At 38.0% G+C, this 63,686-nt stretch overlaps 1 protein-coding gene across 2 annotated transcripts; it reads left to right on the forward strand.

Moving 5' to 3' along the window:
• The first annotated feature begins 13,817 nt into the window (after positions 1-13,817).
• Positions 13,818-42,987, forward strand: Upp2 (uridine phosphorylase 2). Of its 2 annotated transcripts, XM_013030586.1 has the most exons (7): positions 13,820-14,078; positions 18,180-18,297; positions 23,988-24,146; positions 26,833-26,947; positions 30,183-30,392; positions 32,159-32,305; positions 41,833-42,987. In XM_013030586.1, the coding sequence occupies exons 1-7, from the start codon at positions 14,017-14,019 to the stop codon at positions 41,982-41,984; spliced, it is 963 nt and encodes a 320-aa protein (XP_012886040.1). In that variant the 5' UTR covers positions 13,820-14,016; the 3' UTR covers positions 41,985-42,987. The 2 variants fall into 2 exon arrangements, with proteins under 2 accessions (XP_012886047.1, XP_012886040.1); XM_013030593.1 differs by lacking the exon at positions 23,988-24,146 and having other exon boundaries at positions 13,818-14,078.
• The last annotated feature ends 20,699 nt before the right edge of the window (positions 42,988-63,686 follow it).

The following is a 63,686-nucleotide window of genomic DNA, read 5'->3' on the forward strand; positions in this document are numbered from 1 at the left end:
CCCTGCTTTCACTATATTTGATGTCAGTATAACTTGTGGAGGAGATGGGGAGAAACCAGTTGTTTAAGGATACAGGTGGACCTGTTGCAACAATGAGAAGTACAAGTTGTCATGTCCAAAACGAGCTTTACACCATTGATGCAGGGGGGGTAGGGGGGGGGGAAGGAGAAGTATTGGGATTGGCGGGGGAGGGGGGAAGCTGGGAAGGGATGTGAAGGGTAAACAAAGGAGGAGGCTGCAATGCTTGTCAAGAAATGTACGCATTATCCTGCCCATGTAATTGTAACCCCTCTGTACAGTATGTTCACAAATAAAATAAAATTAAATTTAAAAAAAAAGAAAAGAAAAACAACATGATCATAAGCCCTAAAACCACTTCTGTTGATTCTTTTGTGATTAAGACTGCAGCTATTTGAAATGCTTAACAAAACTCAAGGTCATGTTAAAGAAAAATTTGGTATGCTAGAGCATCTTCTTTGTAGTAAATGTTTTTTAAATCCCCAAGGATCAAGTCAGTGATAAAACAAATTTTCTGTCGAATTTTTTGGCAGTAATTATTTTTGTTTGTTAAATAACACATGTGCCAGCAACCTGGCACATTGAACATCATGGAAAACTTTCTTAAACACAAAAGAGCATTGAATAAGGATTCACATGGGTGAATTTTAAGGAGGGAACAACATAGCCCATAGTTTCAGGATGAAAGACTAGAACCTCAGGAGCCAATATTATTATGAGCCAGTGGGGATTGATTAGTCAAGGAATATGACTTTATAGAAGGCCTTGGAGTTTTTCTGGAATGTGGACACATTTTCTGGAATCTGACCTGCAGGAGGTTGTGCTGGGACTTGAAACGTGGCATTAGACTAAGACCTTACAAGTTCTATTTCTTCAGTGAAGGGGATTAGCCATCTCAATGACCAGTCTCAGAATGCAAGGGAAATTTGATTTTGTCAGCACAAGTGAGTAGAAAAAAAAAACAGTCTCTAGTGAGTATGATATAATGTCATGTGTGGTTGTAGGGTGACAATTTATACTACTTGTGTGGTGCAGGAGTTGTCATAGTAAGACATCAACGCACAACTGGTCCTAGACTGGTGGTTCAGTTGGAGCCTCTGGCAGGGGCAAATTCACAACTACTACCAAGAGATTATTTTGCCAGTCTTGGGGACTCAACTGAGGACCTGGGCACTGTCCCTGAGCTTCTTTTGCTCAAGGCTAGCAACACGTGAACCACAGAGCTTTATCTGTTTATGTGGTACTGAGGAGTCAAGCCCAGGTCTTCATGCCTGCTGGGCAAGCACTCTACCACTGAGCCACATTCCCAACCCATAGAGGGATGTTTTTATAAGTACTGGATTCCCATAGTAAAAACAGACATAGCTCACAAAGTAAAATTATAAAACGAGGAAGCAATCTTTAGTGAGAAAAATCAGAATATATGAACAGAAAGATTAGCAGCCTAATAAAAATGGGAAATCATTAAATAATGTAAAATTAAGTAAATTAGAAAGCAAGTAAAAATATACTAGGAATCACTTTTTTGTCTGCTTAGAGATAAAATATTGCTATGTAATTCTGGCTGGACTTGAACTTGATAGCCTCCTATCTCAGCCTCCAGAGTGCTGGGATCACAAATGGAACCACCATATGCAGCATCATATCATCATCATTACTATTATTATTATTATTTGGTGCTGGTCCTGAGGCTTGATCTCAGGGTCTGGGTGCTGTCCCTGAACTTTTTTGTTCAAGGCTAGGGTTCTACCACTTGAGCCACAGCTCCACTTCTGGCTTTTTACTGATTAACTGGAGATAAGGGTCTTAAGGACTTTCCTGCCTAGGCTGGCTTCAAACCATGATCCTCAAATCTCAGTCTCCTGAGTAGCTAGGATTAAAAGTGTGAACTACCAGTGCCTGGCTATTTTTTTAATGTGTTAGTTTTAGATAACAGATAGTATTTTGAAAATCGACTCATATTTTTAACCAGTTGCACTCTTAATGAATAATGGAAGTAAAGGTTGACATGTGCAACCAATAACTAATTAGTATCCAGAATATATATAAAGAACTACGAATCAGGTGGACAAAGATGAAAAACCTGGACTAAGAATGAATAAAAGAAAATGAACAGGGAATTCACTGGAGAAGAATCTTGGATGACTAATAAACATACATAAAAATGTTTAACCTCACTAGTAATCAGAAAAATGTAGACTAAAGCAAAGACATACATTTTTACAATGAGCATGCTGGTGAAATAATTATATGGCTAAAATTACCAAATGTATGAGCAAGGGAAAAATGGTATATTGTTCACTGCTGGCAACATTATAATTTGCTAAATCATAAATTTTCAGCCTGCTTATAATCAAATTGATTACATGCAAACATATGACCATAAAGTAGAGAAATTCTCATATGCATATGCAAGAAGCTATACATGGACTAATTTGTAGGAAAAAAGAGAAGAAATCGCAAAGGCAAATTGTAGAACACACACACACAACACACACACACACAAACACACACATGTATGCACGTGCACCTGTGCATATATACCCCCTACACACACACACACACTCCACACACAATCATCTCTAGCCCAGAAGTCTGAATTCTGACATGCCTTAAAGCCTGACACTTTCCGAACACTGACAAGACAGTCCACAAATGGAAAATTCCATATTTGATTTCTAATGGTTCAAAGTGCAAGTATTTCATTTCATGGAAAACATTATTTAAAATATTGTATAAAATTACCTTCGGGTAAGGTGTATAGGAATTATAAATAAGTTTTGTGTTTAGACTTGGATCTTATAGCTCATTTATATAAACATTCCTCAAAAAAGCCACATTTTGTAACACTTCTGCCTAAGCATTTTGGATAAAGGATCCTCAATCTGTAGTAACAACATCATGCTATAATTAAACTTATATGTATGCCATATGTAATATACATCATGTAGTATAAGGTATGACATATGTAAGATGTTATATTTAGTATATAGTAAACCTGCTCATGAAGTTACAAAAGAATACTTGTACATAAGCATTTCTAAATGTTAGAAGAATACCTGCCAACTTTCCCCTTTCAGAACAGAAATTCCTTTAGGGAGAAAGTTGATCAGATAAGAAAAATGGACAGGATTTTTATGAAATAGTTCCTACAAAATAACTGTATGAAGTATGGAAGAATGTAAATGATTGCCCATAGAAATCTTTTATGTCTACACATTTCTTTATGCTTAAAAATTTCAGGGGTGAAAATGTAAACATAAGCACTAATACAGAGACACAAGCATTCAAAGAAACAACAGAAAATCAAATGCCAAGTCAAGATGAGTGTTGAAAAGAATCACACTCTTAGGAAGTCATGACATAACTGGGGTGAAGCATTAACAGAAATGGGAATGTGACCAGGATTGTATAACTAAGGGTTTCTACATTTTTTGCAAAGGATTAACGTTTAACTCATACATTGCACTCCTCAGCGTGGAGAGTGCCATGAAACATGCTGTTCTCTTTTGCTCAGCTGTACCCAAATCAGAACTAATCAGCTTTGAAATGTCATAACTTGCTTCTCTGAGGCTGTCTGATCCCACCTGAGTCTTCTTGGACAGCAGCAGTAATATTCTGTGTTGTTGGTTAGAGGATGCAATGTTCCATGAGTTCTAAGAAATTTTGTCCCCCTCCCCCCTTCCAGTGTGTGGTTTGTGTAACTCACAGAGCTGCTGCCCAACGTGAGGGCTACTTTCCTGGTGCATTGCCCATTCTGATTGGGGACCTTCACCTGGTGTTGGAATGAAGACCTCTAGCTATTACCTCCAAGGTCCAGGTCACTGGAATGGTGATCAAGAAGCAGCTAGGAAGCTGAGCGAGCAGGCCACAGACACAGTCTGTCAGGTGCCTTTAACTCACTTTTCAGGACTGTTCAGAGAGGTACAGAACTTGTTGGACTAGGCTCAGCACTTTGGGTAAATTCATAAGGAAGTGACAATATATTTTAGAGATCAAAATTTGGTAATCAGATGATTTTGAAATCAGCCACAGTAGTAGGCATTCCAGCACCACACCTGTGGCCATGTCTTCTTTGCCCATAAATCAGTTAAGTCAAAATGTTTATCAACTCTTCAGTGAAATGTTGTGGACGTGTTCCATAAATTTTTCAGCTTTAAGATCCAGATCAAATTTCCTGCTCTGATACTATTCTCTTTGGACTCAGGTTGATAAGAGACCCTAATAATTGCCAGAAGTGGTGATATGGGAGAGTTAACATGCCTGGATGTGAGTTTTAGTTTCTGTTTCCTCATTCTGGGATCCTGGGTATTGTATCTAACCTCCCTACCATTCAATGACCTCATCAGGAAACTGAGAAAATTAAAAACATTCATCTCACGGTGTTGTTGTTAGGATTAAATGAGATGCAATATTGGGACTGCTTAGAAGCAGCATGGCCAAGAGAAATTCAATTTAATCACTGGTGTTACTAACCACAACCACAAATTCCTTCTCCTCCTCCCTATCCTCCTCTCTCCCCCCTCCCACTCTGTCCTTCTCTTCCACTTCCTCTCTTTTTCTAAAATTAATGTTTTTTAAATTGTGAAAATACCATACAGAGGGGCCAAAATTACACGAGCAAGGTAATGACTACATTTCTTATCAAGCATTGTTGCCTCCTCCTTTGTTTCCCCTTACAATCCCTGCCCATCTCCCACCCCCGCTCTGCCAAAGTTGTAAAGTTCATGCTGTTTTCAACATAGTGTCTTGTACATCTCATTATTACAATGGGTCAACCTGTATCCTTATATAAGCATTTTTCCCCTTCCCTTCCCTGAATTAGAGATGTGTATATACAAGATGCAGGGTACCAACATCAAATACAGTGAGTGAAAACAGGGGTTATACTGTGGGAGAGGAACATACAAAGAAACAAAAAAAATCACATGGTATATTATAAATACGTTAGAAACAATAGCAAGAAAGAAAGAAAATATTTGTGTACCTATCTTGGAGTTCATTTCATTTAACATCATCTTTCATGGTCATATGTACATAGTTTTTGACCTTTTCTACTTGTCCTACACATGTACTAGTTATTGTAAATAAGGGAAACATGGGACCTATGTTTCTTTGAGCCTGGCTTACTTCACTTAATATAATTTTTTCCAAGTCTTTCCATTTCCTAACAAATGGGGCAGTGTCATTCTTTCTGATGAAGGCATAGAATTTATTATATATATATATATATATATATATATATACACACATACATACATACATATATGTATATATATATATATATATATATATCACATTTTCTTGATCCATTCACCTACTGAGGGGCATCTGGGTTGGCTCCATATCTTAGCTATGGTAAATAATGCTGCAATCAACATAGTTGTGCTGGTAGCCTTAGTATAGCCTTGTTTGTGATCATTTGGGTAAATGCCCCAAAGTGGGATTGCTGGGTCATAGGTAAGCTCTATGTGGAGTCTTTTGAGGAACCTCCACACTGCTTTCCAAAGTGGTTGAACAAATTTACACTCCCACCAGCAATTCAGTAAGGTTCCCTTCTGTCCATATCCCCTCCAGCATCTGTTGTTATTAGAGTTCTTGATTATAGCCATTCTAACTGGGGTGAGGTGGAATCTTAATGTTGTTTTGATTTACATTTCTTTTATGGCTAGAGAGGTTGAGCATTTCTTCATGTGTCTATTGGCCATTCTTATTTCCTCTTCAAAGAAGTTTTCTCTTTTAAGTCTTTAGCCCATTTATTTATCAGGCAGTTGTTTCTTTGAGGATTTGTTGTTTGGGGATTTAATTTTTTGAGTTCCAAGTATATTTTAGATATGAGACCCTTGTCCGTTGTATGGCTAGTGAAGATCTTTTCCCAATCCGTGGGCTTTCTATTGATCTTGCTAGCTATGTCCTTTGCCATGCAGAAGCTCTGTAGCTTCATGGAATTTCATTTGTCAACCGTTCTTTGATTTGTTGTGTTTCTGGGTCTCTATTAAGAAAACTTCAGTCTGTGCCAAGGAGACCTAGGGTTTCTCCTATTCCATCCTGTAATGCTTTCAGAGTGTCTGCTTTGACTTCAAAGTCTTTGATCCATTTGGAGTTGATTCTGGTGCAGGGTGATATATAAGGATCTTGCTTTAGTTTTCTACATGTAGTTAACCAATTTTGCCAGCACCATTTACTGAAGAGGCTGTCTTTCTTCCATTTTATTTTTTTAGCTCCCTTATCAAACATTACGTGACTATAGGTCTGTGGGTTCATTTCTGAGTTTTCAGTTCTATTCCATTGGTCCTCAGGTCTGTTCTTGTGTCAGTACCAAGCTGTTTTGTAGAGTTTGAAATTTGGTATTGCTATTCCTCCAGCACTGTTTTTCTGTTAAGGATCATTTTTGCTATTCAGGGTCTTTTATTGTTCCACATGAATTCTTTAATTAAGTCCTAGATATTTTATTTTTTGTGGGGCTATTATAAAAGGAGTTGCTCTCCTGATTTCAGCTGAGCTCTTCTCATTGTTAAGGGTTGGTTTTATACCCTGCTACTTTGAGTACGTTTTCTATGAACCATTGTTACCACCTCCTTTGTTTCCCCCTACCATCCCTTCCCTCCCCACATCCCTAACTCCTCCCTGGCCCTATGTTGAAACTTCATTTTCAACATAGTGTCTTGTACATTTCATTGTCACAATAGGTCAACCTATATCTTTGTTTTAGCATTGTTATTTACCTTCCCCTGTTTTCACTGTATTTGATTCTGGTGCCCTACTTCTTGTATATACATTTTTCTTTTTCTTTTTGTTCTTCTTCCTCCTCCTTCTTTCTTCTCCTCCTCCTCTCCTTCCCCCTTTTCTCCCTTCCTTCCTCTTTGCTTCTTCTTTTTCTTTCTTTCTTTCCTTCCTTCCTCTGCCTGCCTGCTTGCCTTCCTTCCTTCCTTCCTGTCTCTCTTTCTCTTTCTCTCTCTCCCTGTCCTCCTCCTCCTTCTCCTTCTCCTCCTCCACATCCTCCCCTCTCCTTTTCTTCTCCTCCTACTTGTCCTGAGTGAAATGTGGTGATTTTGAACTTACAGAAAAGCTTCACAATGTTGGGTTTTTTTATTTTGCTGTTGGAATTGATTTGATATATCATACTTTATTCCAACTGAATAGTGTTTGTTGAGTTTTTCTTATATGCCCTGTGCTTACCACTTCCTTTTCTTAGACAGCAAGATCAGGAAAATTCTAAAATGGAAACCAGACATATTCTGAAGTCTAGAACTTTCAGTCTTTAGCTACTCCATTAACCAGGCCACTTAAGGAACTGCTGGCCATAGCTGGCTTTTTTTTTGCCAGTCCTGGGGCTTAAACTCAGGGTCTGGACTCTGTACCTGAGCTTATTTTGCTCAAGGCTAGTCCTCTATCACTTGACCCATAGCACCACTTCCAGCTTTTTCTCTTAATGTGGTACTAAGGAATCAAACCCTGGGCTTCACACATGCTAGGCAAGCACTCTATCACCAAGCCACAGCCCCAGACCCTTATAGCTGGCTTCTTCATGATTGTCTTGTCATTATCAAGCATTGGGGTTGGCATTGAAGCCAACCATTGGGGAATATGAAATTAAAGATTTTGACCCATTGTGAAGTCATATTTCCAACATGAGAAGCCACAGAAAAGCCAGAGAAATTTCAAGTTACGTTCTTTCCCTTTAGATGTTGCCAGAAAAATACACTTTTATGTCATTACTCACCACCCAGCATTGGTACGCTTAGCACATATTTGGTCCTCAGTTATACCATGCTGAGAAACTTGTAAGCCACTTCCCAGATGTCATCTCCAACTACCTAGAAAAAGAGTCCTCTAAAATAGCTGACAATAGTCAATTCTTTTTTTCTGCCTTTATTTTTTCTAATTTACTTTATTGTTTTAGAGGTGATACACAGCATACATTATGTGGGTAATAAGTACATTTCCTTTCACAGTTGTCTTTTGTTCCTTCATTCTCTCCAAATCTCTCCCTCCCAGCTCTACCTATTCTATATATAGAATTGACAATGGTCAATTTCTATAAATAAATGATCACACACCTTGAAACTTGTTCTTTGATTTATTATTTTCAATCATTGTCCAAAAAGAAATTCCTGCTTATATAGTCTATATTAGGAAATGCAATCTTGGAAAAATGTAAACAAGACTTGTAAGTCAAGGATAGTTATTTTCTTGATGCAAATGTCGACTTTTTATTTTTTCATTGTAAAGGTTGTCATTCTTATTTTTAATTGGAGGAAGAGCATGAAGCAATCTTGCTCAATTTATTACAAAACACAATCCAATACAAGATCAGACAGTCAGGAAACACATGGTTCCAGATGCTGGTGCTCTGTGAGCTCTGGAAAGTATGGTATTATTTTTGTATTTCTGAATATCATGAACAACTATGAAGCCTTTTATAGCACAACAACAGTGATTCTGTAGGACTGAAAACAAAAGGCTGCAGTCCTGGGCAAACACTGGAGGACCTACAATCCTCCAATGACCCAGGCAGGAGTCAATTCCCAGGCCATCCCCAGAGGAACATACTCAAGAGAAAGTCTATACCTGCTACCCCCTGAGCCCCCTGCACAGCCTGACACAGACTGAGCACTGCATTCAACAGAACTGCAGGGGGAAACAGCATACACCCTGCAGTGTGTCGCTTTTGTGCCAGGATAACAGTTTTTATTGCCTATAATAATAGTAAATTTGGACTTTGGACTTATATTTCTAAGGTCTTTTTTCCTTTCTGTGTGCATGGTGTTTTTCATAGTCCATGTTCCCATCCATCTGCTGAGGAGTAGGAACTGGAATAGGGAGTCAGGATTCTTTGCTTAGCCAAGTCGAGTCCCTGCTGAGGTAATGTTAGGAAAAACACAAAGATTTCAAACCTGACCTTCCAATAATACATCAAAACAAGTCCTGATGGATTTAAACAGAGAGTTAAACTATGATTCTCCTGTCTCAGCCTCCCAACTAGTTGTGAGTAGCTGTCACTTCCAAGTGACAAGAACCTGGCATATATGCATATACTTATTGATTAAGCTAAAATATGGGGGTAATTAAGGCGCCTTTAAACTTGGGTTTACTATGTGATTTTTTTTTTATCAATCCAGCAATGTCTTGTACATGGCAGAGTTAAATTTCATTATTAAAAGAGTCAGTGTTAAATTACTTTATGTGTAAATACTTTAAGTGTGTTATTTTTTTATTGTGAAAATACCATACAGAGGGGTTACAATTACCTGGGCAAGGTACTGAGTACATTTCTTATCAATCATTGTTGCCTCCTCCTTTGTTTCCCCTTCCCAGCCCTTCTCATCTCCCACTCCCCCCATGGCCAAAGTTGTAAAGTTTGTTTTTCGACATAAAGTCTTGTACATCTTATTTTGCAATGGGTCCACATGCATTGCTATTTACACAGCTTGTTTTTTCCCTTCCCCTCCACAAATTATACCAACATCAAATACAGTGAAAGCAGGGGTTATACTGCAGGGGAGGGACATACAAAGCAACAAAGAAATCATCTTATAAATGTTAGAAACAAACACAAGAAAGAAAAAACATTTGAATACTTATCTTGGGGTTCATTTCACCTAACATCAACTTATCTGACCATTTCTGCTTGTCTCAGACATATACTAGTTATTGCAAATAAGGGAAACCATGGGACGTATGTTTCTTTGGGCCTGGCTTACTTCACTTAATATAATTTTTTTCCAAGTCTTTCCATTTCCTAACAAATGGGCAATGACATTCTTTCTGATGGAAGCATAGAATTCTATTGTGTATATGTACCACATTTTCTTGATCCATTCATCTACTGAGGGGCATCTGGGTTGGTTCCATATCTTAGCTATGGTAAACAATGCTGCAATAAACAAAGTTGTCCTGGTAGCTTTAGTATGGTCTTGTTTGTGATCATTTGGGTAAATGCCCCAAAATAGGATTTGTTTGGTCATAGGGGAGCTCTATGTGGAGTCTTTTGAAGAACCTCCAAACTGCTTTCCAAAGTGGTTGAACAAGTTTACACTCCCACCAACAATGCAGTAAGGTTCCCTTCTGTCCACATCCCCTCTAGCATCTGTTGTTATTAGAGTTCTTGATTATAGCCATTCTAACTGGGGTGAGGTGGAATCTCAATGTTGTTTTGATTTACATTTCTTTTATGGCCAGAGAGGTTGAGCATTTCTTCATGTGTCTATTGGCCATCCTTCTTTCCTCTTCAGAGAAGTTTCTCATCAAAGACAATGGACAAGGGTCTCATATCTATTGTAGCTTTTTTTTTTCCAGGGCTGAGGACTGAACCCAGGGCCTTGTGCGCACTGGGCGGGCGCCCTTCTGCTGGGCTAAACCCCCAGCCCCTAATGGTCTCATATGTAAAATATACCTGAAACTCAAAAAATTAAATCCCCCAACAACAAATCCTCAAAGAAACAACTGCCCAATAAATAAACGTGTTATTTTTTTAAGTGTCAAGAATCTCAAAAACTGAAAGCCACTTCAGTTCCAGCTGTGATGTTCTGATGGAAACATTTGGGGAAAGAAACCATATAGAGTTACTTACTACCTAACTGTGAAGATACTTTCTATTACCTCTCTCACCTCTCTGTGTTTTCCTCTGTGCAACTTGAGCCAGTGCAGAGTCCCCCATACTCTTGCCAGCCTTGTGCTAGGCAAAGGAATTATGGTTGTGCACACTTACAATCTCAGCTCCCAGGATGCAGAGACAGGAGAATTCAGAACTTGGGGTTCTCCAGGGACAAGTTAGCAAAACTCTATCTCAAAAACAAAATAAAATGAAAACAAGTGTCCTAAGGTCAACCCTCATTACAACCAAAGAAGAAGGAGAAGGAGGAGAAAGAGGAAGAGAAGGGGGAGGAAGGGGAGGGGATGGGAGGGGGAGGAAGAGGAGGAGGAAGAGGGGGAGGAGGGGAAGAGAAGAAGGAGGAGAAGGAGGAGTAGAGGGAAGAGGAAGAGAAGGGGAGGAGGAGGGGGGAAGAGAAGGGAAGAGGAAAGGTAGGTGAAGGAGGGTAGAGAGGATGAGAGTGAGGAGGAGGAGGGACAGAAAGCGGAGGAGAGAGGAGAAGGAGAGGGAGGAAAAGGAGAAGAGGAAGAGGAGAGGAGGAGGAGGAGAAACAGCATCAGCAACAACCACCCAGGCATCACACTTCCCAGAAACTTCCTGCACCCCACATCTGGCTTTGGTGTCTCTCCTCTTCGTTTTCACAGTGGCTGTCATCCATTTTCACTCTCACCCCTATCCCAGTAGTGTGCAAGATCCTTTAGGGCAGACATCATCCTCTTCCTCTCTATAGTCTCAAGATTAAGCAGTGTCTGGCATGGGTAGATGCCCAGGCCCTTGTGTAAGGTTCTGGGAGCTCCAAGTTCCCAGCTGTGGCCCTCCCAGCTTTAGGGGGTGGTTATGGTTCTAAGTCCACACATGGAAGTCTCCCATACTCAGCAGAAATCATAGCAAAGTCATCTAGCTGGCGTGGAAGTGCAGAGGCAGAATTAAGGGAGATAGCAAACTGTGGTAGGAGTGAGAAAAAGAAAATGACAAAGCTGGTAGAGGATGAAGCATTTCATCAGGGGCCTGGATGCTATGAGGCATAGATCCTGCAGAGCAGAGGGTAAGGGGAGGGATGGAGCTGGCACAGGCTCTCATCTCAGACTGCTGGCTGTGAGGGGTCACAGGGCTCTGCTGGCACCCAGCCCTTGTTTACAAAGCACCCAGCAGCAGGACCTGAGTTGCACTGGGACACTCCACGTGCATGCCTGTAAAAAGCAAAACAGTTTCCTAATGTTTGGTAGGGGCATTGACTTTTTGAGGTACGGGCAATCTACAAACAAAAACAAAACTGGTAAAACAACAACAAACAACTCCCCAAAAACAATGTACTATAAAAGTAGGATGGCAGCTTCAGAAGACTGAACACTGGAGAGGGTAATTCAGATTGCCCAGAAGACAGTAACGAGTACTCTCCATTCATAGATTCTACAAACTAGTCTTCCTTCTCCCAAATAAAGACTATATGCTCTATGAGGGGCATGTGACATGGAGTCCAGATATCTTAGCTACTCTTACCTGGCACCATTAGTGACCAAAGTCATTGAAGACAGAGTCTGTATTGGAAGCAGGCATGTTAATTAGTCTAATTAAATCATTAGAGTTATTAATTACCTAACACTTACCCAATTAGCTATCACTTTCATCTGTCAGAGGCAGCAGTAAATGCCAAATTGGAATTTGGTGGTCTTCCTCATTACTCCCTGAAGATAAATGGAGACATGTGTATGAAATGCCAAAATAGAAGCAGGACAGGCCCAGGGGCCAGTAGGTATGGGAATTTCAAAATGCTAGTGGTTATTGGAAAAGGGCAGAAGGTAGACCAGCTTGAATGGCTCAAGAGGTGAAGAGACATCCATATCATTATTAACAACAAACAAGAACTACTGTCCCCCAAAGCAATGTGCACATTCAGGCTTATTTGCCTCCAGTTTTCCAGGATAAGTTCTGTCCATGATCTTTGAATATCTTGGGCAAAATACAAATGTCTATTTGGTAGTAGCTGCAGAAAGATTCAGGTTATATTGATCATTTCCCAACTTAGACTTCCCTATTCTCTTTCTTTTTCATTCTGAAAACTGCTATCTGACCATAATGGATTTAAAGAGGTCAGAATGAAATTAGTGGAGTTTTCTAAGAATAATTACCAACGAAAGAGAAGTAACTTACAATAGGGGAACTCTGGAAGAGATAGGCAGGTGGTTGCTGACTGTTAGGTATAATCTTGGGAGGGGGTTGTCCACGTGCGCACGCACTGGGACTTAAATTCAGGGCCTGGGTGTTTTCACTTGTCATTTTCATTCAAGGCTGACTATCACTTATCTCCATTTCAGCTTCTTGCTAGTTAACTGGAGCTCAGAATCTCTCTGATTTGTCTGCCTGGGTTGGCTTTCCACCCAACTCCTCAGATCTCAGCCTTCTGAATATCTCAATTAATACATTCTTGAAGAAAAATCCATGTACAGTGAAATGTCTTATGTCTGCTTCTGTTTGGCACTTGTGAACATTTTAGCTTCAAATTTTCTTGAAAGTTGTGACACTAAGCTCATGAAGCTCTCACCAGCATAAAACTTGAGCTGTTTACCATGGAGGCCAAGAGAAAAAAGGATGAGGATGAAGTTCTTCTATTGTCTGTCATATGCAGCTCCACCACATGAAAAGTGAAAATCTGCAGATCTCTTCACAGAGATTCTTTCCTTAAGATGCTAGGTTGCAATTCATTATTTTGCCTGGGTTGACACTCCAGCACATGGTTTATTAGATTTTAGAGGCAACCTAGCACTTAACTAGCTCAAGAGACCCTGGAAAACAAGCTTTGTTTAGCTATCTGACCATTTGAGTTCACTCAAATGGGCAAAGTTCAGATGAAGGGGCACTCTGAGGTCCAGAGCTTGGCTGTTTTTCTTATTTGTGATGACAAAAGACAAAGAGGGAGAAAGAAATCAAGTGGACAGAGTGTGGGAAGGGACATGAAAATTAAATGTTTGAGAACAGAAAGTTCTCACATGTCCTGGACACATTTTTTGAGATATTTTGATGAGGCTCGTGTGGAAAATGAGAGAGGACATGCTCACATTGGGACCAAAGTCAGATGGAAGGGGAAAGTGCTCTAATAATCAGTTAACAAGTTAACCAATCTGGTCAAAGAGATAGGATGCCACACCTTCAAAGAGAGCCTATCTTCTTGGGGAATGATGCTTACAGAGGTTCATGTAGTATAAAGGGACATGCTAGGGACAATATTTTAATTTGACCAGATTGTTTAAAATGCTAAGGCAAGAATTCCATTCATAATTTCACAAAAAATACGAGTCTTAGGGGAGAGGACTGTTCTAACATTGAGCTGAATTGTTGTGACTATATCTATAATTTGACAACAAATTCCAATATTTCACTTTCCTAATATCAGCATACTACAAAGTATGGCTTCCATTTTACCTGCCTCCAAGAGAGCCATGATACCTGACAAGAATGCATACAATGGGTGAGTACTTTTGATTTTTTTTTTTGGTTTTGGGCTTTCTGTTTTGTTATGTTTTTATTTTTGATAAGAGGAAAGTTTCTTGGATTTTATATGAGATGCTCAGATAGTAACAAAATTTTCTTAGGCTTAATTATAATATAGTTGAAATATAGTTCAAAATACAAATCAAAGAACAATGCAAAATTGCTTCCTGACATTTTCATTGCTTGGTTCTTGGTTTGGTATGGGGTTGGGGGGGAGGGTTGGAAAAGGGGCAAAAGAAGTTATCAAAAACACGCAAAAGTTTAACCAACCTTCAGGACTGAACACAAACTCAAAGTTCAGCTTGAATTAACTATGAAGTACAACCTTTAGTTCCATGTCCATGGGGTATATCTGAGAAATAATTAAAGGGGCCTTCCCAAGCCTAAGGCAGACTCAGCTGTGTTGTAGAGCATTATGAAATGATTTCATACACTTTGTGGTGGACTTCACATAGAATTCATTTCTGAAATACTGTGGATGTTATTCATCTCGGGGGTAGACATAAATCTGCTGAAGCTGCTTGTGCAGTTAGCTCCAATTTCTGCCTCAGGTTAACAGAACATAATAGAGCATTAATCTTTATGAGGCTTAAGGATTTTCTGTGAGTTCCCCCTGATTTGCTTAGTGTTATGTGAAATGTCTTGCCACCATGTCAGCATTTTACAAAATGCTCCACTTACCCACGCCAAACAGTGTGTATCCTGCCATCTTCATTCCTTCAGGGAATCCAAGGAAAAAGAGAGCGAGAGAGGGAGAGAGAGACAGAGGCAGAGACACAGAAAGACACACAGACACAGAGAGAGAGAAGGGGAGAGGGAAGGAGAGAATATAGAGACAGGAAGAGAGACAAATCAAAGAAGACAGAGACAGACAGACAGACAGACAGACAGAGACCATGAAGACAATGCAAAGGTGCTGAAGAAAGTTCTTCCCAGAGTGCTATTTTCTTTCATGACCAATATTTAATACTGCCCATGTTATGTAACATCATGGATTAAAAAATTAAAACAAAACACCCTAAATTTGATGCCACATCACTTATCTAACAGAGTGGTTATAAGATCAAGTGAGCTGAAGTGTTGGTTTTATGGAGCTTTCATGCATTGTACAGTTTTTATGCTGAATTTTGTCTGGGACATAGTAAGGGCACAGCAAATGTTAGCCAATTATTATTGTTGTATTTCATTTAATGATACAAAAATGTAACAAAAGTTTGAGGAAGAGGTACTTGCTTCAACCTTATTTAGTAGCAATTAGCAATTAGGTATTTTAGAAAGATAAAAGTATTATAGCAGACAGATTATACTGGGTTGAATCTGGTATAAAATCCCAATTAAATTTTTCTTTTTAAAATTATAAAATTGTAATCGTTTTTATTTATTTATATTTGATTTACAAATGATAATTGTGTATAATTATGGGGTACAATACGAGGTATATATGCACGTGTGCACACACTGTAGACCAGTATATGTGTGTGTGTGTGTATTACTATATACCAGGGTGTCTTATGCATACTAGGTAAGTATTCTACAACTGAGCTACATCCCAGCTCAAAGTGAGGTATTTATCTATGTATATATTGTAGTAAAATTCAATTGTTAGTTAACATCTATACCATCTCCCTTAATTCTAGTTTTTTTGTCCTGAAAATGTTAAAAATAAAAATTCATGTTACTATTGTCAGTGGTTACTATGAAGTGATAGATCACTGAAGCTTATTCCTCCGATCTAATGAGACTTGAACAGTCATCTTCCCTTTGTTTTCCCCTCCCCCAGCTTCTAGCCTCTGGCAATCACCCTTCTCCTCTCTGTTTCTCCTCCCCCATCCCATATATAAGAGAACATACATAGTATTTGTCTTTTGGGCCTGGAATATTATACTTAGCATACTTTTTTTGTAGTTCCATTCATGTTATTATCTATGACCAAATTTTCTTTAAAAAAAAAAGCACTGAAAAATATTCCATTCATCATATATGCCATATTTTCTATATTTGCCTACTTAAGTATACTCAGGTTGATTGGATATTTTAAGTTATAGTTAATAATACATAAATGAGCATAGTAAAGCAGATATATCTTTCACATATTGATTTTAATTCCCTTTGATACACACTAAGACGAGGGATTTTAGGATCATAAGGTAGTCCTACTCTTAGTTTTTTGAGGAGTCTTTGTACTGTTTTCCATAACAGACGCATTTATACTCACTTTATATTCACTCATATTCACTTTATATTCACTTATCTGAATTAATATAAGAAAATATAATTCACAACCATGCTGGTTTGAGAATTCTCCAAGCACCTAACTCTGAGAATCTAAGAATCTATTTTCTAAGACTCTGAGTAAGAATCTGTCATATCTGTTGTTTTTGATGGGGAAATTAATAGTATTTTTCTACAATTTGAACAGTCAAATCTAAGTTAACAAATAGGATTTGTTAAAATTTAGGGATTAAAGACAGATGTAAGAGACAGCTTGCACAGGGAATTTACAATCTTTCTGGGAGATAGCAATGAACTCTATGACAATATGAAATGTTATTTAATGGCATTGCTATGAAACAAATTCTTTAGAAACATATTAAGGGGAAAAGAATATTGAATGGGGAGGGACTATCCTTGGAAAATTCTTCAGAGAACAGGTGATAGTTTGAACTTTGAAGAATGAGCAGGAACTTAAGAAGTGAACAGTGGGAGGAAAAAGAGCGAAGAAGTTCCAGATTATTCTTGGGAAAGACATCCTGATCACTGTGGTATGGGACAGATAATTTGTTATCATTAATAATTAAAGTGGTGTAAAGATATTAACCAACTCCTGTGTGTAATGCAAATACTCTACCACTGAGTAATAACTAGCCCTTACAAATACTATCTGATTCATGGCTCATAATAAGCTTAAAATTATTCACTATGCCCATTTCACATATGAAGAAATGAAAAAAAAACCAAAGATAATGTACCCAAGTTTGTACATGAGTATATATCTTTAAACTGGTAACAGGATCCTTTTACTCTGGAGTCCAGTACCTTATATTACATAGCTTCCCATTCAGAGAAAGACCTCTAGGGATAGTATGAACTTAATGGAGAGGACTATAAATTTGGATGCATGTTATAGAAAAATTTCTCTAAGTCTTGGTTTCTCACTTTAAATCAGATGACTGATAACACTTATCTAACAGAGTGGTTATAAGATCAAGTGAGCTGAAGTGTTTGTTTTATGGAGTTTTCATGCATTGTTCAATTTTTATGCTGAATTTTGTCTGGGACATAGTAAGGGCACAGCAAATGTTAGCCAATCATTATTGTTGTACTGCATTTAATGAAGTTTTTTCTTTTTAAAATTTTTTAAAAATTGAGATTAGGTGATTACATAAATTTCACATATTTCACAGTATTGTGACTTAGTTAAAGTCACAAACACATTTCAACCTTCACAAGGAAAATTGTCATTATCATGGTCTATAAAGTTTGTGAATTCTGTGACAATACAATTATTTCTATGACAATAGAATTAATTCTATGACAATACAATTATTTCTTTCACATCAGATGATATTTACATTTCTTTCCTTTTGCTAAGTGTAAGCTGTTCCTTCTTTCCCTCTCATTCCTCCCTTCCCATAGCTGTCTTTGGGTTGCTTAGTTCATTTTCATCTATGTCAGGTGCAGCTGATGGGCCATTTCCCATTTCCCTCTGATTCTGTGTCCTCCTCCTAGCTTCCCTCCCTTGTGTACATATATATATATATATATATATATATATATATATACACACACATATATATATATATTTCATAGATGTGGTCAAGGACATAGAGTCACTTAGCAATGATATATCAAAATGAGTGGCAGTCCTTTGTTTCTCAAGTCTGTTTACTTTGTTATATCTCCTTGCATTTTGGCTTTAACATCCACATATCAGGGAGACAAGAACTTTTATGCCCAATATTTTGGCTAGCAATAGTGTCAGGTGTAATCCAATAGCCTTTAACTTTTGTGTACTTTCTCTCCAAATACCTTTACTCCCTCTGTATTTGTGTATGTATGTGTATTTGTGTTTTCCCAGGAAAAGGTTTGTAAATGTTAAAAATCCTTACCTGGATACTATGGATGAAGATGTTCTCTACCACCTGGACTTAGGAACAAAAACACACAACCTGCCAGCAATGTTCGGAGATGTAAAGGTAAAACTGCTTGTAAATTCAAGAAAAACTATTGTTTTCCCTCTGTTAATTTTTCTTAATTTTCCCAAACATGCTTTATAGCCTTAGCTAGAGAAATGTCAGAGATCCCAATAAGAGCCAAAGTCACAAAAAATCTCAGTTTAGAGCATGATCATCATAAGCAATGATTTCTACTCCAACAAGACATAAAGGCACCCAAACTAAATCCAATACAAAACACAATTATTTGCCTGCCCTGGTCCTTGGAGATAAATACCATTTTATTGACAATGTTGCTTGGCACTCAGAATTCTTGATGTGTGAGGAGATTCAGTTTACAACTTAACATCTTTATTTATTTCTGAACCTCACTAATTCTCATTTAGAATTCAATAAGACTAACAATAATAAGAAACAAATATTTCTTATTATTAAGATTTTTGTTATTTCATGAGAAAATTATTTACAGAATAATTCTAGTAAAATAGTATTGCTATATTAATTACTTATCATATCTACATGAATTATAAAAGCAATTCTTGTTCATTATTTAAAATTTGGAAGTAAAAAAATAAAAATAAAATTGGGAAAATACATGAAAGAACATTGAGTTTTAAAAGACATACATCATAGGTCCACCACCTAAATTTAGACACTATCCACACAGTTTTTTCTTCCATTCCTTTGAAATGGATAAATGTTAAGACAGTTGAAATAATGTAACTTGGCATCCTGTATTTTCATTTAGCTAGATTTTATTAATATTTCCCCATAGTACTACATTCTCTTTGAAATACAATGTTCAAGGAGGCCATAAATCCGTGCCATAAATTAGCTAACCTATTTTAAATTTTTTTGTTAAAATATTTTCTGTTATGAAAAGACTCAAATGTTTTATTCCTAAGCATTTTTGACATTTTTTTTGGCTTAGGAGAGTTCATAGAAATGGTCACAAAGAATAAATTGAAAGAGGTCAAAGGAAGCTAAAATTACACTAGAACAGCAGAGCTGGATTGTGGACCAAGTTTTTCTAAGTCTAAAATCCAAGGCTCTTTTTTTTGTTTTTACCAGGTGGACTCTGAGTTGCAGGAAGTCTGAAAAGTATATTAATTGCAACCGGGGAGGTAAAGAAAGAGGATGATGAAGAAATGGAGGTAGGGTAGAAGAAAGGACAAGAAATAAGAGGATGAAGATAGGTGTAAGGATGGAAAGGAGGCAGGATGGAAGGGAGGAAGGAGGGAGGGAGGATAGAAGAAAGAAAGAAGGAAGGAAATAGGTGAGTGTTGCCCACTGTCAATAGGTAGTAGCATTCCTCCTCCTTACCTCTCCGTAAGGAGCAAGCTGTGAGGGGTGCCATTAATCCATTCACCTCTAGACCACTGCTCCTTGCCTTTGTGTGGCCTTGTCCATCTTCTCTTTCCTCTTTTTAATATAACCTCTCTCTTTTCTATTGTTTCTGAAGTTTATATTCAGGAGCCAGCAATCAAGGTTGTCTTTGATGCACATTAGTAGGATTTTACCTGAATTCAAATGTTAGGTTTGGGGTTCATGCCTCACAATAATTTTCCTTGGATCTTTATCTAGGAATGACGCTGATGATTGGAAGGCTAAACATAACTGAAAATCTAAAGTAAACACCTAGTTAATAAATTAAAAAGACAGAATATGTTTTTGAAACAGGTTATGATCTGTTACCTACATGTCTAAATGTCTCTTTCTCCTCTACCACTATAGGGGGCAATCTCTTTTTTATTTTTCTTTGCCAGTCTGGGGCTTGAACTCAGAGACTGGGAGCTGTTTCTGAGCTTTATTGCTCAAGGCTAGTGCTCCACTATTTGAGCTCCAGCTCCATTTCTGACTTCTATTTTTGGTATTTATTTATTTGGAGATAAGAGCGTCACAGACTTTTCTGCCTGGATTGGCTTCAAACTATGATCTTCAGATCTCATCTTCCTGAGTAGCTGGAATTACAGGTGTGAACTACCAGCACCCAACTTGGGGACAGCCTTTTTCTGAATAAGAAGATTCTAGCTTCAATTTCTTTTTTTTTGGGGGGGTGTCCAGTTGTGGGGCCTGAACTCTGGGACTGGGCACTGTCTCTCAGCTCTTCAGCTCAAGGCTAGCACTCTACCACATAAGCCATAGCGCTACTTCCGGCTTTTTTCTTTTTGCTTATGTGGTGCCAAGGAATTGAACCCAGGGCTTCATGCATACAAGGCAAGTGCTCTACCACTGAGCCACCTTCCCAGCCCCCTAGGTTCAATTTCTTGACTTCCCTTCAATCTCAGGGCAGCAATCCTTACTAACAAGAGGGAACACAATTGGCCAGTACCTGAAAACTCAGCCTTGTCCTCATAAAGATCATGATCATGATTAACAACATTATTAAAAATGTTTAAAATTCTTGTAGGAAAAGAGAAGTCTAGCAGTATAAAGTTTAAAACTTTCAGACTCAGACAATGAATTGCCCCTCCTACCCCCCCCATTTCCTCCCTATTGTTACTATATTTTCAAAGATTTTGCTACCCAATACTGCAAAATCTCAGTGGATTAGCACCATTGCAAGCCTACTGCTTACATTGAGCAACATGTTACTGGCTGACAGGTGACATTCCTCAAACCTAACACTCAAGGAACCAGGCTCTTTGTATCTTGCTGCTCTGTCACCTTCAAGGAGTGGCTGGCAGCTTCCTTGAATGTCAACCCCCAGCCAGAAGATGAATGAAGATGTATGTAGAATCCTAACATAGTGTCTATTTCCATAAGCTAGGGCCTACTTTACTTCTGCTCACATGCTAGTGGCTGGAACATAGGCATTTGACCTCATCCAAGCGGAAAGGAACCTGGGAAACTAAGATTAACAGTGAGCTCAGAACGAAGGAGAAACCTTTGTGATAAATAGCTCATCAGAGTCTGCCACACTCACTGGAGAAAAGGAAACAATTGAGAAATGTGGTGGATGATCTGTAGAAGTTATTTTTCAAACTCAACATCAAAATATATCTTTTTTAATGTCTTCTAGAGCTGTCTTTTATAAAATCACTAACTTGCACCTTCCAATCTATCTCAAGAAATTTCACCTAACACAGAAAATGATTATTTTATGACTCTATCATAGGCATTCAGAAGTATTTGGATTCCATTGTTTTGCGTTTTTGTTTTGGTCAGTCATGGGGCTTAAACTCAAAGCCTGGGCATAGTTCCTGAGCTCTTTTGCTCAAGGCTAGCATCTACCACTTTGAGCCACAGCATCACTTCTGGTTTTGGGGTGGTTTATTGGAGATAAAATTCTCATTGATTTTCCTGCCTAGGCTAGCTTTGAACCACAATCCTCAGATCTGAGTCTCCTGAGTAGCTAGGATTACAGGTGTGAGCCACTGGCACCTGGCCTTGAACTCCATTGTTAACATACAAAATACAAATGCTTTTAAGTATTTGACTAATACAATGTGGCAACATTATGTCTTTTGAGATATTGGGAGTACTTGGAAAGTTATTCTAACAGCAGTCTTCATGTGTTTTGTAATGCCTCTGATGCCCTCCCAATGTATTTTTTTATCTTCTTTGATAAAACCAAGACAATAAATATCTCATTTAGAACCTAAATAAGTGGCACTGAAGTTCAATGTTGGTTGGTGGTCTTCAGCTTTATTTTACGTCTCATTAAAGTAGCCAAACTGCAAATCAAGCCTAGAGATGACATTTACGAAGTATCGTTTAGGAGGCAAGGTTTCAAGAAACTAAGCTACTTCTGTCCATGCATATCATCTTTATGTCTCTAGAAATATGCAGAAATTCCTGGTGATTACAGCAATATCTACACTTCAAAGAAGAGCCCAACCCGCAAGCTATTCTAGCATCTGTTTCGGTTTTATGGTCAATCTGAACAGTTGTAATTTACATTCACTGGCACTACACAGTGAAGTTATTTTCAAACTACTATAGGGTTTTTTTAAGGCTCTTTTCATACACAGATCTTGAGCCAAGTCTCAATTTTCCATGCCTACAGAGGAGAAAGATCCTTGAATAGTTGATAACAATTTTTTTTTAAATTCAGCTTAAACCATAGCTTTATCATCTTTGCTACCCAATATTTGTGGTTGACGCTCATTAAAGTTCATTACTAGCTGAAGGCTCCACCAGTGAAATGCCTAAGAAGCCACAGAAAAGACAATAATAAGGGTAGACGAGAAGCAGAAGGCCTGGATAAAAGGATAATTCCATTCCATAATTGAGAATGAGTGCATGTGGCACAGGAACTATTGCTAAATGAAAACAGCATGCACCATACAATCAGACCACCCAACAGAGTCAATCCTTTGTGAATGGAGTGCCCGCTCTCCAACCTCAGCTAGGTATTGTTTCCTTAGATCTCCTTCATCCATGCAAGACACTGGGCCAGCACTGTTTCTGATCCTCTGCCCAATGCTGCCCACATCAGTCAGGCACCACCAACTGCCTTTTCTTTCCTAGAAGACTTGAATCATCTTCTACAAGACAGAAACTATAAGCAAGCTCAAAAGGCAGGCCAGAAAATTGTTTCTTGATATAGAAAACAATAGTTACCATTTGTGGACACTGAGCAGGTGGCTGGATCTGTACAACATCCTTTGTCATATACAATCTCATTTCATCCTGACAAAAGTCTCTAGGGCCTGCTGTGCTTTCCTATTTTGGTTTGATATATAGAGAGTTTGAGCCAGTTACTTAATCAGAAATGGGTTAAGGTTCAAAGCCAGGCAGGCGTACCTCAGCTCAAGTGCAGACCAATAGCAATGTCACCTTCTCTGCTTTGGAGCTTTTTTACAGTCTATGTACCACTCTGCTTGGCTCAGATTCCTGGGTGACTTTTTTTACCTGATCCCTTCTGTGGACTCTGCTTCCTTCTGGTTCTGGGACTTTCTGCAGCTGACCCTTGGTGATGTTCACTCAGCTGGCTGCCATTTGTGCCCCCAATAGTCCACATCGATTCACTCCCTGACATCCTCCTTTCTATTCCTAACATGAGGTTGTAGAGGAACATGAAGATTTTATTACTTCATTTTATTAGATGTGACATATTGACTCTAATACCTTCCCCCACTTCACAGAGGCTGAAAAGTGAATAAAAGGAAAACATAAATCACTAGAATACATGAGAATCTACAATAAGATTGAAAATTTCTAACAGTAAGATCTGTTCCATGAGAATTTTTTTTTCTCAATGAGAAATTGAAAGTCTTGACATAATTCCTTTAAAGCTTTAAGTTATCATAGTATATTGGTAACAGAAGCTTATGATTAGGGTGGTGGAATGAGGAAACATGGGTAAAACAATCTCCCTTTACCCTTATTGCACTTCATTCTATATACTCCATTCTTACATGCTAAATATCTATCCAGTTAAGGCCCAACCCTAGGTAGATTATACCAATTAAGATGTTGATTGATGTTACTATAAACAAAGCTACCAGGAAACATCTCCTTGAACAATGTCAACACTTACTCTGATTTTGTGATTTTTCTTTACTAATTTAGTACATAAAAGTGCATCTGATGGCTCTCTTTTAGAGAGTAATGGTGGAAATGAGTTAATTCACCCGCATAGCCCATGACATCTACACATACTCCTAAGGAAATTAACAATAAACTAAAAGCATTAGAGTTGAAACCTAAGTAAGGCTCAGTTCGTATGCCAGTAACTATGGCCAGGTACTTGTTTGTGTTGACAGTTTGTCTGCGTCGGGGGAAGTCCCAACAGAATGAAAGCATTTGCACTGTTTATGCACAAAGAGCTTGGGTTGGCTGGAAGTGGAGAAGACATTAAGGACATCTGTGCTGGAACAGACAGATATTGCATGTTCAAAACCGGCCCCGTGCTCTCCATCAGTGTAAGTACGCCATGCTGCATAGTAGTTAGACTTCACAGGCTAAAGACCAAAATGGACATTTGTGCATTGTTCTTTTCCCCCTCTGCTTTGCTTTCTTATACAATTAAACCCAGTGCTCAGGTATGACATTCCTCATTACTGGAAAGATTCCTCAAGGCAAAGCCTAGCAGGCAGGCTAGGGTAACTTTGGCTTATAGTCATCATGAAGTTAAAGAAAACACCCAAATGCGCCCTCCCTCTTTATGTTTTGTAACTGATCAACATCTTCCCTTCCCATTTTCTCTCCTCTGCCCTTGTACAGCTTTAAGAATGCTGAGCTTTTAGTGTGTAGGGGCCAATTTTCAGAATTGCTAAATGGAGTGTTTTAACACTAGGAGAAGCTTGCTAAAAAGCTGCTAATGTGTCACTGCTGAGTTCTTGTGAATTGCTCCTTCTCACCTAGAACATGTCAGCAGTACCCATAAGTGGTGTGTGTTCAGGAGGGTGTCTGCACTGCACACGGGCACCCAGTCTATCTTTCTCAGATTGGCTTCTGTTAGGACTCTATTTTGAAGCAAAAGACTGAATCCATCACAGACTGAACACTGCAGCCAACTTAACGGTGCATAAGCTAGCATGCCAGAGGACAGGGTAGAGTCTTGCAGAAGTATGACAACTCTAAGAGCTGAGTTGTAAATGGCTCCTATACTAAAGGACAGTTACCACTGTCGTTCACTGATCCTTCAGACCACTAGTAGCATTCAGGGGTAGGGAGTAGGTGACTATGGCTGAAGCCAAGGGTAATAAAAGAAAATGTATTTGGCTGGGCGCCGATGGCTCACACCTGTAATCCTAGCTACTCAGGAGGCTGAGATCTGAGGATCACAGTTCAAAGCCAGTCCAGGCAGGAAAGTCTGTGAGACTCTTATCTCCAATAAACCAGTCGAAAACTGGAAGTGGCACTGTGGCTCAAGCAGTAGAGCGCTGGCCTTGAGCTGAAGAGCTGAGGGACAGCACTCAAGCCCAGAGTTCAAGTCCCATGACCGACAAAAAAAAAGAAAGAAAGAAAAAGTAATTGATGCTAATGGGGAAGACATGTTGATCTCCTTTGAGTCCAAGAGTATCTAAAAGTCTTGCTTTGGACTGAGATGGCAACTTTGGTGATACATAGATATAGCAGGAAACTGGTCCACCTGTCCTGTGAAGGAATACTTTTTTAATCTAAGTGGCTATGGTTAGTCAATTAGAAGTAGGCCTTACCAAAAATCACAGGAATGAAAATAGTGTTGGGAGGGATGGGAGAGGATGATGAAAGGGGTGACACTGATCAAGATGCATTGTACTCATAAACTGGCATATGGAATTAAAACATGCACAACATCTTAAAGTTTAAAAAAGAAAAAGAAAGCAATAGGTCTTACCAGCAGGCAAAGCATTCCCAGTGGGTACCCTTTTGAAAATGGTTCCACAGCTGTTGGTGTGTGTGTGTGTGTGTGTGTGAGAGAGAGAGAGAGAGAGAGAGAGAGAGAGAGAGAGAGCACAACTTAAGCAAAACATGTTGTCTATTTGTCATTCATCATCAAATGGCAAGATAAATGACAATCAGAAACCTACCAAATAGCTGACTATGAAGGAACCTAACATCTCAAACAACAATTTGTCCTCTTAATTTGCAGTAGAAAAAAATAATAGTTTATTCATTAGTTGCAATGCTAGTCTAAAGCCTCAGCCTTTATAATCTCAAACAAACAAATCAATATAGGTTTCACTTCTGGATCCAGAAGGCTTCCAATGCATTCCAAATTCAGAGTATCTTGGATGGGAAGCAAAAGTGATGAGCAAAAGATTCCAAGTTTTTGTAGTTTAATAATCTTGTCAGAAAGGGAAAATGTCAGGTAAAAACATAAGAATCAGTGCTATTCCAGTTTTTGTGCCCAAGAGCAGAATATGCAGAGAAACAGCTTTGACTCTCTGTTACTATATTAGGAATGAAGTAGCCATGAGCATGAATCTCAGTTCAAGTTTCTAAAAATGAGAGAATTATTAGAATGTAGTATAATCATCAGGAGTAGCTAAATCTAGCCGGTGTTGACCTCTATTTTGGTGACATTGATTCTACTGCTGAAATTCTAACTATTGAAGAAAACTAGCATTGATAACAACTTAAAATCACCCACTCATTCAACTTGATTTTCACATTTTGTGTAGAAATTGAATCCGCATTTCTCCCCTAAAACTCTTCAGAGTTCACTAGAGTTAAGAGGCAAATAATCAAGACTACATGAGAACAACAAAATGGATTTATGTGTTCGCGTATTAGGGTGGAGAAGGACTGGTGATAAGTCAGCCAAAATTATGTTTCTTTAGTATCATGGCAATTATACAAGTTCTTTATATAGGCTCCTTGTAAAGAGCCTCATAGCACCACCCTGCCACACCTGTACACCACACCCTCCCAGCTCTGCTCTTGTAGATCCATTTAACTGGCAGTGAGATGCTCTCTCTGATCCTCACAGATGGATACATCCATCAGCATGTCATGTAGGCGTCAGTTAGAGATGACTTATGTTTTCCTCAGCACTGGCAAAGTCTTAATGATTATGTAAATTTATCCCAGGGCTGTTAACTTGTAATGAAGGAAGAAAATATGTCCTGTTCATGCATCTATTTGTGAGAAGTATAATAACTTTCTCTTTTCTCTCAACAGCATGGTATGGGCATCCCCTCCATTTCTATTATGCTTCATGAACTCATCAAATTATTACACCATGCACGATGCTGTGATGTTACCATTATCAGAATGGGCACATCAGGGGGAATCGGTGAGATGGCTTGATTTTTACTATTAAAACTCAGTGATTCTTATTTGCATCCTTATATTCATTCAAAGTACTCTAACATACTCAGAGGCAAACAGAAGTCTAGCTGGCGGTTTGACTTGAGGAAATTTAAAGGACTATATTCATATTCTCATCATCATCTTCTTCTTTTTGTTTCTCCATGTAAACCTAGTGCCCATTGCCAAAGGTCTTAGTAACATTCATATGTTGAAGAGTAGAATTGCTAAAAATGTGTTTTGAGAGTAAGATTTTTCTTTTCTCTTCCCCATTCCTTCCCTTCTCTTTCCTTCCTTTTCTTTCCTTTCCCCTTCCCCTTTCCTTTCCCCTCCTTCTACCTTGAATGTATTATGTCGCCCACAATGACTATGAATTAGTGGTCACCCTGCCTCAGCCTCTTTCTCAATGCTGGGATTATGAGCATGTGCCACCAGTCTTAGCTAGAAGTAAATTTTGAGTCTTAGCAATTTTGTAAGTGACAGAAGTTAAATATAAAGTTAAAAATAAAAAGTTTGCAAAGATTGCCTTCTTTTATTAGCTAAATAACCAGATCTACTAATTCTTAAGAAAATATTTTCTTGTCTGTCATTCTCATCAATCTACCAGATAGCATTGGAATGGCTTTTAGAGAAGATCAAGGGATGCCTCCTAAAGTTGTCCCAAAGTCCATTCACCTTTCTTCTTTCTTGGCTTGTCAGGCAAACTATAAAAGGGCCTGCTTTATGGCTCCAGACTATGCTAAGGTAAACTTCTGAAAAAACATCTTTTTCCTACCTTTCCTTAAGAAGCAGAGCTGACGAAGTCTTGTCAGGCAGGGTATGATTTTTGCATGTCATCACATGAAGATTCAGGCAGGACATTGCACATAGAAAGGTTTGATTGACAAGACTGAATGGGCTATAAAAAGGAATGAGAATTGTGGATGAAAATGGTTTTAGAATCACACAAGGAAGAATTTTGGAGCAAGACTAGACCTTAAAAATCCTCAAAGAATTAGAGAAATGGCATATCCAATATCACAGCCCCAGATGGCTAAGCCACACTTCATTAAAATCAGGCAGAATCAAAACAGTGTGGCCTTTCTACAGCTGAGATCCAGAAACAAAGTCCAGTTAGGGCCCTTCATACGTGAGAGAAAGGATATTTGTGGATGTCCAAACAAAGGAAAAGGGAGAATGTAAGCTTGGAGTTACATCAGAACTTCTTCCAGATTATAATTTGATAATACTACTAGTAATAAAGTGCAATAACCACACACTGAGGATGAAGTAGGTTCCATTGGTATTAATGTTGCTCATGATTCTTAGGTTGTGGGTACGTGGGGCTGTGTACTTAGCTCACACCTATGGACTGTGCCATTCTGGCTGTAGAAGTTGCCACTTGATATTCTTAAGTACCTATCTAGGACAAGGGACACTAGGGACTGCCCAGCTCATTTGCTTCTTGACAATATGATGCTCATTGCAACTAAACGGCACCAAAATCACAACGAAAATCTATGAATGCTGGTGTGAACACCTTCCTTTAAAACTTATATGTAGCTCCATTAAGAACTCTATGCTTATAAACAAAATGGGTTCATTTAATTTGTTTTAAGCAGCATTGTGTTTGAAGATGAAGAGAGGCACCATTTATTTCTTTGCAGACATGATTGTGTCTCAAATGAACAAACATACTTTGATAAGAAAAAAGGTACTGGAGTAAATATTTTTTTTTGCCTTTGAGAAACCAAAATGATATAGATTTAGTGTATCTAAATAGTAAGATAGCAGGTGAATAACATCATTTTGGTTGTACCCATGTTCAACTTCCTTCTTAATTGCTTTCCTATTCTTAGGACATTGTAAGCTATTGAAGAAACCACTTGTTTAGCTTACATAAAAAGTACCTAACCCATCAAAGTTTTATCTTCAGGGGCAGTATCTTCTTAAGTGTTCTGTAATTAGCTCTACATTGTTCAATACATCCAGGATAAGGCTAAGCTCTATAGCAGAGATTGGTAAAGTTTATTCATGAAGTCCTAGCCAATAAAGCTATTTTGGGTTTTGCAGATGATGTGTTTTGTTTTGAAACTTCTAAACTCTGTACCATAGCTCAGAACCAGCAAAGTCAGTATGCAAATGAAGGCTTGTGAATATATTTCAATACAACTTAGTCAAGTTTATTTACTGAGATAGATAGCTTGTTGCCTATGGTCTATAGTTTGCAGACACATTCCAGATGACATCTTTACAGAAGCACTTACTCATCCCTCAGATTTTATGGAATGCCATAATATGGTAGATATGATGCTAGACCTGGGGAAAGAGTAGTGAGTGGGTCCTGTTCTTGTCTTCACAGAGGTTCTGTTCTATCAGAGTAACAGATGAGCATGTAAAATGTAGGATGAGTGTTAGGATAGAGAGAGTCTAGAGCAGTGTTAGGACAATCATCTTATTCATGCTCTCAGTAGAAGTCAGAGTGGATTGAAAGGTGGGTCACGGCTGAACCTGGGGCAACTGAACACAATGGATCCACATTGCTTTTTCATTTATTTGTGTTTATTATTTTGTTCTTCCTCCCTTGATTCATACTTCCTGCAGGGAAGGACATAAGCTGACACCTGACTGTCAGATGTTGGAGAGGATGAAAACACAGTCCAGGCAGGGAGAATAAGAAAGGGCAGAAATTGGTTGCTCAAGTGAGCAGGAGTCCCTTGAGCAAGCCAGACTTTGTAGCAATGGAAGGTCAGATGAGAGGCTTAATTTCCATGGAGTTGGAGAGGAGAGGGAGTGAATGTGATGAGAATCTGAAGGAAGAGAGGAGGGAACTGCCAAGAAATTATAGTAATCAAGGAGCTGCAGAGATTAACTATCAAGTAGTCACATCACTTTATGAAAGCTACTTGCTGGCAGGCTCATTTAGTTTATTCCTGACCTAATTTATTCAAAAATGAGCCTGAAGCCTGGTACTAATTTGCATGTCCAAGAGTCATGTTTGTCTTGAAATCTAAACCCCATCACGTTGTAAATGTGAATCTGGAAAGACAGCAAATGGAAATGCCTGTTCTGCATGTTATTTAATTGCATTTGGAAAAGAAAAAAAATTTAAAGATAAAAACATGGAGAATCATTAGCAACTAGTATTAATTAATGTTGGCAGAATAGGTTACATACTATGTGTCACTCTAAATAAGGGAACTCTAAGTGATAGTCTGTGATGACTTACTACTGTATTGCAGGAATTGCACCAGGCTCCATTGTAATAACAGATACAGCTGTAGACTCCTTCTTCAAGCCCCAGTTTGAGCAGGTAATTCTGGACAACATTGTCACCCGAAGTACTGAACTTGACAAGGAACTGGCAGAAGAGCTATTCAACTGTAGCAAAGAAATTCCCAACTTCCCAACCCTCATCGGCCACACGATGTGTACCTATGATTTTTATGAAGGTGAGAATAATTTCTAAACCATGAAAGCAACAGAAAATGCCAGTAACCCTTTGTTATGCAAACCCATAATTTATATGAAAAACTCTACTTTAGGAAATTAATAGTTGTAGATTAAAAAAAAGAAATGGAAACAACTTTTTAACTTACTAAACTATAGCCATACAAGAGCCTAATAGATATCAGAGAAACATACAGAATGAATTTATATTGAGAGTGGGTTTAATCCTCTAGGAACAAGTTGAATACTGAAATGTAATTAGTAGTGTTGACAAAATCTTATCTTTGTTCTGCCTTTAACTTAAGTTGGTGGCTCTAGAAGAGGGGAAATATGTTGGTTCTATAACTCTGCTGTTCACTGATACCCCAGATAGAAGTGGGGGCTAGGAAGCATGTTTGTGTGTATCAGTCCCACAGGAAGAGGGTAGTCTTAAAGTGGAACATTAATTTCTCATCTCCTAATTTCCCCCTACCTAGAGACAAATTGAAGGTCAATATGAAGAAACAGCACTTGCTTTAAGGGGCGAGGGCAAGGCAAAACACCCTCCAAAGACAGACTTTGTTCATTCCAGGAGAAAGAATCTATAAAAGCTTGGTATTGTGTTGATGAGGACATCCAAGAAATTCTGCAAAGCATTTGTGTTCATATTAAAATTGTATTAGAATTCATCATAAATGACTTGTTTTCCTATGGATCAAACTTGAGTTATAATATTGAATTGTTAAAACTTATGCAGGGAGATAGGTTGTATTATTTATGTGTTAACTGAAGTTAGTCAAGGTGTTTTACTCCAAGTTTGTTGTAAAATAGGAGGGGCTTCGAATCTGACATGGTCTATAACTCTTCCATAAGCCAGTGGTTTGCAGTATCTTGATCTAGAGACTCACTCAGCATGTGTTTAAGACCAACCTTGAAAATGGCAGCCTATTAGAATCTGTTTTCTTTGGTCTGTGTGGTGTCTTTTAAATGGAAATTATTTTGACATTTGTAATTTCTAGAGATTTTGTATAAACATCCAGATATGGGGCTTTTTGTAACATCAAACTATAAAATGTTATATAATGGCAGCTCTGGCCCATATCAAGGTCCACATGCCCTGGAGTAGCTAGGAGCAGACTCCCTTCAATCTGGGCAGATTCTGTTGACATTACCTGCTTAGTTTGGGGGGACATCTTGAGTTTGAATCAACTTAATTAACAGTGTCTTCAAGGTTTGGCAGGCAGTGCTAGAGAGACAAAAAGGAAGGGGAAGAGATTGACTGTCAGAGAGGAAACAACATGAAAGAGACAGGAGACAGAAAAAGAGAGGGAAGGGAGCGAAAAAGGACTATGTAAACAGTGGCTGGTGACAGAGCCACTTCACACAGTGTCTTCCTAGGGAGTGATCGTGGGTACATACAGGATGGAAGAATAATAGTATCTGGCTTTACTGCATTTCCATCTGTCCCCACAAGTGGACTCAGGTGAAATAAAGTGATCCACAAACACTGAGGCGGTCTGGTAGGAAGACATGAGTGAAGAGGGGTGGCATGCAGCATGGGGGTGAGTGTGAGGGAGGAAGGGGTACATGTACCAATTGCCTGCATCTGGCCGTCTCTGTCACAATGGCCACATAGAGTGCTGCAGTGTACAAGCACCATTATTGTTGAGAGCTTCTTTGAGCCCACTGGACTCTTCTGCCCCAGCACCTGTATTGGTTCCATCCCCCCAGACATTAGGGAAGCCTAAAGTCGAACATAGGCCACTAAATGTTCTCCATCTTCTTTCAGGACAAGGTCGATTAGATGGAGCACTGTGTTCTTTTTCTAGAGAAAAAAAGCTAGATTACTTGAAGAGAGCATACAAAGCTGGTGTCAGGAATATCGAAATGGAATCTACAGTGTTTGCAGCCATGTGTGGACTCTGTGGCCTAAAAGGTAAGTCATCCATGCATTTGGCTCATGCTTCAGGAGAAGAGAAAGGGGGTTGGCTATTTATTATCTGGGATGACTGCATGCCTTATAATTGTTTGTAATCTACACTACCTCATAATGTCTTGTGAGTGGACAGCACATTACTCCGACTGTGCATATGGGGAAATGTAGCATTGGGGTCAAGAACAAGGTGCTAAAAGGCACTGGCTGGCTGGAAACATAGCTAGGACTTGTCAGCAAGTTCCATTTTCTTCATCCTGGTAGTAGCTGTGATTTTCTATTACAATTGAATTATTGAGACGAGATGCAAATGGGAGATTCCTGAAATAGTCTGCCAATCACAATTTTAATTAGCATGATCAGGAAAGAGTGAGGGAGAAAGTGTCACTTGAGAAAAAGTGACATGCAAAGCACATTCTGGTAGATGTAATGTGAGGCCAGAGGCGGCAGCATGCAGGATGTGTTGGAGGAACAGGGCAGAGACCAGAATACACAGAGGAGAATGAGGGGATGGCGGTGCAGATTTTGTGGGTCATGTGAGAACTGTGGTTTTTCTCTGAGGAAATAGGAAGCTATCGGAAGGCTCTGAATAGAAAAGTGACCAGATTTGACACGTGTTTTATTTCAGTCATACTGACTGCTGAGTTGGAAGAAGCTAGTGGGGTTGGGGGCAGAAGCAGGAAGAGGAATGAGAAACCTAATATAAAAGTCCAGTGAGAGTCAATGGGCAGGTTGATAACAGTGGCGGTTGGGAGACCTGGTCAGGTTCTGGAAACATTCTAAAGACAAAGCCAACAAGGCTTGTTGACTATGTGGTGAGTGTATGGGAAGAGAAGCAGGAGATAAGAATGACCCCCTGGTACTCATTACCTTACTCATGTAACTTTCTACAGTATCTCTACAATAAAAATATATATATTAAAAAAGAATGGCTCTCTGGTTTACTGCTACTTACCTGGAAGTATGAGGTTATTATAATTGGGACAAAAAAATTGTAGGTGAGGATTTGAAGGTAGTAACATCCGAATGGAAGATGTAACACCACAGGTGGACTTGGAGTTCCAGTGAGAGGTATGACTGGAGGAGTAAAACTGTAAAATTCATTCAAGTCCATATAGTGGATGAGATGACAGGAAAATGTTGACATAAATGAGGTTAACATTCAAATCTGGAAGAGACTGAAGAGGAGTGGTCAAGGATATTGGGAGTGTACCAGGGGAGTATAGCATTCTGCTATCCAGAGAAGCAAAGCTTTAAAGATGAAATGCAGAATTACAGCTCAAATGGGTATGGTGGCACAGACCTGAAAATCCAGCTACTTGCAAAAGATGTAGATAGGAGAATTATAGCTTTAGGACATACTCTGGAGAAAAAGTATAACACACTCTCTCTGAAAAACAAATAAAAGCAAAAGAGAGAGCTTAGGGGAGTAGCTCAGCAAGGGTGTGCGTGCTTTGTAAGTACAAGACCTTGAATTAAAACCTCAGTACTTCCAGAAAAGTTAAAAAGTGGTATAGCCCAAATAATACTTCATTTTAACACAGTCAGAATTTGAATTCTAGGATTTTTCTTTATAGTCATTCAATTCTGATATACACATTAAGAATCAAATGCATGTGGCAGCAGGTTTTGGGAGGTACTGGGATTTATACGAGGGGCTCTTTACTGTTTTACTATAGCCCTTTTGGAGCTGATTGTTTCATGACCCAAGCATTTAGGCTTCTGCCATAGCAGGGATGACAGGAACATGGTATTATGCCGAACTCTTTGGAGTTCCTCTTCAGGCTGGCCTGAAACTCCAATCCTCCTAATCTTAGCCTTCTCTACAGTATTACAAGTATGAGCTGCCAGTACCAAATTCATGTGGTTATATTTTCAAGAGTACGTTTCTGAAGGAAGCTACAGCTCATAAGAAGAGATGACTTGCAGCTCCACTATCTTCATTATTGACGTCTCAGAATATACGTACAGGCAAATCCCTGACTATATGGGTGAAAAACAGCAAAGGCGCCTTTATGCTGTTTAGAAGGTCATAGTTGATGCCGTCTTTAAGAACAGTCGTTTTGGCTTTTCTATCAGTGAGAGTGAGACAGACAGCTTGACGTTGCTCAAGCAACAGTCCAATGAACACACGGCTTGCAGGGATTCCTTCATTATAAAAACAAGTGATCGCTTTAGCCACTGTTCCAACTAGTATATAAATGAACAGTATCTGGTAACCAATTTAGCAAAACACAAAAGGATGAGCCATCAACATGCTGTAAGTATGGTGACTGTCAGCTGTTTCCTATTGGCAGTCATGGAGGCTTTTGAACCCTGATCCGAGTCTTTCTCTTTAGGATGTTTTGGGAACCTGAGAGCAGCTATTCTGTTATACGAGCCTTTCTGACCTTGCTACAATTCCCATGACCTTATGCTCCCTGACACCCACAGGTTCTCATCTTGATGGCTTTCCTCTACTAGTCTGTAGTTCCACATCTTGCTGGTCACTGATCTCAGCCTACAAAGAGCTATTTTCCCAGGCCACCCCTACAGTTTTTTCCATGGAGCAGACCTCTCTGAGCTGCTGAAGCACACACTAACGCTAATGGCTGCATTTACAACTCCAACTCATTTGGTAGCTCTTGGGAATACTCCTGTCCAACGTCTTCATGGTGCCAGGGCCCCTTATCTCCGGCAGATGTCACTTTTTCAGAGCAGATTGCTGGTATGCTGTCCCTGGAGGGGCAGCACCTTTTGATTTTTATGCATTTAAAAACTACTCTGAGCTGCTTGAAGGAAAAGCTGGATCCATTCTCAAACAGCTACTCAAACAGGGGAGATTAGGATACACCAATGGTAAGCAACACGAAACAGGAGATTCTACCTGGCACCAAAAGCCCATTGTCCATGGCTACTTGGCTTCCCAATCCTGTCCCCACCTACAGCTCACCTCCTGCCACTGTTAGGGGTGGCCCACTCTCCTGTCTCTCCAGGCTTCTCTGATGGCTGTCTTTTCTGTCTTTATTGAAGAGCTTTCTCTGCCTCTCTAATACTACCAGATTAGTAGATAGCCAATATGAATTCCCAAGGTGATAGTGATAATTTCATCTTATAAATAAGACTTATGTAAATAAGTCGTCTAGGCACCCATAATTCAGAGGAATCACACAAGGAGTCCAGACCAATGCACAACGAAATCTTTCTGCATCTGCTTGGCACAGGGAGGGCTTAGGTCCATGTTGATGACCACTTTTTTTCAGGTATTTTATACATTATCACTTTTAATTTGATATGATATTTAAATAATTTAAAAAAGAATTTTTTCTTACAAGAGCTATGCTTAACATTTGAAATCTAACAAAGAATAACTTTTGAAAACTATATTTTTATTTAAGATAGTAATATAGTACTCTTTACTTTTTTTAAAATTTGTTTTGTTGTAAAGATGCTGTACAGCAGGGTTACAGTTACAACAGTAAAGTAATGAGTACATTTCCTTTAAAGCATTGTTACCCCTTCCTTTGTTTGTCCCCTATCATCCCTTCCCTCCCCACCTCCCCAACTCTTCCCCCCACTGAACAATGAGATGTACAAGGCTATGATGACCACTTCTTATCTTTGCAATTAATGTCAAATCTCCAAAAACTCATCCACTCACTCAGTCATTCTTCTGCAATAACCACCAGTGACTATCGTACTTATTTGTTTATCGTTAGCTTATATATTAATTCATGTAACTGATGTAAAGGCCTATATTTATTATCTCTCTCCATTAAGATATGAACATCAACATCATAAGAACAGGGACTTGTTATCATTGGTAGAGCCCCAGCGCATAGAATAATGCCTGCCACATAGGCATTCAATAAATATTTGCTGAATGAATGAATAAATAAAAAGGATGACCACTAGACTCCCTTTGGCCTTGGAAATGATCATAGAAAATGGAATCTGTTGTTCACCAGTCACATCCTGGTTTGAAATTATCTGTAAAACATGTGTGCCTCCTAACCATCCAAATAGGTCAACATTTCTCTTTATCATTAGGTCTATACAAATGATTCTTTTGCTATAACTGTAGTCTCTTGGACTCTTGTTGCCTGGTAGTTGGACAGACTACCTGCAGTAGGCCACCAACACCCACAAATCACTGTCACTCTACTGATCTCATTATCCAGAACAAGAGAGTTAAGCATCCAATGCTGTTTTTTAACAAAGATTAGAGAGAAAGGAAAACAGTGTCATTCACCAAATAATTATATATCAAAAGGCTGCACCTTATAATAATACAAAATTATAACATGGTGGAAACATGGTGCATTTGCATTTGTCTATCATTTTATAATATGCATCTACCTGTCCCTCTCTTAAAGCAAAAATTACTTTAATTAAACCCTACCATTCTGGTTAAAGAAGATAATCCACTTGCACCTTGAACTTGTGATAAATGTATTCATCTTTATCCATTTTTTTAGAGCCAAATGTTGCCTTTTGACATGTGCTTTCCTGGTAATATATGAAACCTAATATTTACCTAAGATTAAGTTTTGCTTAAATCTTCTTCAATGTCTTTAGTTGTTTGCAACTCACAGTGGCTTTTCTTTAGGGGAAAGGAAGAATTCAGTTTTATTTCTTTTGACAGATACTTGTTACTTTGGGGATATATTTGGTCTTCATAATATTACTTTCTAACTGTTCAACAAAAGGGAACAAAAGCTGACTTTAATTCAATTTTTACATTCTTTTGCTGTTCCCAGCCACAAAGATTATTTGACGCTGGCAACTGCACAGTGACCAGTGATAAGACCCAAAGATATAATAAGAATTAAAGATTAGAGTTGGTTTGGAGCTAGACTATTTCTTAAGCTTAAAATAGAGATACATCAGGATTTTGAAACATTATTTTTAAAAGTTCAGAGGCAACCAGATGTAATTCTCTTCACCCTCTCAAGAGAAAAGGAAACTGTGTCTCAGAGAGGTTAAATAACTTCCCTGTCTGCTCAGTGAAGGGGTGGGAAGGCAAGGCTTTGAAGTTAGCTCTGTATGCATGGGCTGTTCTGGGTCTTGTTGACATGAACAACACAAGGTCTGTGGTCTCTGCACAGAAGAACTAGAGTATACACCATGAAAAGTCAGTGACTCTTTTTCTGTTTTAAGTATTCTGAACAGGTAATTGTACTACTTCATCCAGCAAACCCTACAGTCTGAACATATCCAGGAAGTTAGCATTGAAATCGAATGAAATGTTAAGCAGATACTCAACACCATAAATAGCTGTTGTTTTGTGAAAGAATTGTCCCTTAAGTCTAAAAACTTAAGTGCAATGATAAATAACTCATTTCCTACTTTGTTTTCAGAGATAGGGTTTTCACACTAATCTTTGAACTTGAGACCATCCTGCTTTGGCCTCCTGAGTAGTGGGATTACAGGTGTACAACAACATGCCTGACAATTTAGTGTTTTAAAAATTGACATATAATTATATAAAATTCATGGGTACAGTTTGATGTTTTAAGATATTAATAGCTTGTATAGTTATCAAATGGGGGAATCAGAACACCCATTGTCTCAAATATTTATCATTTGTGGTAAAGTATTCAAAATCCCAACTCTAGTTATTATTTTTACAAAGACAACATTTATTTTTAAAGCATTTAAAGCAGTTTGTTTCTTCTTGTTTGGTAAGATTTTATATATTTTTAATTAAAGTCCTCCCTTCTTCCTCCTGACCACTGCTCCTTCGGTGTAAACGGTAGCATTTTTCTATTAAATGATGACTTGTGCTCACCACTATTTAAAAACGTGTAAGTGGCAGCTATTAGTTGAAAAAGAATGTATCTATAAGACATTGATTTAAGAGAGAAGGTTACAAGGTCTCTATATCAAAGAAGCCACATGGGAGTACAATCCTAAATCTAAAAAATTAAACTCTGAGTTTTTCAGAGACCATATTAGAAATGAAAACTTTTTGAGATATTTGGTCCTTATTACATAATGAAAGAAAGAATTTGAGATTTTTCACGAAGACTTCATTCAGACATTAAAACAAACAAAATTATCAGCTGTATTATAACATGCAAGGTTTTTAATCACACTTTTATAAAAATTTATAGGACAATTCCTCAAAAGGAGGAAAAAGAAACATTGCTCCCAGCAATGAATTTAGCATTTCTTTGAGGACATAAATAGTTAGGGTCTAGGTATATACATTTATGGTAATTTGATTTAAACTAGGAACAGATTTTAAAGTGTTTAAAGCAGCAGTTTTTTTAAATGACCACTCAAATAATTTTTGTTCTCACCCTTCACCCTTTACTGCATCCTGGTTTTGTCTGTGTTGGATGGAACCTAAAAGAGAATTATTAACCATCTCTGGTTCTGATACTACTGACCAATAGACCACATTCTCAGAAACACAAACGTAGAAGAACAAATTATTTGTATGTTCCTAGGCTTGACCAGCTTCTTTTAATACAAATTGTCTTCACCTGGATTGTGATTAGTTACAAACAGCCTGAGATTAATGTCTTAGGGAAGCTAAGGAAGTACAAAGGCTCTTGGTTGTTGATTAAACAATTATTTCTATCTTTCCTTTATTAGAGAGTAATGAACGGATGCTCACATTATACACTCCAACCCTGGAGAAACAAGGGAACTGTGGGAGATATAAAAACATCCAGAGAGAGGTAGAAGAGGAGGAGCAGATAAAAAGCCAAGGCCAGGAGCCCCAGGGTCAATCTGTGTCATTTTCACATTTTCCAAAGGCCAGCCTGTTTGACTGTAAGCATGGGCATTGCGGTCCAGCTGCAGTATCTGCACCCAGTGCAAGGGAAAACCTTTCCAGAAGGTTGTTCTAGAGAAATGGGGTTAAACTATTGGTCCCCAGGGCCTCATGGAGTCCTAAGTTTTGATGTATGGGCTTTGGGGACTGGGCTCTGAAAGTGTGAACAAACATGTAGAGGAATATGTGATTTTTGTGTGGACGGGTTCTAGTGACAACTTTCATAAGCTCCTCAAAGGAGCCACGAATGAGGTCAAAGGGCTGAGAATCTCGGTGGAGCCTCCGTTCCTGGTACAGCTCTGGGTACAGTAAGCCCTGTGCTCTGCCCTCTGGTTCTCATTACATTCCATCCTCAGCTCAGTTAGCTGACAACCTCCTGAGTGACAGCTGGGTCACTAAGTGTCCCTCCTGCCCCAGGAGCCAGCCTCCATACTTAATCTGAGGATTATGGTAGCAAAAAGCTGTCAGGCTTAATTTTGACAAATTGTTTTGGGTAATTAGTCCCTTTTAATTGGTCATAGAAATAGTAATTTTCAGAGACAAGATTATTATATGCTGTTTGTTAATGGGCTCTTCGGGGTCAAGAAAACATCACTGAGAAGGCTATTACCTGTTCTTTCCCATCTTTGGTACTACCCTTGAATTCCAGAAGAGACTTTTAGCAAAGACGACTCCTGCTCTAGGCAGAGTACAGAGCGTTCTTTCCTTTCATCGTTCTGCCAAAGGAAGGGTTAGAAAGGGACTTTCAACCTTTTTCTAGCTCTTGCCAGCCTCTGTCAGGCCTCACAGACTTGCTGATCATTAACTAGAAATGCTGGGGGAAGTTTCTAGCTCTTGCATTTGTTCCTTTACCTGTTCAGCCAAGTTGTTTTACAATCCAGTGAATTTTGAGTAAATAGAGTCCTGGGTGATGAAATATTTGCTTCAGCTGATGTTGAATAGTTTCCTATCTGTTCACGTCACTGAACATGCAAGGTCAGTTTGGTCGATAGGCCAGGGCAACAGTAAATGCAACCAAATGGCTTGGGAGTGGAGGAATGCAGACAGAACCCAGCAGTTTAGGAAGCTGGGAATTCATTGGCTACTTATTTACCAGCTGCATCAGAATGACCATCTATTTGAACTTTCTAAACCTTCATTTCATCATCTGTCAAAACAGAGCAAAAATAATACTAGCTCATGCCATATCTATATGAATCAGATATCATAGATGTCTGGCATATAGCAGGAATAAACCAAAGAGAAAAGGTATTACAAACTGGTAGAAAAATATTTGCAAACTCCATACTTTACATAAATGTTTTTAATGTCCTAAAATATATAAGGAATTCGTGCAACTTAATAGGAAACAAACAAATGGCCTGATTTAAAAAACAAAAAACACAAAACAAAACAGACAACAAACCTGCATAGACCTTTCTCACAACAATATACAAATGCCCAACAGATGCCTATAAAAATGCTCAACATCACTAGTCTTTAAGGAAATGCAAATTAAAACTACAATGTGACAAATGAGGAGATATTAGAGAAAGGGTACATTTTAGTTAGATGGAAAAAAATCTAGGTATTTATTATTCAACATGGTGACTATAGCCATTAAAACTCTTATCTCATAATCCCTAAAAACTAGGGATTTTTTATCTAAAAAGGTAAGCATTTGAGGTGATTGATATGTTAGTTTTCTACCATGTTCACATGTCAAAATGTCAATCTGTACCCCTTAAAATATATAATTATTATTCATCAATTAAAAGTAGAACTCGACAGCCTGTGCTAATAGCTTTACAGTACAATTTTAAAATACAGATCTTATAAAGAAGTCTGAAGCAGTAGAAGGTCAAGAACAAATGTTACACTACCTTCAGAGTTTGTTAATATAAACACACCTAATTCTATTTGTACCGACTGCCTTCCAAAAACAATTCAGGGGCAGATGAAGAGTTTTGTATTGTAATCAATTTAAAGTGCTTGCCAGTGGTTTCCAATACAGGTAGCCATACTTTGTGGCTCAAAGACTTGATGGGGAATGTATAATAAAGAATTGATACGGTACTCAATTTTCTCTCAATCTTTCCTGATGTAATCAACCAAAAATGCTGCTCTATGTTAACTTCAAAAGTAAGAATTTTGAAGAAAGTTTTATTCTCCTCCCCCTACCTTCTTATCTATCATAGGATATTATTCTTATTCTTTTATAAGTATGTTTGTTCTTCTATAAAAACTAAGTTATATGTTTGTACATTACCTATTAGGTCTTTCTTTTCAAATTTCACGGTCAATGCTTAACTTAATTGGTATTTCCTGGGTCAACATTCCATATCTCTTCTTTATTTATGTTACTCTTAAGTAGGTCTTCCAGTAGGCAATTTCAGGCACAGCACCAAGGAATAAAATGCTACCTCTGGAATAAGGTAGACTCTCATTTGGAAGAGCCTTCTCCAAGAGCTAAAAATAGACTACAAGCTGGATGTTGGGTCTCTCATTCTTACCTTGAATACAGTGCTTGCCTGAGTCTGAATCTAACCAAGTGTGGAGGAAAGGGAGAAAGCAGGGGTGATCGTAATCTTCTTATCATAATCTACTTATCTAATTATCTCAATGTTTGCTAGAGTTCCATAGAAATATGCATGTTATATAAGGCCAGGGGCTCTCAAGATTATGCATTAGAGGGAAAATTGCACAAAATGTATGTGCTACACATGTTGGTGCTTTAAGCTAATATTTGTATGATTCGCTTTAGTAATCTTATTACTTGTTCTACCAGCTGCCGTGGTCTGTGTGACACTTCTTGACAGACTCCACTCTGACCAGATCAACTTGTCCCATGATGTATTGGTGGAGTACCAGCAACGGCCTCAGCTCCTAATCTCAAATTTCATCAAAAAACAGCTTGGACTTCATGACCAGATGACATAACTCAGCAATCCAACTCTCCTTTGCAAGTTGGTAGATCAACTTGTAGTGTTGAGACTATGTATTATTTGCAGCATTTTCATATTATTACCAGTCACTCACTAAAATAATGGAGAGATTTCAAGATGTTTCTTCATCTTAAAAATGAACTTATTTTAAGAGACTTTAATATCCAAATTAATTCAAATTCCATTTTAGAATAAGTTAAATGAATCAGTAAATTAATTAAAAAATTTAACTCCTGGTTTGTGACATTTGGAGTTTCATATGTAGTATTAATTAAGCTCACATGAAAATAGATCATCCATGTGCAGATAGAGTTACCAGTCCCTCTGCTTCTGAAAAAGTCCAGAAATTCATTAGGATATTATCAGGCACTTTGAGGTGTTGGACAAATGGCAGAAATAGATGAAGCACATTCAAAATATTTACAGCAAAAGTGTCAGAAAAGAATGGAGGTCTGTATAGGGGAGTTATTAGGGAAGTATGACCATACTTCTTCGCTATGCACATACAATTTCAGTGCAGCAGAGTGGGATTAGAAGTTTATATGGGCCTATACTTGTGATTTTATCATGAACCATAACAACTCAGGATTACACATTGATTGTGAAATGGAAACTCCTTATAATTCAAAAACCATAGTGACTAACTTGCTTTCTAATAATCTTATTTTATCATTTCTTTTATGGAAATGTGTTTTGAGGAGATTGTATATATATTTTTATTTCAATGTGAACTAAATAGGCTAAGGAATTAGTAACAACTGAATATTTCCAGACTCTAAATACACCCCTACACTACTCATCCCTCTGGGAGGCAAGGTACACTTCTAGACCACACCATACTCTCTGTTAGGTGATGCTGCCTTGGGAATTCTTGTGAAATTGATACGCCAAGGAAAGAATGGATGGGGTGAGAGTAGAACATTGCAAAGTTGTATAATATGTAATATTGTGTACAGATATTTATATGGTTGAAGCTCAAATAAAATTCAGTTTCAACGGTTATGCAGACATTTTGGTTCCTGGAATCTTTCATTTTCTGTTGAATGTGGCAAAATATAGACACAAGGCCAGATTCCTTGAGGATGACCAACAGATACCAGGCTGATTAAGTCTGATTTAGCCTTCTATCAGGAGAATGTTTTTGGTGTGTTTTTTTTCTTCTCTTAAGTAGCAACAATAAACAATTTCCTAAGAGCAACTTTGGTTTGTGAACTTCTTTTGGCAATAGAGATGCCTGTGGTTCAACTTTCTAGATATTCTAGTAATTGGCCATCTAATACAATGGTCTAAGAACAAAAGTTAAAGGTAATAAAGGATTAGCATTGTACTTTTTGGTAGACTTTTTCTTTACTTCTTATTTTTTTAAGACAAAGTGGAAACCAGGATGATTTCCTAAGTCTTCAGGTTGAATATTTTTATTTGCTGCTGGAAAAATCTTTATTTTCCATTTTCCTAGAAGAGAATGCTATAAGAGAAGAACAAAATACTCGCACCGAATCCTTCTCTCATCTCCTAGTGAGGTGTGTGTGTGTGTGTGTGTGTGGTGGGGGTGGGTGTATGCACGTGCGAGCATGCTTGCACACTCATGAGCATTTTCCTCACCAGTATTTTTTATTGTGAAAATACTGTACGGAGGGGTTACAATTACATGAGCAAGGTAATGAATGCATTTCCTATCAAGGATTGTTGCCTCCTCCTTTGTTTCCCCTTATCATCCCTTCCCATCTCCTCTCCGCCCCCGCCAAAGTTGTAAAGTTCGTGTCTTGTACATCTCATTGTTGCAATGGGTCCACCTGTATCCCTATTTAAACAATTTGTTTTTTCCCTTCCCCTCCACAAATACCAACATCAAATACAATGAAAACAGGGGTTATACCATGGGGGAGAGACATACAAAGCAACAAAGAAATCATCTTATAAATATGTTAGAAACAATAGCAAGAAAGAAAATACATTTGAGTCCTTATCTTGGGGTTCATTTTGCCTAACATCAACTTATCTGACCGTTTCTGCTTGTCTCAGACATATATTAATTATTGCAAATAAAGGAACCCATGGGACCTATGTTTCTTTGGGCCTGGCTTACTTCACTTAATATAATTGTTTTCAAGTCCTTCCATTTCGGTTCCTCAAAAGACTCCACATTGAGCTCCCCTATGACCCAGCAATCCCGCTTTTGGGCATTTATCTAAATGATCACAAACAAGACCACACTAAAGCTACCAGAACAACTAAGTTTATTGCAGCATTATTTACTTTAGCTAAGATATGGAACCAACCCAGATGCCCCTCAGTGGATGAATGGATCAAGAAAATGTGGTATATATACACAATGGGATTCTATGCCTCCATCAGAAAGAATGACATTGCCCCATTTTTAGAAAACGGAAAGACTCACCAGTACTTTTTTTTAAGCTTCTTTCTTTCTTTTGTATATTTATTTTTTATTGTAAAGATACTGTACAGAGGGGTTACTGAGGTAATGAGTACATTTCCTATTGCGCATTGTTACCACCACACACACACACACACACACACACACACACACACACACCTGCTCCCATGCCTGTAGTTGTAACGTTCAGTTTCAACATAATGTCTTATACATCTCATTGATAAAATGGGTCAACCTGTATCCCTATTTAAGCATTTTGTTTTTTCCCTTTCCCTCCCCAAATTAGAAAAATGTATATACAAGATTGAGAACACCGGAATCAAATACAGTGAAAAGAGGGGTTATACCGTAGGGGAGGAACATACCAAAGAAACAAAAAAAAATCACATAGTACATTATAAATACATTAAAAACAATAGCAAGAAAGAAAAAAGCACTTGTGTCCCTCTCTTGGGATTCATTTCACTTAAGATCATCTTATATGGTCATAGGTACATAGCTTTTGACCTTTTCTTTTTTTTTAATTTAATTTAATTTTATTTGTGAACATACTGTACAGAGGGGTTACAATTACATGGGCAGGATAAATGCGTACATTTCTTACCAAGCATTGCAGCCTCCTCCTTTGTTTACCCTACACATCCCTTCCCAACCTCCCCCATCCCCCCCCATCACCCAGCACCGACATTGTAAAGCTCGTTTTCGACATGACAACTTGTACTTCTCATTGTTGCAACAGGTCCACCTGTATCCTTAAACAACTGGTTTTTCCCCATCTCCTCCACAAGTTAAACTGACATCAAATATAGTGAAAGCAGGGGTTATACTGTGGGGGAGGGACATACAAAGCAACAAAGAGATAATCTTATAAATGCGTTAGAAACACATGCATGAAAGAAAAAAACATTAAAATACATATCTAAGGGTTCATTTTCCTGACATCACATTATCTGACCTTTTCCGCTTGACTCCTACATATACTAGATATTGCAAATAAGGGAAACCATGGGACCTATGTTTCTTTGGGCCTGGCTTACTTCACTTAATATAATTTTTTCCAAGTTTTTCCATTTCCTAACAAATGGGGCAATGTCATTCTTTCTGATGGAGGCATAGAATTCCATTGTGTATATATACCACATTTTCTTGACCCATTCATCTACTGAGGGGCATCTGGGTTGGTTCCATATCTTAGCTATGGTAAATAATGCTGCAATAAACATAGTTGTGCTGGTAGCTTTAGTGTGGTCTTGTTTGTAAACATTTTCACCAGTACTTTTTATCTCAGTAAATGGTTTCAGTTGCACAAGTGAGAGAAACCTAGGAAACTATTTCTATTAAAACAAATTATCTTTAAGTAGTTGGACAAAAGGTTTCAACATGTCAGTTTATGAGTACAATGCATCTTGATCACTCTCACCCTTTTTAATCATTCTCCTCCCTCTTCCCCCTCTCCCAAACCTATCCATTCCCTCTTTTCTGGTTTCATTTTCAAATGTACACAATGAATATTATGATCTCATTCTTCTTGGAAAATTCCTTTGATGATTTTTTTCCCTCTTAACTCTTACATCCGGTCAATTGCTGAGACCTATGAATTGATTCTCCAAAGGCATCCTTATATTAGTCCTCCTGTTTCCAACTCCTCTGCACCAGCCAACCACCATTTTCTCTCCTCCAGCTTCCTGTGGCAGCTTCATCCTTAAGAATCAAATCTCCATTCTTGGAGTTGGGTTAGGTTGTTTTCTGGCTCAAAGCCTTTTCACGTCTTCAAAGGGGAGTTAAGGCCAAGCATAGCCCTCTTGTGCAGCCTAGATCTTCTTCTTGTCTCTGGCCTGTACTTAAGGCATGAAGTTGCAAAGGCACAATGCCATGAAAAATACTAGCCACAGAATCATCCAGTGAGTGCTTGGTGAAGAGAACAAGTAAAACTGAGATATGCCCTGTTCCTCCAGAAGTGTGCCCCTGTCCTAAACTCCATCCATCAAATGGGTCTTGAGGATAATGGAGACTCTGACAATATCTAGAGCATTTTGCTGCCTGTTTTTCCTGGTGGGCTCTATTTAACTCCTACTTATTGGTTAAAACTGAACTATAAACTCTCTTTCTCTGGAAACTCTTCCTGTTAATCTTCAATTCAGATTTCTCCCACCTGCTCTTTATCTTCCCATAGTGCCCTCTGTTGCATTTTCAGAGTATCAATCACAGTTTAAGATTATGTTACAATTTGGGTCATTATTTAATTAATGCCTGATGCCTTGACTACCAGATTCTTAAGGGCAACTTTATCTGCTTTGCTTAATTACTCCAAGTACCTACAACAGTGTCACCCACTCAGTAAATACTGTTAAGGGAGGAATTAATGCTCTGCAGGGAAAAACCCTTATGAACTATCACTTTAATGAGCAGGTAGAGTTGTCATTATATTTGCAGAACCTGGCCCTGTGTCCTATGACACAATATTCTAATATATCTCTGAATCCTGGGATACATTAGGATCATCAGGAAAGTCCTTCAAAAAGATAGATCCATTTGAGGATCCATATTCAGTCTTTGGGAAGGGGAGTAGGAAGCTGTTTTAAAATGTGCCACAGTGATGGTTTGAGAGCCAGTGATTTAGAAAAATGAGTGGCCTTCTGGCTAAACTGTTGAAAGTCTTCAGATGGTTCTGTACCAGAATTGTTCTAGAACAATCAACTCTTTTACTTGACTTGACTTATTCCTTGATGCCAAGAACAATGCCTTAATCATTCTACACCTGCAACCATGGCCTGGGGCATAGCAAGATTGGATGGATTTTACACATATACACATATAAAATTTGCATGTATATTAATACTATAATAATCATAGATAACTGTAAATTCATGTTCCTTTCAAAAGAATTTTAATACTTTTAGAAAGATAATTCTCTCGACAAGAATGTATTGTTGTATTTAAGAGTTTTCATATGCTCCAGGGCAGGCAATTTGGAAAGCATGTTGCTCAACTTATTTTGCTAGCTGGCTGCTGGGCATCACGTATATGACAGAATTGGAAACCTGAGTAAAAGACAGATAAATGGACTCTTCTGCTTGTCTCCAAGCTATAACTCCTCCTGTCTTTCTGTCATGAAAATAAATTAAAATTGTCTGACACATACTGAATTTCACAAAGCCATGGAGAGTTCCCTCCAGGAACACTATGTGCCTCTAGACATGCCATATTTTTTTGTTTTATGTTTTTTGTTTTTGTTTTTTTTTTAAAAAAAAAAGGAATGCTGGAGTTTGAATTCAGGGCCTTGAGTTTGTTAGGCAAGTTCTCTACCATTCTTACCTCCAGTAACAGGTGGATTTTTTTTCTTTTTTTTTTTAAATTTAATTTTATTTTATTTGTGAACATACTGTACAGAGGGGTTACAATTGCATGGGCAGGATAATGCGTACATTTCTTACCAAGCATTGCAGCCTCCTCCTTTGTTTACCCTTCCCATCCCTTCCCAGCCTCCCCCCTCCCCCCCATCCCAATCCTTCTCCTTCCCCCCTCCCCCCCACCCCCTCTACCCCCCCTCAGCACCGACGTTGTAAAGCTCGTTTTGGACATGACAACTCGCCGACGTTGTAAAGCTCGTTTTGGACATGACAACTTGTACTTCTCATTGTTGCATCAGATCCAGCAGGTGGATTTTTTTTTAATATCTAGTCTACATTATTGATTTCAGAGTGAGAGCTAAGTAAACTAATCTCCCAATTGTTAAATATCTTCTTTTGTTCCTTTTAAAAATAAATGAGAAATTATTATCCTTTTCTTTTAAGAATCTACAATATAGCAGAAACTTTTACAATACAGTGTCTTCTAAGATGAGTAAGTAGTAACCTTATGATTTTTAATCTGCTTTATTATTCACTTCTCAGATTTTCCCCATTTTTAGTGTGCTTTTCTACTCCTCGTCATAGGTACCAATCTACAGTTTCTACAAAATGAGCAATTTTCTTTTGAGAACAAAAACCTACCATTAAACTTTTTCTCCTCTGAAACTTGTGTAAGTATTATTTTTATAAGTATAGTTTTAAAAATCATTAGGCAAACCACCTAGAAACGAAAATCTTATGTTTGTGAAGGGTAGGACTAGAATTATCCTACCTTAAGGATACTAATTTAGTATTATGCCTATTTTTATAAATGTCTAGAATTTCCTGAAAAAGCTAATACTGTCTACAGTTAACTGTGAATATCTTGAAGTACTGGGTATACTCCCGAAATATACAAATTATCCTGGTCATCTGATTTTTGCTCTTTACCCTGTTACCACAGAAAGAATAGATCTTTCAAGATGTTTTTAAAAATTCTAAATAACTTTTCATCTGAGTTCCTTTGAACTTGCATTTCTTCCTAAATTATACCCAACAAAAACCAGCGATAAGATAAAACTGAATGTCACCGGGTCACCTTTCTGTTACTGAGACCCATTTTCTACACTTCATGAACCAACTGTCACCGCTGGCTCCCTTCTTCCCTGGCAAGTAGAGATGGCTTTTAAAGAGCTGGTTTCATTATTAATCCAAGGTTACAATGCCATGGATCCACTCCAAATAAACAAGCAAATGAGAGGACAAATGTATTTACAAACAACCCACTTCCTGTAAGCCACAGGAATAACAAGACACAGTCACTCAAAGCAATTTTCAGCCTAATTTGTTTGTGGCACTAAGACAAATATATGAATGACTCTATAGTCATGAATAGAATAGAATGACTATATGAATGACTGTAATTCAAAGGAATGTAGGATAGACTAAAAAATAGAGATGGAAGCAACATGTTTGTACCATCTTAAAAAAGGGATGATTATATGGCATGTCAAGGACTTGAATTTCTTGAACAAGGTAGGTATTTGAGGTGTGCTTTAAGGGTCGTCATTTTGACAGAGACTCCAGGGAACATGTTGCCATTGAGGGAAAGCATGAAAGAAGAGGAAAGAGGAAAACAGGAAATATCATTATGGTAGTGAAAAAATCTGGATTGGCTGGGGCTGAAGAAGTAATTCCAGAGTCTATTATGTGGAACAAAAGTCAGGTTAAGGTGATTGAATTTACTGTGTGGGCAATGGGATGTTGCTGAAAGATACAAAGCATAAAGCAGAAGCAGCAGAAATAAGATTAAGATATAAACCAATAACAAGAACCTGAGGGTTTGGGTGACCATGCCTGGACTAGCTGCATTTCAAAGTGTCAAAATGGATGAAGGGTAGCAATGGATTAAAGATAATACGAAGCCCTCAAATCTTTATTTTTTTGTATATTAGTCAGTCTTTCCATTTGAGATACCTGAGAAGTTCAATGGCTTCAAAGTTTCACCTGATAAGTCAAACAGCTTACACATTTCAGAATAAAAATTTTCTTTTCATGTGCAGATGATGTGTTTCCAACATTTTTTGCTAAAAGGCTGAAAGTTCAAATGTGACAGAGCCAGAGCAGTAGCTGTGGGAGAGAGTGGCATTTAAAGGACTGAGTGAGAGATGCCAGCTATGATCTCAGTGTCAGTGCAGATGAAATGTAGGGCTTTACGGCTAACAAAATCAGCTTTCCAAAGAGAATATCTATAAAATGAAATTTATTAAAAAGTAAGTATCAATACATTCTTATACACAGTATAACATGGATAAATCTTGAGGACGTTATATTAGGTGGAGTAACCCAAGCACAAAAAAGAACAATATTGTATAATTTTAATTGAATAAAGTTTCCAGAGTTCCATATCTTAGCTATGGTAAATAATTCTGTGATAAATATAGTTGTGTTGGTAACCTTAGTATGGCCTTGTGGGATTGCTGGGTCATAGGGGAGCTCTATGTTTGAGGAACCTCCATACTGCTTTCCAAAGTGGTTGAACAAGTTTATATTCCCACCAACAATGCAGTAGGGTTCCCTTCTGTGCACATCCCCTCCAGCATCTGTTGTTATTAGAGTTCTTGATTATAGCCATTATAGCTGGGGTGAGGTGGTATCTCAATGTTGTTTTGATTTGCATTTCTTTTATGGCTAGGGAGGTTGAGCATTTCTTCATGTGTCTATTGGCCATCCTTCTTTCCTCTTCAGAGAAGTTTCTCTGTAAGTCTTTAGCCCATGAATGGATCAAGAAAATGTGGTACATATACACAATGGAATTCTATGCCTCCATCAGAAAGAATGACATTGCCCCATTTGTTAGGAAAGGAAAGACTTGAAAAAAATTACATTAAATGAAGTAAGCCAGGCCCAAAGAAACATAAGTCTCATGGTTTCCCTTAATTGCAATAACTAGTATATGTCTGAGACAAGCAGAAATGGTCAGATAAGTTGATGTTAGGCAAAATGAACCCCAAGATAAGGACTCAAATGGTTCTTCTTTCTTGCTATTGTTTCTAACATATTTATAAGATGATTTCTTTGTTGCTTTGTATGTCCCTCCCCCATGGGGGACTGTTTTCACTGTATTTGACGTTGGTATAATTTGTGGAGGGGAAGGGAAAAAACAAATTGTTTAAATAGGGATACAGGTGGACGCATTGCAACAATGAGATGTACAAGACGTTATGTCGAAAAACGAACTTTACAACTTTGGCGCAAGGGGTGAGGGTCGGGTAGAGGTGGAGATAGGAAGGGATGGGAAGGGCAAACAAATGAGGAGATAACAATCCTTGATAAGAAATGTACTCATTACCTTGCTCATCTAATTGTAACCCCTCTGTACAGTATTTTCACAAAAAAGTTCCCAGAGTAATCATATTTACACAAAAGAAGGTAGACCAGTAGTATTAGGGGCTGAGCAGGAAGAAATGAGAGTTATCACCAAATGAGTGCAGTCTAGAGCTGGACTGTTGGGGATAGTTTGAGCAAAAATATGAATGTACTTCAAATTATAAATTGTATATGCAACAAAGGTTAAAATAGGAAAGACTATATTTTACCATAATAAAAATGTAAAGACTCAATGTGGTTGTGTTGGTGGATTTTATAATAAGAACCCCAGTTTAACCATTTTTAGAGCGTTCATGCTGTATGTCTTGATTCTCATGCCTGTGGGTTGGCATTTCTACAGGCAGAAGACACATGACTCTCAGAAGTTACTTGTGAAGAATCAGAGCAAAGGGGTTGAGTACTAGCAGGAAGATAGTTTAGCCTGATTTCTTTAACTCCATATAGAAGTATTTCTGTCAAGGAGATCTGCATCTTTTCATCAGCCAATATGGGCTGGTGCAAGAAAATATACCTGACCAAAGGTGTTTTATAAAGCACATATATCAGAGTCAAGAATGCAATGAGAAGATATGACTAACACATCAACAGCTATCACAAAAATGATTAAATCTAAAATACTCACTGGAGAGAACAAACAAAGAAAGATGCCAAAGAGTATTTCCACAGGATTGAAGTCTGTGAGTTTAAATGAAATTTTCCTGCCTCTAACCCACTATGCATTGCCCTTTGCATAAATGTTTTGGCATCTCAATGACACCCAAAGGCCAACTAATAATACTATTTATCTTTTCAGGTTGTCATTTCATATGAGAGTATGCTGGGCAAAATATACTTCCAGAGAAGGAATGATACTGTAAGAAGTGATGAAAGGTAATAAGGAAAAAAAAGTGAAGGAAAAGATGGAGAAGGAGGAAACCTCATAAGGAAGACAGTGGTAAAATAGGATTCTTAGAAAGATAAAGTCTGGGCTGGGAAGGTGGCTCAGTGGTAGAGCACTTGCCTTGCATGCATGAGGCCCTGGGTTTGATTCCTCAGCACCACATAAGCAAAAAGAAAAAACCCGGAAGTGGTGCTGTGGCTCAAGTGGTAGAGCACTAGCCTTGAGCTGAAGAGCTGAGGGACAGTGCCCAGGCCAGAGTTCAGGCACCATGACTCCCCCACCCAAAAAAAACGAAAGAAAGATAAAGTCTTTGGGGGTGGGGGAGGCTTCCCCGAGATGGAAAGCTGAGGGCTGGGATGTAGCTCAGTGGCAAAGCGCTTGCCTAGCAAGTGCAATGTCCTGGGTTCGATCCCCAGTACCAAAAAAGAAAAGACAAAAAAATACAGTTTTAAAAAAAACCAACCATACAAACAAGATGGAGAGCTGATATACTCTGAAGTGTAACTGTCATCTACAAAACCTGCATGAGCTATTTTTGAAAGGAATCAAATCATGAATTTTAAAAAAAATGGAAAAATTAAAAGACAGGGTCAGGCCTGAGCTCATCTCTTCAAGCCCACAGGCTTAGGTTTAAAATTCTTGTGGGGTTTTGGAACTAAGACTCTCAACTCCAAAATCTGCCTGTGTGCCTAAGGAGACTCCAGACAATGGGAAAAAAACATGAATTTCCTTGAGAAGTTCAAAACACAGTGCTTTAATTTAGGCTTAGAGTTGAAATATACAACACATTTTAGGACTTGCCTCCCAGGTTTTCTACATTATTTCTCTTTCCAATGTTATATATTCATTGTACAAAATAATAGGTTTCATTATGGTATTTCTACAAATGTGTGTAATGTACAATAACTATATTTACTTTACTCATTACTCTCTGATCTACTCTCTTCTCCTCCTGGTCCTCTTCCTCTTCTCAAGTAGCCCTCCTTATTTCATTCTTTTAAAACCAAAATAGTTTTTTTGTTTTTAAAACAAAAACACTAGCTGAGTGCTGATGTCTCATGCCTGTAATACTAGCCACTCAGGAAGCTGAGATCTGAGAAAATTGGTTTGAAGTCAGCTTGGGCAGAAAATTCCCCATGAGAATCTTTTCTCCAATTAACTATTTGGAAAAACTGAAATGATACTGTGGCTTAAGTGACAGAGCACTAGCCTTGAGCAAAAAAGAAAAAAAAATGCTTAAGGATAGCACCCAGGCCCTGAGTTCAAACCTTAGGACAAGAAAAACAAATTACACATTATACATATGAGATAAAATATATAATACTTGTCTTCCCGAGTCTGGTCTATTTTGCTTAACAATTTCATCCAGTTTTGTTCAACCTTATGGCTAAATAAAACTTCATTGTGTTTATTTCTTTCCTCTATTCATGGAAACTGAGTCTGATTCTATAAAGATTTCTGATTCCTTACAGAATTTTTTTGTAGGACAGAGATGACCCTGGTATTCCTGGAATCATAATATAAAACTATAAAGGAGAACAAACACACACAAGTAGCATAGAATATTCTCACCATGTCAGTGTCCTCATAGACAATTAGTTTGTGGCAGAAGGACCAGATTCTGTGTGGGGCACAGTCATTGCACACAAAGTATGATGGGATTAGACCAAAGAACATTTAAAATGATTAAATCTATAACAGAAGCAATCAAAACATAAGGACAAGGAATGGAAAAAGACTAATTTACTATGAATGATGGTGCTGGTGGTAATTATAGCAGTACAACTTGACTGTGCTCAAAAAATTTGAAATGCTCTGCACATATCAACACATTAAAAGTTCACAGTATGGTTCTTATGAGATATTACTATTTTTTCACCTTCCAGATGAATGGACACTGAGGGGTTAAGTAACTTGTCTCAAGTCACAGATCTAATAAGAGACAGAGTTAACATCTGCACAAGAGAATTTTTTATCCAGGAAGCAGGATCATTAAGCATGATAATAATTCGAGGAGTAAATTTTATTTGTAAATGACAGCTTAAATTTCATAACACTTCAAAATTTGAAAATGACATAAAGTGAGAAGATTTGTAATTTTAAAGAGTACTTGGCAAGTAAGCTAAATAGATAAGACACAGCTGAATAATTGTAAAATATAAAATAGAACTGAGAAACACATCTAAGAATGCAACACAGACACAATGGACAATACAAATGTAAATACTAAGAAACAGCAAAAAGAAGACCTAGTTTATTTCTAATAGATATTCAAGAAGGAAAGAATAGAAAGCATTATAAAGAAGTAATCATCAAAATGGAATGACTAAGAAAACTCAAGAACTGGTAAGAGGCATAGATCTTGTAAAAATACAACGTAAGTTAAGCCAAATTAAGCATGGAAATATTGTACTGAAAATGTACAAGAAAATTAAGAGAAAAAGGAAAAGAAGATAATAGTGTCAGAGTTCAGAACAGAAACATTGCCAGCTTGAGATTCTGTAACAGGAAGAATATCATTCAAGGGTGAGGTCACAATAAAAGCATTTTTAAAGCAAACAGATGGAGAGAGTTCCCTGCACTTAGATTGTTGCTGAAAGAACAACTAATTGAACAATCTATTTCAGGAGAAAATCTGACAAGAAGGATGAGTAAGATGTAAGAAGCAATTGTGAGCAGACCAATTGGCTAACAAATCAACATGGAGAATCATAACTAAGTACTATATAAAATGAAAGCAGAAGTGTGACCAAAATCAAAGTTTCCTAAGGAATTACCATTACCAGGAAGGAGACAGAAGTGTGAATGATTTTAGACTTGAATATTTGTGTGGATCGAAATGTAAGGTCTACTGCCAAAAGAAATTCTATTAAATGTTGATTTCTCAAGTAATTAGAGGAGAAAAGAAGAAAATACAAAGTAATGTGATACATAGAGGAAAAGGAAAAAGAGTTAAAGGACAAGAAAGAATAGAAATGTCATGCTAACCATAAAATAAAACATAGATTTAAATTGACATACCCAGTGAATTACAAGGATACTAGTTATGGTCTATTTGTGGCAGAATGTGCAAGGCATAATAACAGAAAATTGATATTAAAGAGACATATTACCAAACAAAATGGAGAACTATACATTATTTTGAAAAATCCCTCTGTCTTTGCTAAAACACCCAAATCTGGATAAATAATACAAAGATACTTAAAAACATCGGTTCAACCTGGGTGCCAGAGGCTCACACCTGTAATCCTAGCTACTCAGGAGGCTGAGATCTGAGGATCTTGGATCGAAGCCAGCTTGGGCAGAAAAGTCTATGAGACTCTTATCTCCAATTAACCACAAAAAGCTGGAAGTGGAGCTGTGATGCAAGTGGTAGAGTGCCAGCCTTGAACACAAAGAGGCGCAGGGATAGTGCCCAGGCCAAGTTCAAGCCCCAGAACTGGCAAAAAGAAAAATGTCATGCTTATTTCAGAATTGAGTGGCTGTGACATTGAGCAGGGGTCATATGAATCCCCAAAGTGGGAGTATTTGTTATACAATCTCTAGATAAAAGTTTGCCTACCTCTATGGTTGCTAGGCTGATGTAGGGTAAGGGTAAGAACTAGTAGACTAGACCTTGAGTCTATGAACAGTGGGGAAAATCAGAGATTATCCCCTAAAGCTGACACAAAAGTAAAAAGCTCAGTCTATAAAGAAGTAGGTAAGGTGGGCTGGAGGCATGGCTTAGGTAGTAGAGTGCCAGTCAAGCAAAGAAGACAAGCAAGTACAAAACTCTGAGTTTGAACCCCAGTACAATGAAAAATAAAAAAAAAACAATAACTAAAAAAGACAGGTGGAGAGAAAGGTGACTATATGTAGGGCTCAGATGCGAACTCTGGTTGTAGGGACCTGCTCTAGATAGTGAGTTGTTTTGAAACCCTCAGATGAACTTCTGATATCCCCTCCCTACCCCTCCTGGCATGGAAATACCATAGGCATTTCTCAGTGCACCCCAACTGTGCTCTAAATAAGGAGCTGCTGGCATTTTGTCCTCTTGGTTTTGTGTACTTATCCACTGCGGTAGATTCTTCCTATTCATTCCTCCCTAGATAACAATCGTAAAAGTTAATGCTCTGGCTACAGCATTACCTGTATTCAGAGTGAGCTGACTTGACTGATGATTGTTAGCCTTCAGGCATATATGATAAGTAGCAAGAAACAGGTAAATGTAGGTATCATAAGATCTTGATTAGAGATGACAACCTGTGGGGGTCCCTGTCCATCAACAAAGAACTACAAAGATGTAACTACAGACCAAACAAGATGCAGAACCCAGGCTCTAAGCACTGAGGTAAAATGCAGGTAACAGGAGCAGCAGACTCAGCAGACTCTTTATCATCCTATACCTACAACCAGGGTTAGTCATAACCTCCTGAAGACATTAGGTAAATGGCTTGGAATTCAGAACACTCATTCAGAATTTAAAACAAGAGCAAAGAAGCATCAGGCCATTTACCAAGCTTTGGGCTCAGTAAAATCTGAATATTGTAATTTTCATCTCTACTTGGTGAAGGCTTGCTTTGTGGACAGGCCTGCCTGCTCCTCTGCCTCTTGAAAGAACTGTGCAAGAGGGGAAGGATTTAATAAGTTCAGTCTTCCTCATTATTTATTAATTTTAGTATTTTAGAATCAGACTCCACAGATCTTATTTCCACAGCACTTTACACCTGACTTTAATCAATTGTGAATAGTTCTTTCATTCACAGACTTCCCTCTCTTCTTTAAATGTTTATTTTAGCCAAGTATGATGGCACATGCCTGTTATCACAGAATGCTGGAGGCTGAAATAGGTAAGTCTGGGCTACAAGTTAGTCAGGCCTACAAAGAAAATATGTTTTTTTTTTTAATTGTTTTTGGACCCAGGGATCAGAATCAGGGCCTCATGTTAAACATGTGCTCTACCATTGAACTCCACCCAAGGCACCTCCTCTCGTTTTATCTGATTAGAGATGGCTCCTGTAGGAGCCTTCTTGAAGCATTTATTGTCTGATTCTGTGCCAGTAAACATTTGAATATTGAATATTTGTCCATATGACAAAGTGCAAAGACCTTGGCTGCCATTCAAGGCCTGTAGGTCTGGATTTACAAAGAACGGTGTTGAGATGGAGAATAATAGGAGTGCAGCATAACAGAGAATGCTCTCAAGCCCCAAAAGACAGTAACAGAGTGCAGACATAATAGCAGACTCTTTTTTTTTTTTTTTAACCAGTCATGATGTTTGAGCCCAGAGCCCTGGCGCCATCCCTGAGTTATTTTGTTTCAGTGCTCTACCACTTTAAGCCAAAGCTTCACTTCCAGTTTTTGAGTGGTTAATTGGAGATAAAAGTCTCATGGAGACTAGTTTGCCTAGGTTGCCTTCAAATCATGATCTTCAGATCTCAACCTCCTGAGTAGCTAGGATTATAGAAGTGAACCACTGGAGCCAAATAGCATACTCTTTTTTCTTTTGGTCGTGGGGCTTGAACTCTGGGCCTGAGTGCTGTCCCTGCGCTCTTCAGCTCAAGGCGAGTGCTCTACAGCTTGAGCTACAGTGCCACCTCCGGTTTTCTAGTGGTTTACTGGAGAAGAGAGTCTTGGGACTTTCCTGCCTGGGCTGGCTTTGAACCGCGATCCTCAGATCTCAGCCTCCTGAGTAGCTAGGATTACAGGCGTGAGCCACTGGCGCCCGGCACATACTCTTTTTCTTGTGAGGTTGACCAATGGTCAGTAGGCTGTAGAAGTGAAAATTTTGCTCCCAGAAACATATAATCTTTCCTTCTGGAATGATCCCATTGCCACCCAGAAATCATTGCTACTACTTTCTGGAGGCATTCGATAAACTTGGTTCTGTGTCCCAATATCAATGCATACGATCCCACAACTCTCCCTCTGCTGCAGTACACTTAATGCAAGTTCCTTTATCTACAAACTATGTAGAAGATGAGGGAGCATAGCAGTCTGTGGAATTGAATTGAATCATAGATTTTGGAGTTTGAAAATGAGGCAAAAGAAAATCAAATTATTTTGAAACATAAACTCCGAAGCTTTCACTGGTCTCTTCAGCCAGTTTTAAGCAACTGTTTATATTGACATAACAATGTAGACGAGGAAATACTCTTTAGATAATCTGGTTCTTTTTTTAACAAAACGCTAATAGGGTCCTGCTCCATGTAGCACCTTAAGTTCATGTTGTACTATGCTGTACTGAGTTTCCTTTAGTAAATTTCACTTCCAAGTAAAGTTTTATTGTTGTAGTAGTCTCAAATGAGACTTATTTTGAATTATCTTTCCAAACTCTCAGTTTATAACATTGTAATAATAATAATAAGGCATTTTTGGCAGCATGTTTTAATTATACTGTGTAGGTAAATATTTCAGATTAACAGAATATTTATACAATGTCTCGATAAATGATGTAAATTGTTTTTTAATTTGTTTATAAATATTAGGAATTGTAAGCATATGTGGTGCTAAGTATTATTGACATTTCTGAGAAAATGTGAAAAATGCAAGGAAAATAAAGCAACTAAACTTTTCCACCATTAAATTTCCTACATAAAAATAATGGCTTTGCTGAAGCAAACAAAAATATTTAATGAAATTAGTGAGGCCCACATGACATTAGAAAAATGTATTCAGCACAGTGTGGGGGCTATAATTACAGGTAATCTATATTTAAAAGAAGTTAGAAAAGGATCTCTAATGTTTTCATTATATGTTTGCACCATAGATACATGTATTGAAACTGTAAGTACTTTATAAATATGTACAACTTTTGTAGTCAATAAAAGTGCAAATAAAAAGCCAGCATATAGGAAAAAATAGCTAATGATGAAACACAAATCTTAGGGGAAAAATGTAGCCAGCCAAATCTGATCAAAAGAAAATTGGATTTAGTAGAAATAATGTCCACAAAGTGAAACAAAGGCAGATGTCATGATTGGTCAGGTTTGACATTAACAAAACTTTGAAAATGAGCCAAATTTTACTGCACAATTTCAACAGAAAAATAACTGATGCCAGTACAAATAACTTCAATAGGCTATAAATAAAACTGGTAAAAACTAGAAGCTAAAAAACCTCCCATATATTGAAATACAAACTAGGATTAAGTAGTGAAAAGAATTAGACAGAAATACTATTGAAAATATGAAAGAAAAAGAATACAGGTATTCATGAGTGAAAAAAATTACCATGCAGCTCTCAAACCACTTTTCTGGAGATTTCAGAATATAAGTACAAAATAAGTTTGATGTTCCATTCATCCCAGAAGATTGAAAGATGCCTTGGATCCTACAAGGTGTCATGCAGCTTGTAAATCTGTTATTGTCATACAGTGCTACATGAAGGTCAAGGTGAACTATTAACTCTTCCTGTCCTATCAGGATTTCTCTAGTACTTGGTAGTAATCTACCGAGCATTCATCATCAAAGATATCAATCAAATGTCAGGAAAAGTAGAATTCCAAGATTTTTTTTTCAGATTTTTGGCCAAATGCCATCACGTCTGAAGTTTAACTATCTTAAAAAAAAACTGTTAGTATCTCTTCATGACTTTTCTAGGCAAAGTCTTAATATTAAAAACTTTCTGCTGAGGACTATCTCATGCCTAGAATCTTAGATACTTAGGAGGCTGACAGCTGAGGATTGAGGTTTGAAGCCAGCTGGGCAGGGAAGATTCTTATTTCCAATTAGCCACCAAAAATCCAGAAGTAGGTCTATGACTCAAGTGGTAGAGTGCCAGCCGTGAACAGCTTGGGAACAGAACTCAGGCCCTGAGTTCCAGACCTAAGCCCAGCACACAAATAAATACACTCTTCCCCATTTAAAAAATGTGTTTATCTTTCTAATGGCTTTATGTTTTATTTCTGTATTCTTCACTTAAAATCTAAGGAAATAATAGAGTTGTTTAAAGAAGAGCAACATAAAGACAGATTCAATGAAAAATTAACCAGCTGCATGTACAAATATCTGGACTCTTATAGATGGGTTGAGCACTTTAACAGGGATGAAAATAATGTTATGTTTATCTTCTTTTCAGAGTCGAGGACATTCTATGAAAACAGTACTCAGCAATTATGGTGATATTCCAAAGAAACTGAATGTTCCCATCTTCCTATTTTGTGAAGAAAGTGGAAATAAGAGTTGGATAGGTTGCAGAAACGGAAGAATTATGTGCAGAGGGCAAAAGATTGATGCTGAGCTGAAAAAAAAGACCAGTGTATCATTGCATTCATATGAGACAGTGAACAGTAAAACACATTCAAGTTATTTAAATAGGAAAGCAATTGTTTAAAGGATATTAAATAGAATTTCTGCAAAGGATAGAGAGATAGTGTTAGCAGATATCAAGAGGGAAATATGCTCAACTTTCACCTGGAGATTAATGTACCAAAGCATCACTGAGAGCTAAACTATACGCTAACATTCCCCAGTAGCTGAGACTCCACTGAGATTCCTGCCAGAAAATGGATTCTTGCTTTCTCATATAGAGCTTTAATGACATCTCAATGAATGCATCTGATTGGCATTGGGGAAACAGTTTCTAACTCTGAGATGGGTATATAAAGTTGAATATTCACCGGTTGTGAGCATGGTATGGATAGGCAGCAACAACCCTGGCAGATATCCTCCTTCAGTGGTATAGCTCCAGTATTGATCCATTCATCCACTGACACCTGGGTTGGTTCCATATCTTAGCTATAATAAATAATGCTGCAATAAACATAGTTGTGCTGGTAGCTTTAGCATGATATTGTTTGTGATTATTTGGGTAAATGCCCAAAAGTGGGATTGCTGGGTCATAGGGGAACTCTATGTGGCGTCTTTTGAAGAACCTCCATACTGCTTTCCAAAGTGGTTGAAAAAATTTACATTCCCATCAACGGGACATAGGATTCTCTTTAAGTCTTTAGCCCATTTATTTATCCAGCTGTTGTTTCTTTGAGGATTTGTTGTTGGGAGATTTAATTTTTTGAGTTCCAAGTATATTTTAGTTAGGAGACCCTTATCTGTTGTATGGCTAGTGAAGATCTTCTTCCAATCCATGGGATTGATCTTGCTAGCTATGTCCTTTGCCATGCAGAAGCTCTGCAGCCTCATGCAGTCCCATCTGTCCAACCTTTCTTTGATTTGTTGTGTTTCTGGGTCTCTATTAAGAAAATTTCGGTGAAACAGAAGAAGCAATCCAAAAATTCATATTGAACAATAAAAGACCCTGAGTAACAAAAATGATCCTTAACAAAAAGAACAGTGCTGGAGGAATATTAATAGCGAATTACTACAAAGCTATAGTAATCAAAACAGCTTGATACTGGCACAAGAACAGATCTGAGGACCAATGGAAAACTTAGAAGCCGGGCGCCCTTGGCTCATGCCTGTAATCCTAGCTCCTCAGGAGGCTGAGGTCTGAGGATTACAGTTCAAAGCCAGCCCAGGCAGGAAAGTTCGTGAGACTCATCTCCAATAAACCACTAGAAAAACCGGAAGTGGTGCTGTAGCTCAAGCGGTAGAACTGAGCTTTGAGCTGAAGAGCTGAAGGATAGTGCCCAAGCCCAGAGTTCAAGCCCCACGACCAAAATTTAAAGAAAGAAAGAAAAAAGAAAAAAATGAAAACTCAGAAATGAACCCACAGACCTATAGCCAACTAATCTTTGATAAGGGAGCTAAAAAAATAGAATGGAAGAAAGTCAGCCTCTTCAGTAACTGGTGCTAGCAAAAGTGGTTAATCACCTGTAGAAAACTAAAAGTAGATCCTTATATATCACCCTGCACCAGAATCAACTCCAAATGGCTCAACGATCTCGGAGACACCCTGAAAACATTACAGGACCGAATAGGAGAAACCCTAGGCCTCCTTGGCACTTCCAGATTTTGAGTGGCTAATTGGAGATAAAAGTTTCACAGGGACTTTTCTGCCTTGGCTGGCTTCGAACCACAACTCTCAGATCTCAGCCTCCTGAGTAGGATTGCAGACATGAGCCACTGGTGCCTGGCTCAGAATGATATTCTTAAGATAAGGAGTGCATATCATAAAGACATTGCCATAGAACGGACTAAAATTATAACAAAAAACTACAATAGCTAAGTTAAAAATTCTATGAAAAAAACTAAAAAATGCTGAAAATCATATTATATGAAAGAACTTTAATCAAAATCAGGAAAATTAAGAATTTAGGTAATCCATTTTAGGAAACATTATAAACAAAAGAAAAGTATTTTAGAAAATAAAGACTAAACTAGAAGTAACAATAAAATTCAACAGATGAAGCCAGGCATTAGTGGTGGTAGATTGTAATCCTAGCTTCTCAGGTGGTTGAGATCTGAGGAATGTGGTTCAAAGCCAGCCCAGGCAGGAAGTCTGTATTTCCCTTCTCTCTACAACCAACCACCAAAAAAACTGGAAATGGATCTGTGATACAAGTGGTAGAATACTGGCAAAACAGCTCAGGAAATACAGTAAAGCCACCAGCACAACCATATTCATTTTAGCACTATTCACTGTAGCCAAAGTATGGAATCAGCCCAGATGCTCCTCAATGGATGAATGGATCAAGAAAATGTGGTATATATTAACAATGGAATTACTGATCTATGAAAAAGAATAATATTGTATCATTTGTGAAACAAATGAAAAGACATGGAAAAGATTATATTAAGTAAAGTAAGTCAGTTCCAGAGAGACAAAATTAGCATATTTTCCTTCATGTGTGGAAGCTAGGTTTAGCTTATAAATTTATAGTTATATACATTGGATGCTATGCAAGTGTTTATGAGCATATTAACTGAAATATGGTAGATTCAAGGAAGAAGTTAAATTGTGTAATTCATTTGAAAATAAGTGTCAGGAATGAGTACTTGAATAGGTGGGATGGAGTCAAGGAGGGAAAAGTAGATGAATGAAGGGGGAGGTGGGAAAGCAGTCAAAAACTCAATGCATATCCTAAAAATTTAAGAAAAATGAGGGAAAGAGTAGGTTGTTACAGATGAATGAGAATGTGGACAGAGATGACATTGGTCATAAAGTATGAGAATGTTGAAGGGGGTGAGATATATCAAAGATGCCTTGTATTCATAAACTGCTTTGGTAAATTACAACTCCTTTGAACAGGGACTTAAAGATGATAATAAAATAAAATAGCTTCAGGACAGTGCCCATGCCCTGACTTCAAGCCCCTGGACTAGCACTAAAAACAAAGTTACAGATGATACTTTAAAAAAATAGAATTTCAATTTTACAATAATAAACAAATACCTCAAAGAAAGAATATTCTACTTGAAAAATGGATCTACATTTTTCAAAAAATTAAGGCAATCAACAAAATACTAGCAAATTGAATTTATTGCCACAATTAAAGGATTATACACCATGAAAAAGTGGGATTTATTCCTGTGCTGCTTATACATGAGAACCAGTCAATATAATGTATCACATTAATAAACCAAAAGTGGGGAATGATGCTGAAATAGTATTTGAAATCATTGATTTTTAAAAACTCAATTAACTAGAAGTAGAATAAAGTGTCCAAAATAATAAAAGGTGTACACAAAACATTCACAGGTAACATCATAATCAATGTGGATTTTTTTTTTTATTGTAAAGATACTATACAGAGGGTTACAGTTACATGAGTGAGGTAATGAGTACACTTCCTCTTGAACATTGTTAGCCCCTCCATTGTTTTCC

The sequence above is a fragment of the Dipodomys ordii genome, unplaced genomic scaffold, assembly GCF_000151885.1.
Source record: "Dipodomys ordii isolate 6190 unplaced genomic scaffold, Dord_2.0 Scaffold5, whole genome shotgun sequence".
NCBI lineage: Eukaryota > Metazoa > Chordata > Mammalia > Rodentia > Heteromyidae > Dipodomys > Dipodomys ordii.

Bases quoted from the DNA above. Each gene is read 5' to 3' on its own strand.
- Upp2 (XM_013030586.1), top strand. From the start codon at position 14,017: ATGGCTTCCATTTTACCTGCCTCCAAGAGAGCCATGATACCTGACAAG. The intron at 24,147-26,832 runs GTAAGTACGCCA...TTCTCTCAACAG, and splicing joins GCCCCGTGCTCTCCATCAGT to CATGGTATGGGCATCCCCTC. The intron at 26,948-30,182 runs GTGAGATGGCTT...ACTGTATTGCAG, and splicing joins GGGCACATCAGGGGGAATCG to GAATTGCACCAGGCTCCATT.